At 40.4% G+C, this 70430-nt stretch overlaps 1 protein-coding gene across 1 annotated transcript; it reads right to left on the reverse strand.

Annotated features, from left to right (window-relative positions):
- Window positions 1-13845: 13845 nt before the first annotated feature.
- Window positions 13846-60356, reverse strand: LOC148513971 (zona pellucida-like domain-containing protein 1). Its single transcript, XM_088481189.1, has 11 exons — window positions 60285-60356; window positions 46318-46435; window positions 37738-37958; window positions 30853-31037; window positions 29955-30027; window positions 28324-28421; window positions 24440-24520; window positions 23244-23415; window positions 21972-22077; window positions 19894-19917; window positions 13846-14332 (listed from the first exon to the last, which is right to left on the reverse strand). The coding sequence occupies exons 1-11, from the start codon at window positions 60315-60317 to the stop codon at window positions 14169-14171; spliced, it is 1275 nt and encodes a 424-aa protein (XP_088337315.1). The 5' UTR covers window positions 60318-60356; the 3' UTR covers window positions 13846-14168.
- Between the last annotated feature and the right edge of the window lie 10074 nt (window positions 60357-70430).

Genomic DNA, 70430 nt, shown 5'->3' on the forward strand with positions numbered 1-70430 from the left:
GGTTGTGTAAATACAGGGGAAAATTGCATAGGGTTCCCCTGTATTTAGTGCAACCAGCACCAGACTCTGAACCAGTGCTGGTTCTGGAAATGCAGGGGGAAAAAAGCATAGGTTTCCCCTGCAATTTCCATAACAAGCACCTGGCTATTTCTTGCAGCAAGGGGAGTAATGCCACTGCCAGGGAACCATATCACCGGGTTCCACAGCCAAAACATGACCCCTGACCGCTGGTTAGCCCAGGCTGGGGATTCCTGGGGAGTTCAGGACACCCAATAAAGGGGTCCCCCTCTCCAGGGAACTTCAGGCCTAGGCTGATAGCCCTGGGCTATCCTTGGCACCCATGGGCGGTGACTGGCGGGTTGATAGTGTAAAAGTGTAGTGTAAAAATAGAAGTGTAAACATTATCTTTACCAGTAGAGCTGCAGGTCCCAGCAAGCCACTCCCGCATTCTGGTACTTGGAGAACCACAAGTACCATCATGCAGTGTATTAGGGGCCTGCTGGTACCTGTAGTTGACCTGTAAAGAAATGTTAAAAGAAAGACAAGACATACTCACCATGACAGTATACGAACAGAAAACAAAATTTAACTTTTGCAAATATACCCCCTAGTTGTTGATAAGACGGCCAGAATGTAATTGATTTATAATTTGTGGTGACTTACTGTATAAGTCACCATAAATTGTGGCTAGCTTCTGGTAATTTTGGCCTCCAAGTTAAAATTTTTCCTGCTGAACAATAGGTTCCAGCAAGCCCTGCCATGCCTAATTTTAATGGCTGTTAGGGCATACTGACACTTGGAGAATAAAAATGCAGCTATAGCATCTTGCCAGCCAGAGGCACCTCTATTAATCCACAAATATGTATATCTGTTGCACATTTGGCAACTTTAAAAATGATGAACTATTATAGCCGGATCTTTAACAATGTAAAAAATTAGACAGTGTCTTGTAATAATGCCGTTTTGCACATGGCTGGTCTATGACAATTTTGTGTCAATTCAAACATTATTACAGTACATGCGATTTGCAAATTGGAGAAAAATTTATGGAAACACACATTTAAAAAATTGGAGGCTATTTTTGCATTCTTACCCCCCGAAGGCATTGGAGTACAGCAACAGTTGTGACAGTGCACTGTATTATAAAACTTGCTTGTTATTCATCCATCTTCTGTTAACTTATGTCGTTTTTTGCAGTTTATCTATTTTGAACATGTAAAAAGTTTTATACTGTAATCCCTGCATGTTGCTGCTTGAACAAATAATACCCTTTTTACACCGGAGCTAAAACCCGGGTTTTAGAAGGGTTAACCCGGGCAGCTCCCTGGTGTAAAAGGGGAGAGAGTTGGATCGCCGGGTCGAGTGACCCCGCAATCCAACCCAGGTAACTAGCAGGGTCTAACACGGGCGTAGCCCGTGAAACCCTGCTGTGAGAACAGCGCATTCCGGGTCATGAAGACCTGGAGTGCGCTGCTAGCCGGCCGATTGGTCCGGCTTCAGTGGCGCTTGGAGATGACGTCATCTCCAAGCGACCACTTTCACTCCGCAAAAGCTGGGTCTATGCAGACCCGACTGCGGTGTGAGCGGCGCTGACTCGGGAATATCCCGAGTCGGTGTCAGCAAAATTCCGGGTCTGATCCAGATAGGAACTTTGTTCCAACTCCGGGTCAGACCCGGAATTTAGGTGGAAAAGGGGTATAATTCTGCAACACCTTACTGGTCCAAAATAAGGTTTAATATAAATATTTAATAAGTGGAACTGAACAGTACTACTGTACTACTGTAGTTATCATGTTATTGTGAACCTTTGATCACAGTATGGCGCAGTTAATGCACATTGTTTTTTTAACAGATTTAGCATTATTCGATACTTTGTCATCAGTTTATTTCCCAATAGCAGAATAAGTGAAGCATGGCCCAGATTGAAAGTAATGAAAAGAAATGATAAATAGTTTCAACATTGGCTTGTGTCATAATTAACAGGTACGCATTTCCTAAAATTGAGCCAATAAAAAATTACATCCTCATGGAATCTATGGATAGAATATAAGAGCTTCCATTTTTGAAAAAGTGATGCATTGGGAAGGGGTGTGGGAAGAACAAGCGTGGGAGGTATATTACTTTAGTAATTATACCCCTAGGTATCTGCAAATTTGCATCCTGTTACATTGCCTCCTATATTTGACTTGTCTACTCTAAGAAGAAGTGAATCCATTTAGAGGTGACTGATAATGCAATTAAAATGTATTTACATTTCATTCTCATTATGATATAATCTATGTATATAACATACTATGGTTCCAAAATATGAAGAGATCGGTAAAGTTCCTTTCAAAATGATGCTATTTTGTCTAACAGCTATGATTTTATCATCAGAGCCTAAAGGTCTGCAACCTCCTAATAACAATTGTCGCTCTATTGCTTGGAAACATTGTGTTCCCCAATTATACTAACAATGTTAGTTGTGCTAAACGTCCAATTTTTGAAGATAACAAAACCCTCAAATTTACAATAATCCAGGATTTTTTTAGCATTTGTTTATATTTAAAGCTTTATGTTCCGTCTGCCATAACATCCGCAATAATGCTTATGACATAAGCAGCTATTAAAATAAAATTAACTGAATATGTCTGGATAAGAAATAAACATCAAAGAAGTTAATAGAAAAGTTCCAACATATTGTGGTAGAGTGATTTGCTAAATTAGGTTAATATAGACCTTGTTGCAAGTCTACGTGCACATGTATCATCCTTTCAATTGTGGTGGTATATTTCCAGATGATACAGTATATTCTAACATACTGTATTAGGTTTTCAGAAGAAAATGAGTAATTTTAAATTGAGCTTTGTACACCATGAAAAGTGTTATTATTAATCCTGTTCATACAACAATGTAAATTTCCTGCTATTAATATTAATTTATCTACATCTTTGCTGTTATCCTATTTAAAGGGATTTATATAGCAGCAAAATGTAATCTGCACTAAGATGGTTGCTAAGCATCCCATAGTTACGCCTAGTACAAGGTGTTTAACATTTAGTAAAGTGGTCCTCCTTTAACATAATAAAGAGACTGCAAATTTAATTTAGCCTGAGTAGTTTATAATCTGCTTTATCCTGAATGCATTTACTGTTCTGTGGTTATTATAGTTCATAAGACGTTAATGTTAGTGATTGCTACATACTTTATCTTACAATCTGCATTCCCTTTGAATTCTGAAAATTATTTTGTTGCCAGTATATCTACAGGTATTTATTTGCTTTCATGCTAACAAGACATGTAGGGACCTATTTATCAAACAGTCTCTGCTTTTAAATAATTTGAAAACCTCTGTTTTGAGGATTATTGAATTTTTACACTTCAGCTGTATTTATTATACTGGTATAGGTGATATCTGTGGTATTGTGTTATCTATTTTCCTTGACCTCTAGATCTGCACTAATAAACCCACCGGAGAGAGGAATATAGTCAGACCCCACCCCTGTCACACCTACCAGGTTTTGAATGTACATAGAGCTCAGTCCAGGAGACTACTTTCACTGGAGTTTGAGTCATCATCACACACAATGGACAGCGTGTTATTGGAGGCAGAGTCCAGTATGATTGTAATGATAAATAACTATGATAACTATGAAAAATCATCTATGTGAATTGCAGCGATAAGAGATTCAACTTTACAAGAAATATCCAGTGGTGCTTATATAGGCCCCATAAGCTCTATTTGCAGCAATATACTATTCTTCCACAGGAAAAGTGCAGGTTTTGCAAATTAACTGTGTAAAGCAGATAGGTACAACAAACTACAGTATGCAGCTCTAACATGCTTTCCCTTCTCTCCCCTTGTCTCATGTGTTTCCCTGAATATTACCCTCTTGTTAAATGGGGGAGCCATGCTACTTGTGCACAGAGGCCCACTAAAATTATTTGAAATATATGGTTACTTATATTTGGGTTTAAGTAGTTATACTTGTTGTTGACAGCAGACTGTGTTAAACTACAACTGTATTCCTTATTTATTATGGTTAGAGCTGTGGTTCCCAACCAGGGTGCCTCAGGGCACTTATAGAGGTGCCACAGGTTGATGGTCCAGCACCAAATAAAATGATTTTAGTCAGTGTGATAGGCAAAACCTGTGCTAATGGCTGCTAATTCAAAAATATGTGGACAAAAAAGTGCATCCCTGTCACCCACCACATAACTGACCCTAAGGGTGACATATAAGCATAATTTACTTCATTTCATTTTTGCTGAATTTCTCAATAAGAAACTTTTGGCCCAGGGGTGCCATGGAAAAAATTGCTGATAGTCTAGGGTGCCGTGATTCAAATCAGTTCGGGAATCACTGGGTTTGAGGAACTCTGTCTGTTTGTGCAAATACTAGCATATATTTATCTCTATTTAATATATTTTGTATTGGCTAAGTGTCACATCGGGGATCTAAATGTACCTAGGGACCCTCAGAGTGCATTAAGCCATATATCTTTACCCTGGTCACTAAACAAGTATATTAGTCACTAGCTTTGAGACCCTAGTGAGAATACATTTTATGTATATTAATGCCAGGAAGTGATCAGTTTCAGGTCAGTTTGGCTGATGTGTTGCATTTCCATGAGTGTGAGTAAAGGTGCCCACACATATACCGATGTGCTCACGATATGATTTTATGGCCAATTTCCTCGTGAACTTTCACGGGAGCTCCCTTGCCGTCGTGATCACAATTTGCAGTTAAAAATGTCCAATCTGACTAAAGATCTATCTTGCAGCCAATGCATTGTATCCCAGATTGGCTAATCTGCCCTACAGCACGGCAGATCAGAAGATGCGATATATGACGAGCGGGGACGCGCATCAGCACCGTGCTCGTGAGTATAAACTCACGATTTGTACTTTTTTTACCCGATTCATCGTCACGATTCGTCGAAATCGGCCAAATCGTGTAAAATGTCGCTATGTGTGTGGGCACCTTATCAAGCCCGGCAGACTGATGTAAAGGCAGGCTTTGAGCCAAGTTCCTGATACTGTAGAAATATACTTAAGAAGTTCCTGCACTATTTCCTTGCAACTGTTCGTTAGGTACAGTTGTCTGAGTTACATACAATGGGGGAGATATACGGTATCAAGCCTTTAAGAGAGATAAAGAGGAGCAATTGGCCAAAGCAACCTACAGTATCAGCTTATACCTGGCTGTAACGACTGTGCTAGATAAATAACAGAAGCTGATTGGTTGCTTTGGGCAACTTCTCCACTTTATCTCTCTCCAAAGATTGATACATCTCCCCAATATAAAATAGAGGTAGTACTCTAGCACAAGAAGATGGTGGTATAGATGCGTGTATTATTTATATATATATATATATATATATATATAATATTCTGTGCATTTTCCATGATCAATTCAGCTAAAAAATCACAGTATTTAATTTGCTCCCCAAGCATAGGAGCCACAACAGGGGGGGGCTCGCCCACTCCAAACATTTGAGAGGTGCCTGTCAGAGGAGTGGTGGCTGCGGGCAGTCAGGGGCTGTGCATTATAGGAATAGGCACAGCCCCTGCACTGCATGGAGAAAGAGGTGTAATGTGCTTTCTTTTAACTTAAAAGACCACACACTACACCTCCTCGTGCAGTGTAATGTATAGAGAATAACACAAAGCTCTGTATGGAGACACAAGACAGCACAGTGACTAATGATAATGATAGAGCGATATAAAATGTAATACAAGATAAGAACTCATTATAGACCAGCATAGCAGAGCAGATTGCTAGGTATCAGTGTATCATAGTGGTGTTGGTGTATCTAATAATAGTAGTGATGTTGGTGTGCATGAAAGTTGCATCCAATCAAAATAGAGTCCTAATTCATTCATATATATTTTAGAGCATATTATATCAGTGAAGAAAAAACTAGCAGTGTCCCAAGGGTGCAAAATCTTAAAAAACATTGAAGTGTTACAATTTAAAAAGTGATAATAAGAGCCTCAAACTCAGGGGCAGACTGGGCCAGGTAGCAGGAATGAATCTGTCCCCTGGACTCGTACAATTTTAAAAGCTGTGGTTGACCCAGTCATTATTGGCTGGAGCTGCACACTGCATCGCATGCCTGGTGTCCAGGAGACAGATGAAAGAAGCTGCCTGTCTGTTCTGACTGTGCTAGTGAGAGTGTGCGGTGAGAGTGGCCGGGCAGCGTCTTTGTCTACACAGTGGGCCTGATTCAGCAAGGAACGCAGTTGCCCATACGCATGCAATCAGTCGATTGTTGTGTACTGCGCATGCATTTGCATTGCAATGCGCATGGGAGAACTAGCCACTGCGCTCAGGACTGTGAATGCAAAGGATATGCACACCCATGGCAGAGTGATTGACAGGAAGTGCCATTTGGGAGTGGTGACGGGGGGGTTGGGGCGAACGCAGACAAGCCAGCGTATTTCAACGCTGTTGAAGGGGCGTGTATAAATTAGTCACTGTGAAACCAGACGCCGCCTGAGGACTCATAGCATGCACTGAAGTAAGCAATTCCTGAGTAAGCACTGCCTTGATAAAGCAGCCCACTGGCAAAACGCACGTCTGTGTTTCCCGAATAGCCGCTGGTCACATCAAGAGATAAAATATGTTAAATATGTGATTATAATGTATACATAGATCTTACTTTGGTGGATTATTTTAATGTGTGAAGGGCAAGTCTAAATAGATACTACTGAGCCATACATAGGATCTGACTTTAACTATATGAGAGGATTGAACCTAATAGATACATTGAAAAACAAAGTTACCTATTGTATGATGGAAGCAATCAAAATAGAAACATCGGTGTACTATTGAATACATAATGCTGCAGGACTTGGACCAAGTCTGCAACACGGCAAATTTCAATTGAAATAGAATACTAATATCAAATATTGTAAAGTGCCCATCAGGTTAATAATTGACCTAATATACACCGATATCATCACTCACACTCTGAGAGTGCAATTATACTGTATCTTTAAAACTAACTCCATTGAAATTATAATATTAGAGTTTTGGATTGAAGCAAAGTCTTTTCCCTGTGAAATGGTTGACATTAAACATATACAGACACTGGTGTGGGACCAATAATCATTTAATAAAATTCCTGAGTAAGGTCTGGGCTTCTCTAACTGTCCGATGTTACTTGATGTTACTGATTGTTTCTCTATGTTGTTAAAGTATACGGATGTGAGTAAGTGGAAGTGGGCGTTGTTATATCAAGCTGCGATCGCAATACGAATACAAACATTTAAGTAACACCGCTGATTTTAACAATGCTGTTGTGTACGTATAATCAGAATAGCGATACATTGTGTATCAGGCCCAGTGTCTCTAGTGCACCCATCACAGTTACAGATGTAAGCTGGGGACAGAGCGTATACTTAAAAAAAAAATGTAAACTAGGCACCAGATCAGTTTTACAATAATCCACTCAAGTACCACACCATGATTTAGATGCATTTAATCTGGAGAGGAGGCAGCAGGCAGGGATCAGGCTATCATATAGTTTACTGCCTACCCTTGATCCCATATCATCTCCTCCTCCAACATTCTGTGATGTCCAAGGACTCTCCTGCTCCTTTGACCTACTGCAAGAGAAACAAGGACTGAAGGAAAAGGTAAGTAGCTTTCTGTTCCTTTTTTAATCATCTCCTCTTTCTGTTCCTACATACTGTATGTCAGCCTCTCTGCCCCTTTCTCACCTATGCCAGCTTGCTGCCTTTTCTCTCTGTGTCACGCTCTATTCCCTTTGTCTGTCTGTGCCAGTTTCCATGCCCATCTTTATTCATCTGTGCCAGCAGTTGTGAGCACTCTCTGTCTGCACCAGCTTCTCTTCCCTTTCTCTGTGCCAGCCTCTCTGCCCATCATCTGCCTGTGCCAGCCTGCCTGCCTATACTTTGTCTGCGCTAGCCTACCTGCTGATCCTCTGTCTGTGCTAACCTACCTGCCCGTACTCTGTCTCTGCAGCCTTTTTGCCTATCCAATGTATGTGTCTGCAGTTCTGCCCATCATCTGTATGCACCAGTCTTTCTGCCCATCCACTGTTTTTGCACCAGCCTCGATTCCTTTCCTCTTGCCTCCCTGTCATTGTGTTTGTGTATCTCTATATTGTTTGTCTGGCCCTTTTATCTCTTCCTTTGTATGTCTGTCTGTCTCTATTTATACCTCTTATTATATCTGTCCTCCCCACCAGCTTCTGCATAATCACACGTTTTTACCCTTCGCCCCTCACACTTCTTCTCTTGCCCTAACCTTCTTCTTCTACTTCTTCTCTCTTTTAAAATGATCTTTCTCCTTTTATGATGAAGTCAGTAGAGTCATCATGGTGGCCGATCAGAAGCTAAATGGATGGGTAGAGGCACAAATAACTTAAAACCACATAACTGAACCTGAGCATGGCAGGGAAGCACAAACTTCTGATTTTAATAGCTTTTGTTAAGCAACTGAATACTAAATGTTTTACACATAATGGAGCCTATTTATCAAATGTGAAACCTCATTAGCAAAAACGCTAATGGGATTTTAGACACTGACTGTAAAATGTCCAATTTGTATGACATACAGACATATGAGATCTGAATATAGTACAAGTATGAACATTGGTTGACCTGATACCTAATTCAGCAATGTTTTCAGATCTCCAGGCATTGGGGCTGATACGGAGATGGATGGTATTACACAGATGCACACATGTGGCTGTGCAATACCGTCCATCTAAAATGCCAATTCTGCAGGAGGTGTCTGAATAGAAGAAGCGCTTCCTGTCAGCACCTGCGATCCCATCGCTGCTACCAGGGTCGCAGCCTGATATCACCATAGCGACCGATGGTTGCGATGTTCTCCAGAATTATCCATCTGAATAAGCCAAAGCTTCAGAATCCCAGGGTGATACGCCCCTGTATCCGGAAACACAGGCTATACCCGCACCATCCCCAAAAGCTTCTGCAAGATTGCAGTACCCGTTGTGCACATGCGCTGAATGGATCTTTCATAAGCGCAGACTCACAAACCATCGGGTCAGTGGACATCTCTGAATCAGCCCCATTTTGTGCTATGAAGGACAGAGGAGAAATAGATTTGTTGTGTCATTTTAAGCAGAATGTGTGTAAAAATTGTAGTATGATTTTTAATTTGATAGAGGAGGCAGAATTTTGGTACAGATCTGGGGTATTTTTTATGAGGGAGGTGTGTATGTGGGGGGGGATTGGGTTTGATTTTTAATAAAGCAATAAAGCAAGTGGTAGTTGGTGAAATCTGGGGATTTATTAAAAAAGGAGGTTAGATCTGGCATCTGATTTTTAATGAGCAAGGAGAGGCGGTCAGATTTTGGGTCTAATTTTAAGCATAATTTATTGTATAGAGGTCACTGTTAGGTACTCTGTATTGACCAGAGGACACTTGTAAAGTCTCTGCTTTGTCAGATAGGACTGGTGCTTATAGCTTTTTAACATAACAAGTTTTTATATATTTCTATGGCTATATAAAACACACCCACATTAGATAAAACACTCCTCCAAGATATTAATGATGCTAATTTTCCATTGCAGTTATTTGGTAGAAAAGTGGGGGTCACATACTGTAGTGTTTGCACTCAGGCTGAAAGTTGCTAGTACCTGCTTGTACTAGAAAAAAGAGTAGATAGCTTATATGTAGGTCTTTATGTACTGTACCATTGCTCCTTCCATTGTTGTTTCTCACTTGGTTGTTTCTTAAGGTTCTTGGTTGTTTCAAAGGAAGGTAGATTGCACAGCATGATAATGTTTCAATTGTATTCTTAAAAAAATAATATACTCCAATAAAACCACTTGAAACTTTGATTATCTGATAACGAGTCTGAAAATCTGGCTAGTTATATAATGCTGTATCTCTCCTCCTACAACCAAAGGGAAACACATGAAGCAGCAGAAGTGATCATTCCTTCATTACGCTACTCTAATCCCTTATGCATTTCATGCTTGTGATACATTTTCATAGAATTCCTGTACATTGAATGAAAAGTGGTGTAATTGGAGACAGCAACCACATTTCGAAAGACTTATTTACATTTATAGTTTATGGTATTATTATATTCACAGTTGGTATAGTGCCTGCACTATTTGTTTATAATTATATAAATTAGAGATGTGCGGTTCGGTTTTCCTGGAATATGAACACAATCGAACATAGGGGTACCGAGTCAAATCAAGTCCCAGTTCTGAATCATTTTAGGGTTCCGAATGGAAACAAGTCTCGGTTTGGGTCTGCTGTCAGTTCAGAACTCAGATATAAAACCTGAACTTGCGTGTTTTTGATTGCATTTAAGTCACTCTTCAGGCGCAATGGCTTTGGAGGAGCAGGCGAGTTTGGGATAATCATGCATAATTCACTATGATCTCTGTATGCTTCTTAGGAGTTTTCTAAAGAGCTAAATAGTAAAAAAAAATGGCGTGGGGTCCCCCCTTAATTCAATAACCAGCCCTGGACCTATTAGCCTGGTGTGGTTATGGAAAATTGTGGGGGGAGTGGTGTGGGGTGTCCCCCTATTTTCCATTTACCAGCACCAGGCTGAACCAGATTGCGTGGCAATGCCACAGCAGGAGGACACACATCATGGGGTTCTCCTCCCAAAGCATTAACCTAGCCCCAAACTGGTCAGCCAATGCTGACCAGTTTGGGGCTGACCAGTTTGGAGCTAGGTTAATGCTTTGGGCGGAGAACCCCATGATGTGTGTCCTCCTGCTGTGGCATTGCCACCCAATCTGGTTCAGCCTGGTTCTGGTAAATGGAAAATAGTGGGAAACCCCACACCACTCCCCCCACAATTTTCCATAACCACACCAGGCCCAGGCCTGGTTATTGAATTAAGGGGGTCCCCATGCCATTTTTTTTTTTTTTACTATTTAACTCTTTAAAAAAACTCCTAAGAAGCATACAGAGATCATAGTGAATTCTGCATGATTATCCCAAACTCGCCTGCTCCTCCAAAGCCATGGCACCTGGAGAGTGACTTAAATGCAATCAAAAACACGCAAGTTCAGGTTTTAAATCTGAGTTCTGAACTGACAGCAGACCCAAACCGAGACTTGTTTCCATTCGGAACCCTAAAATGATTCAGAACTGGGACTTGATTTGACTCGGTACCCCTATGTTCGATTGTGTTCATATTCCAGGAAAACCAAACCGCACATCTCTAATTTATATAATTATAAACAAATAGTGCAGGCACTATACCAACTGTGAATATAATAATTGCTGGCAATTCTTCGAAAGTGGGGAACACCCACACCAAAAATGGGTCTCCGCTCCTGGGCATTAACCATCCCTGGGAAGAAAGCTCAGGGTTTTTCTCTGCATCCCTGGTGGTGGTGGTGGTTGATGCAGAGGTAATGGGTTAAATGAAGAATTCATATTGTTTTTCACAGTGGAACTACTGGTATCAGCCAGCCTGCCCTTTGGCTCTTGTGGAACTACAAGGGCCAGCAGGCTGTCGGCACCTGTATCCCCAGTGTAAAAGAAATATTAAACAAAACACAGTACTCACACACCGAATATTGTAAATCTTTATTACACATTCACTCACTCATCCGCACTCACAATACTTACCTACTCCCTGAAGGAGGTTGATCCACTACTACAGTAGCAATCCTATGTCTTGAAAAAAATATAAACTATTTTTGACCCCACAAACTGGCAGCGGGCAGTGCCTGTTGCCACCTGAAATGACTTTAGTTCATTCCTGATCAGCTCCACTGACTATAATGGAGCAACTGTTACCATGGCAACGGCTGCTCTCAGTCAATCAACAGCCGCCAATCGGCAGTCACTGCCATGGAAACTGCCTGCTGAGTGCAGCCACTGCCATGGTAATGGCTGTTCCAATATGGTCAATGATTTTAAGTCATTTCAGGTGGCAGTGAGCACTTTCACTCTAGACTTAACCCAAATGTACTGGCAAGTGCCGTTGACAGACAATGCAAAATAGAAGACAGCTTACTCTGCACCAGAAGGTCTGTTCTAATAAAAAGATGTTGCCATTTGGGTTACAGGGGTCATCTGCCTCATTTCAGGGGATGATGTATTAAACTCTAAGGCACCATAGACACTATGCTTACAGTAACTTGATTATGTAGTCATCTATAGACCTGATTGACAGTTTCACTTACCCAATGTACAAGCAGTGCTGGACTGGCTGGCTAATTCTTTTTTTTCAGGAGGACACTTCAGTAACTAACTAATGAATCATCCAAATACCACTAATATATATATATATATATATATATATATATATATATATATATATATATATACGTATAGGTATATATCATTCTTTATATAATCCCACCTTTAGTATAACAATTATTATGCCTGTCTTTTAAACCATTGACAAATGAGATATGCATCACTATGTTACCAATCATTATGTTGACATTCACATTGTCAAACCAGAAATTCGACATTGATTATGTCAACATGGTTAAAATGTCAACATCATTAATGTCAACACCTGCCAAATATCAATATTACATAATGTTGACATAGGAAATGCCCTATTGTCATAATGTCGACATTTCCATTAGGGTTAGAGTTAGCATCAGGGTTACAGTTGGGGTTTGAGTTAGAGTTAGGGCTAAGGTTACGGTTAGGGTTAGCATTAGGGTTAGGGAGAGAATTACACAATAGATGTGAAATTATGAGTAAAGGCAGCCCCAGTTTTCCTTTACTGTAATGAGATATTAAATACCCTAATGAGCATTACATTGACAGAAATTAGCAAAGATCAACTAATCAAGATTCCAACTGTACAATTAAGAAGTGAAATGTGACGTGCACATATTGATCTTGTATTACACAAAGCTGAAAAAGTGCGCAAAAAGGCCCGAAATAACTAGACAAATTTATTTCTTGTAGGATTGCAACCAAATTAGTAATAATTAAAGTAAACAAACAGAGATTGTACAAAACAAGATAAATATTTTTTTCTTTGTATCACAAACTACCTGCTATGTCTACATGTCACTTTAAAACCAACACCTCTCATTCTCTTTTTATCTTTTTCTTCTTTACTAGTTTTATTTTTTTTCTACAGCTTAAGGGTCTCGCATGTTTTGACAGCCATTGAGTTGTGTAAGGTAAATAAAACATTATATATATATATATATATATATATATATATATATATGTTTGTGCCCCTGCTCATTCGTTCTTGGATTAAGGAGTGTTCTCATGTGAGGTGTACTTCTCTGCTTTGATTAGATTGGGTCCCCAAGTTCTTGATTTGAAAGTAGGCCAAAGCCAAGCTCTCTGTCTGCATTAAGCAGGTCATACATTTATGGCCCTGATTCCCTATTCTGCCAATCCAAAATGCTGGTACGCGGAGAACGATGATCAGTGATTCGTCAGTAGAGCATGGAAAAACAGCATGTTAAAAATCCCTGAGTTGCCAATCCTGATAATTTTTTGGATCGGGATTGGGGAATCGAAGATTTCAAATATTAATTCATCAGAACTTGGAATTGCTGCAATACATCACAGATGTATGGCCCCATTATATTACTGATTCCAAATGGCAACACATAAGTATAACTATTAGCACTGATTATATATTATTATATATATACTGTAATGTCTCAAAAGTAGCCGTGGTACTCACAGGACTTGTATATACAACAATAACTTTAGGTGGGAAACTACTTAATTCTTGTCAATGTTTAAGCTTATTTCAAGTTTCATCAGGAAAATATTTCTCCTGACAAAAGTTGAAATAAACTGAAACTTGACAAGTAAAGGTTAAGGTGTTTCCCACCTGAAGTTATTGCTGCATATACAAGTCCTGTGAGTGCCGTGGCTACTTTTGAGGCATTATACTATTATTTGCAGAGGGCACCCAGGTAATTACATGCCATTTGGGAAGGAGTGAACTACTATATATATTTTTTTTGAATCATCTATTATGTACAAGAGCTGAATACAATTTTAAATGCAGAGTTGTTCTATTTTTATTTACTATCACATACAAAATCATATGACAAAACAATTTATATTTTAATTACGGTATATTTAAATATTTACACATTAATTATTACAACTATATAATCAGCTAAATTCCCCTCATATAGATTATAAGTGGCTTTTTTATTTCTATGTATTAAAATATATACCATACTGTCATAATATATATGTAATTTTAATGAAAGTTATTCTTTTCCAGGTATCTAGTCTTTTGCAGTCGCCTGTGCATAAGGTATGCAATGCCTCCCATCAGTGTACACAATAATGCCAAGAAGCCGACTGTTATTCCCAAGCCGACAGCAGTGCTTACAATTCCATCAGAATCATTACTGGAAGAGCCTGAAAGGTTTAAAAACAAAAAATTATTTTACTAAAATCTGGTTCTGTTTAACAAATAATTTCTCAATTAAATAAAATCTAATAGAAATTTTAAATGTATTTTCTATAATTCTGAAAGAGTGGTTCCAATTCCATAAGGTGTTGGAATAGGGTAGTCACTACTGCTCATTTACATGTGAGAGTTGGTGGTTTTTAATTGTCTGCCTAGTCCATTCACAAATACAATACCACTTTAAATTTTTGGAAGCTGCTCCAATAAAATCAAATTCCTGCTGAGTTTGTGAAATTTCAGGTACCAACTGAAGATGCACATGGTCAGAGGCAGCCCTAACCAGATTGATGGCTTAGGCAAGATTTTGGGTGGTGCCCCCTAGCACCATTGCTAGTTCCACCTCTGACCCGGCACCTCTCTCCAAGCACAGCACCAATCGCCCAGCAGTACAGATCACAGCAGCAGCCAGCAACATCCATCACACCTCACCCATTGCAATTCTCATCCACAGAGCTGTAACTAGACGTTTTAGTGCCCTGTGCCAGCAAGTGCATTGGCCCCCCACCCCCTGTTTGTCTCCCTGCCGAGAGGCCCAGGCTACTGGACTCCGCAAAGGTCCATGGGAGAAGGAGCTTCTGTGTCTGGGCATGCCTAGCAGCCCTCCTCCAGTGGCAATTTTTGTTACTGCCCGCTGTCTCTGCTCCCCAGTTTCGCTGCTGCCGGCTGTATGAGCTGCCATCCGAGCTGAGAGCACCGATCGTGTTAGGACAGCAAGAGTAGAGATGCGTCCGCTTGTCGTGGTCCCATCATTGCCCGCTGTCAAGCTGAGTTGGCACTAGGCTTGGAATGCATGCCCCTAGGCATTTCAAATGCCCTAAGCATTTGCCTAATTTGTCTATGCCTAGTGCCGGCTCTGCACGTGGTGGAAAGTAGCAAAAAGTTAACTTCAGAATAAACCCAACTAGCACTTTATGACCAATCATTCATTCATTCACACTTTTATGCTTTCTCCCATGATGTTTAACTACTTTGTCATTTTAACCGGGGACGAGGTGGTGGAAAAAAGCAGACTTCAACCTGTGAACTGCCTCAGCGATGAGTGCCAAAGTGTTTGCTACTAAATATTATCTTTCTGGCCCCCAGTGAGAGTGCAGGATACAGTGATTGACACAATAAAGTGTAAAAATATTAAACATCTTTGCATCTGCTGGTTATATTTGAGTGCTGCACACCACCAACCATCTATTCAGGTATTACCTGTTCATCAAATCATAGCTGGATTAGGACATAAATATATGTGTCTCCCTGATTTTTTTGTCATATTTACATCGCAGAGTCTAATGGATTACAAATAGAAACAGAAGGATATTTAAATTGTGGCGCTTATAACAGCTAACTCAAATGAAGAATTTAGCAACTTTGTTCATCATTTTTGTCAGTTCTGCACCATTGGATACAGACTCATCACTCTGCTAACACCATTTAACTATCAATTGTGGTATAGATAACATAAAACATCCTTTATTACATCCACATCAGTGTATTTTTATATGCATTCATTTTTTGTTTTTATATAATTGATTATATGTATTTAATAAATTGGAATATTAGTTATTAACTAATTTATGGCATAACTGTTTTTTTATATACTGTTTTTGGCAAATGGTTATTCACAATATAATTTTTATGCATATTTATTGATCTGGGTTGTCCACAGCACTGTTATTTTTTTCCCTTTGTTTTTACTTTTGGTTGGATACCTTTTAACAACAGTGTGGAACACTAATTTTGTTTTTATATTTGTGTACATTAGAAATCCTATTTTTCAGTGCCTGTGGCTATAATCTTTTTTCTTTTGTGTTTTTAATACACCTAAGTTTAAGATTGCCTTAAAGCTGCTAAAAGTAACTAATTAAATGTTTAGTCCAGGGGGATGTTTTCACCGTCCTGTGCAGGGCTGTAGAAAAAAACAGTACTTTTATGGGATGAAATATGCTTTGCAATAGATCTCCTGCTGCTAAACAGGCAATGCCATTGGAAATGTGTTTTATCTAAGTCTTAAATCTTGCACAAATATTTTTATTGTATGAAATAATATCTGTTCATTTTGGGAGCATAACAAGATGGTCCAATTCACCCAGCTTCTCCTATTGGGTGGTACACTGACAGATACAGACTGTAGGGGGAGCATTATTGCACTTTCTTAAACTGCCATTATGGATTGCCAACAGTGCTGTAATCCTGGCTAGAGGGGAAGCTCAGTCTAAACCACAGGTTCTCAAACTCGGTCCTTGTTTTTTCAGCATCAGTTTTTTCTTCTTTTTTTTATTATTAGTTAAGGTCACATATATTTTTTGTCAGCTCACATTTGTACTTTGTCACACTGAGGCTATATGTGTATTTTGGACACCTTGTGCCACTTAGTGGTTACATGGTTACATTACACTTCAACACGGGTACTTTAAAGAGATACATGCACACCCATGTATATAACAAGTTTCACTTCAGAGGTTTTACTCTATGACATTATATTCATACACCAGTGTCAATTCTCAGTTGCACACACCTACACATAGTGGTTAAGATCTGTGTCTGACGGATATTTATTATTTATGATGCCTATAGATTCTGATGCTTTTAGATGTTGTCTTGATAACACACAGTGTTGGTGCATATGATGTTTTTATATGTGGTGTCTTGTTTTATATGTTGTTGACAGGGTTGTCATGGCAACATGTCAGCGGCCATGTTTGGTCCTGTCATCCTGTGCGCCCGACTGCATCATGGATGCGCTAGCCACGAGGTGATTCATCCCACGTGTGATTGCTGGACTTCCAGGGCCCGAGCTGGAACGGAGGATGGGAGAACACGTCCTGTAGGGTAAGGTATTGAAGTTTGTGTTTCACACTATATATGTATTCTTGTCATCCTGATGAAGGGGCATGTGGCCCTGAAACATCGATGTTTAGCACTTATGTCTGAATAATTCAGCATTTCTTCACCTTCTACCAAGACTCCGAGTGGCACCGGAGGCAGTATGTTCTTATTACTATTGTGAGTGCCGGATCACAGCTGTTGTTTTATATATATATATATATATATATATATATAAAAAATAAAAACAGTAAACTCAGCACTCACCATTTTTAAATCACTCACAATAATACATAAATATTGGGGGTTTGGTTTATGGATTGATCAATGCATTTAAGCCTGCGGCCCACCCCATTTCTCTGCAGGTCCTACACTATCCATCATACCTATGGAAACCTGGTAGCTGCTATCACCGAGTTTTAACTGAAATCAATGCATTTAAGCCTGCAACCCACATCACGGGAACCCATTTCGCTGCAGGTCCTACACTATCCGTCATACCTTTGGAAAACTGGTAGCTGCTATCACAGAGTTTAAACTGAAAATATGGCAACGGAAGTATTGTGATCGCAATGCAATCACATTATTTCTCAGTGATTGCCTGGATGAGCCCTGCCACCATTTTATTTGTCAGATTTTAAGTAATTTGTTTTAATGAATTTATGGCATCAGACTCTCTCATGCTCCTACTTATTCCATAGCCCACTCATGCTGCTTTTTTGGCATCAGAGCCCTCTCATGACCCTTCTAGCTTTAATTAATCTAGCAATGGACAGTTCATGCAGTGCATATAGTATTCTTATAGTGTTCATGCATTGCATATAGTATTCTTATAATGTGTTCTCCCCTTTACCATCCACATCCCACACAGTCCTCCCCTTTCTCCTCCATATCCCACACTGTGCTCTCCTTCCCACATCTACATCCCTCTCTTTGTTCTCCTACTCCCTTCCACACCCCACACTATGCTAACTTTCCACCTCCACATTCCATAGTGTGCTCTCCTTTCCACATCTACATCCCTCTCTTTGTTCTCCTACTCCCTTCCACACCCCACACTATGCTAACCTTCCCCTTCCACATTCCACACTGTGCTCTCCTTCCCACATCTACATCCCTCTCTTTGTTCTCCTACTCCCTTCCACACCCCACACTATGCTAACCTTCCACCTCCACATTCCATAGTGTGCTCTCCTTTCCCATTGTCCTTCCCTGTTCCCCCATTCAAATGTCTCACTGTGCTTCCTTTTCTCCCATCCCACATGCCTCTCTGTACTCCCCATCCCCCTCATACTCTCCTGCCCTTTTCCTCCTCCTAGCTCCTCATCAACATCACACAACTCAAGCCCCGACTGGAGTGTACTTTCCTTACTGCCATACGATGCTGGCTGGAAAAGTGCCCCTGGGGGTTGCAGCTGAGCCTGCTTCTGGCTACTGCTGGGTGGGACTGGAGACTGAGCACTGGGTTGGGGCAGGGCTACCTAATTACTCCTCGGATCTCTCAGCCAGTGAAATCTGAAGTAACAGACAGCACAACTTTCAGACTCCTCCTTAGATCACTAGCTGAGAGGTCACTGCCAGTCACCCCCTACAAAGGTGAAGCTGCTCTTCATGGACGAATAGGAAGCAAAATTGGAATACAGTATGATTGACAAACTTATATGCAATCTAAACCATTCAAGATCAGACATTTCTACGTCTTGGGGAACTGTGGCATGCCTTGGTTCAACTCGAAACCCCCAAGTTGTGGTGTGTTTGATTTTCAGGAAAACTGAACCACTCATCTCTAGATTTATGCTGCCAGTCAATGAATACAATCACTTTAATGTCTCATTTGGGCTATCAGTTCAAACTGCACTTCAATGTGCATGACCCATACGCTGCACATACTCAGAGGATTAGAGCATTGCCTTCAGGGGTTTCTGGAACAGATGGACACTGTGTGAAAACAATATTAACAACATCAAATAAAAGAGCAGGAATGCATTAGGGTTGGGTACAGGATGCAGGCACTCGGGACCCTGGTGGTCAGATACCTGATGCCAGCATACTGACAGGGTAAGGATACCGGCACCGTTGGTAGGTATCCTAACCCTCCCCCTCTTCCTACCATAACCCTAACTTGCATCCCTTGTGCCTGAACCTCACCTCCCCCTCCTTGCACCCTAAACCTAACCCTCCCCCATTAGTGCCTAACCTAAACCCTCCCCCTAGTGCCTAAAACTAAATGCTAACCCTCTCCCTAACCCCACTACTTACCTCTGGGTTTCCGGTAGTTGGGATGCCAGCACCAGGGTGTCAGGATTCCAGTGACGGAATTCTGAGTGCTGGAATCCCCGCGGATGGGATTATGACCGCATCACATGCATTATTGTATATTGGCTCAAACCACACATCAAAGCACCAAATGCCATGTGGTGTGGTGAAATCACACTTTAGGAAATCTCCTCGTGTCCACAACATTTCCTGCTCATTATTTAATCTAATTTATTATTTATTAATTTTCAACTTCAGTGCATAAACAATATGTGGGGAGAAGCATGAACAAATGTTACAGTCCTCTATCTACCATAATAGTCATTGGTAAAGAGCCTTATAATACAATGTACACCATTTAAATTTTATGTAAAATAATCTCATCTAAAGTGAATAATCTTTTATTTTATATATTTGTTAAAAATAAAAAAATACTTACCGGAGCTTGAAACAGCTGGTTTATCTGTGAAGAAAGTAATAAACGGTTTGTGATTTTGTTGTCTTCCTGTTTGTTCTAGTATAAATCAACTATTACAAAGATTTTAGAGCCATTCATTCTACTACTGTACTTAAAACATCAATTGTGGAAAAAATGTATGACATGTCATATTATAATTAAATATAAAATAACCTCATTAATAACTTAGGGCAGTGGTTCACAAACTTTTTTAGAGTAGCAGAAATTTTTTCACGCCACCCTTAGGCCAAAAGTTTCTTATTAAGAGATTCTGCAAACATTATTAAATTAAGTAAATTGGGTGAATATGGTTGTGATTCTGTTTGTTCACATATTTTTTTAGCAGTCACCAACACTGGTTTTGCTATCATATGGACCATTAATAATTTGATTTGATTCTGGTCCACCAACCCATGGCTCCACTGCAAGTGCTTCATGGCACCCAAAGGTGCATTGGCACCCAGTTTGGGAACCACTGGCTTTGGGCCTGATTCAGAGGTGGATGCTAAGCAGTAGCAGCTGTGTCTTCTGTCGCAGCTGCTACTGCAAATTTCTGCTAATGCTGCAGCTGATGGGCTGTCTATTGAGATGCCCACTTTGCTGCAGCATTAATCCACTGTGGTACACAAAGGCACACCATTAAGTGGACATCAACCACACCATCAGACTTTTGAGCAACCCAAAGGATGCTCAGAATGTCCAACAGTATTTTGCTGAAATTGCCAGTTGAGCTGCGTCTTCCGATGCAGTCCCTAACACTAGCATCCCTCTGAAATGACCATTGACAAGCTCATCGGCTCAAGCCACCTCCCAACCCCCGTGACCACCCAGGAATGGCTTTCGTAATTGCATGCAACAGCAGTAACTATTAGAACATATGCACACTGTGTTTCAGATGCATGAACATAATTAAAACATTGGGCACTTGCATCCGATGTTTTACTTGTGTCCACCTCTGAATCAGGCCCTGGATTATCTATTTCAATAGATTTAGAAGAAACAGTTGTGTTGTTTTAAAGAGTGCTTACTTGCAAACATTGCTCATTTAAACAATAATTATGGTACTGATACCTTCCCAACATCAAAGGCTAACCCATTGTTTCCTCTATGAATAAAAGAGATATTGGAAAAATACCAAAGGGTAGCTTGCCATTTCTGATATAGGAATAAGTCTAAGTTACTAAATCCTATACTTAAGTTACAATGTACTTTATTATTTAAAGAATTCTGCAAAAAAAAAGGTGGTGATTGTCTAGTGAATATAAGATCCAGGGAGTGTCTTCATGATGGGTGGGTAAAAATATCCATGGCTAAGACCACATGAGAAAATAGGTGTTTAGAATTTAGAGATGGGGGTTGTAAATGGAGATATTAAATCCCTTAAAACAGGAGTGGGTAAGTTAGTGTAAATGCAGTAAGAAAACCCGGCAGCAAAGTTATCTAAGAATTGGAAAACTGGACTTTGCGGATGATAGATGACATCAAAGAGGAGGTGTAGTGCAGAGACATACATTATGGTATGTAATTCAAATGAGGAGAAGGAGTGTTCTTGAGGAATGACAAGGAAGGATAACATGGCTGGTACAGCCACGGGACAGGTGGAATCCTTATCTGCTACCTTGTTGGTCACCTGGTCATGGGGAACTGTAAACAAGAGACCCTCCAGTAGGAGATAACAATAGTTGAAAGCATTTTCAGTGTGAGGGAGCCATGTTTCAATACAGGCATGTAGACTCAAGGAATAATAGAGAAATATGTTGTGGATGATTTGACTTCATTATCTTTCTGATCTTCCAGAATGCACAGGAAAAGAGGTGATGATAATTTGCAGAGATGAGAGTGAGGTTGGAAATGATGGGGTACATGTTGGGTTGGAAAGACTGTGTGCACATAGTAAGGAGTTTGTGGGGCCATTGTTTGGGAGAAATACCAGCAGAAGCAAGGATGTGGAAGTGGATGAGAAAGAGGTCAAGGAAAATAGATGAGTCAGAGGGCAGTTACAGTTAGCATATGCTGGGGAATGAGGAGTGTACAGTAGTATTCATAATTAAAATACCTACCAGTATCACTACTGGTAATGATCCCTGGGGAAGTAATAGTTGCTGGATCAGATATCAAAGCAGATCCCGAAGCAGCTCTCACATTCCTTTTTCTTTTTGAGCAAACCTGTGAAGTTATTTAAGAGACTTTATGAAAACTTTTCCAATACATTTGAAATTAAATGACAAAAAAGCACTTTCCTACAAATAATCTGTTTTATTTTCCAAGACAGAATATTATTAACAACATATTTATCTGCTAAAGAAATGAATTAAACAATCAAATCTATTGATTCTGTTGAGTATTTGGCTTTTTATTACTGTTTAGTAACAAGTTTATGAATTGGGCACTTTATATTGCATTTATTGACAATTCTTTTTTCATCTTAAATTTTAACATCATCAAAACAATTTTAAGAGAATTACCTTACATTTTTTAAGAACCTGCAGTTTGAAAATTGTATTCATGTCTTTTTTTTTTTTTTTTTCGTCCTCTATCCAAAATCTCCATGTGTATAATTATTTCCTCATAGGTCCTCATTCAATAATTTGGGGTATATTTACTAAAGTGCTGGTTTTTAGAAGTGGAGATGTCGCCCATAGCAACCAATCAGATACTGCTGAACATTTGTCTAGCATCTTCTAGAAGATATTAGCTAGAATCTGATTGGTTGCTATGGGCATCATCTCCACTTCTAAAAATCAGCACTTTAGTAAAGACACCCCTTTGTGTATAATGGTTACACAGAATCTCAAAAGTGTGATACATATACAGTAGCCTTCTTATTCACTATTATTATATATTTTTGGAGTTTGTGGTGTATACTGTATTAGTGGTGCTTTATTCAAATTTGATCTGGTAGTAGTCACAAATGTATATGCATCTCCAAGGGAAGTATACTGTACAAAGCTGTTTCTATCCCTTTCAGTGTCAAGATTGATAGATCTACAATGATCACAGCAGAAGTGACCAAGGGTATTGGTGACAGAGCTTGGTTTCCTATTTCAGATTAAACTACAATAGCTAACTAGCCTTCAGTGCAGAAAGGAAATGTAGCCCTATTGGTCAATGTAGACATGCAACTATTAAAAGTTTTATCAACCACTTCTCTACTCCATTAAACCTTTTTCAATATCTAAAAATATCATCATGTTCCTTAGAAGAGTGCATCTTGATGCTCTAAGCCATGTGGGAACTGATTTAAATTGAAGCATCTCAGCTTAAATAGATACATGCTGCATTTTTGCAACTTCATAGTTTAACTGCTTTGGTTTATATATTTTCATACTTACTTGTTTAAAAGTACTGCATGCAGATGCCTCACAGAGTCGCGTGATGCAATGTAAGTAAAAAGTTGACACTGGCAGTGTATACTGTTCTAAAAATCGGAAGGCTGAGAAGTAAAATCGTGCAGACTGACTGTCTCCATTTGTACTTATGAATGTAAATTTATCCTTTTGACATCTATTAAAAATAAAGAAAGTGCGATAATTTACAGATTTTGTTAAAGTCTTACATAAAATAATATAAAATTTGTGTTATAATACGTATATTATAGTTAAACACAGTAATTAATACTACAAGCATCAGTATGCAAGTACAGTCATGGGCAGTAATGGTGGCAGTTGTCTTTCCTGCTTTTCACCGAGGGGTACTACAAGTGGCCCATTGCTACTCATGCTGAGTTTTCAAGGCACCACCAACTTTGCAAGCCTTCCAAGGGTTTTGTTTGCTCTTCCTGGAGTCCGATCAGGTTTCCCAAACATCTATGAGTTTCCCAGATTGAGAAAGCAATTAAATATTATCTTATTTAAGACATCTAATATGGGAGGACAGGGGTTTATAGAAAGAGAGGAAACACCAAAATTAAATTAAACATTTAGGAGGAATATTATGATGAAATATAATCAAAGAAAGAAAATTCTGGGAAAGGAGATATCCAATGTCCATTTGTTCAGACTAGTTATTGGAACTTGTCGGATAGATGGCTATGCACAACATTAATTATTGTCCCTGCTGGGTGGTAGCAGAAAGTTATTATAACATATTTGGTTAGCCCTGGCCAACAATGCATTTTAATCATTTAGATTTTACAGGATTCTTCTGACTGCATTTCTTCTTGACTTCTTATCTACAGTATATAAATGAAATATTGTTTTCATTGCTAGAGAGTTGGCAATGAGTTGACTGTGTAAGTCTACTTAGAAAGTGAAGGCACTTGGCTAACAATCACATTTTCTAATGTGCAATACTACATATTCCATTATCTTTACACAAAAACGGAGTCCTTAATGCAGTTGAACTAAGTATATGCAATCAGTATTTTATTAGCCAGTTCAGACACAGAAGTTCACTAACTATGCCCTTAACAGACCTTACAACCAGAAGCCTGGAGTGAATAGGGGAAAAAAATCCTAATTCTGATATCATAAGTTAGATACTGAATGAATTTATCATGAATGTGACTAAAGTAAAAAATGTATCTTACCCAACAAACAGGTCATAGTAGGTTGAATTAACTGGGTATGGGGAAATGGAGGCATAACATCGATCCAGAAGCACATTGAACCTATGTAAAAGAGGTTTTGGTAAAGTATAACTTACACTGTCATAGTATGTCAATATATCTCCTTGCATACAGTAAGCATATTTTCTGCTTTTATAAACATGATGTTTCTGATGCATGTACAGTATTTGTGATTGAAAATAATACTTATTATGTAAACTGGAAATATTGAAGTTGGAAATTGACATCCCTCTAAAATGCTTTGATCACTTGCACATATTTTTTAAGAAAATAACGAAGTGCTCTAATTTATGAAATAGTGAATTAAGAAAAATATGAAATAAAAATTTACTGTGAAGACTACAAATGGTAGAATATATCTTATTGATTAATAATAGGAAGAGTTTAGTGGAATGTAAATATATTATATAGAATGTGATTTAAGACAGTTTTGTCTCTGTCATTTATGAGGTCCTTATTGAGGTCTAACCTCTACTGGTGTTTCCCATTAAGTAGTGAAATGTTTTGCTCTTTGAAGTTTTAATACTGTTTCAATTGTTTCCCTTGATAAATTGCCCTATGTGTTTTAATCTAGAGGTAGAAATTAATGAAATAAACTATAAATCCAGTGCAAAATTATGCCTATCTGATTCAGAGTTTTATCAAACAATGTTATGCATCTATAAACAAAGGAGATAGCAAGAAGAGTAGTTGATGTGGTGCACTCAGGGCCGTAACTAGGGTGGTGCGACATGTGCCATGGCACAGGGCACTGCAGGGCAGGGGGCGCTGTGCAGTGGCATCTGTGAATTTTATGTTTGTAATCATTCTCTCTTACAGTACAGCTTCTTATTCATGATCTCCTGGCTGCCCCTGTTTCCTCCCTGGCCAACTGCCCAAGCACCTTCAGTCACAGCCACCTTTATTTAACACACACATTTCAAATTACTGTGATCACATGACAGTCAGACATCTTACACATGGTGTTATCTGGTCCTACAAAGTAAGTCTGTGAATTTTAACTTATTCCAAATAGCTGCATTTATTTAAAGTGCTCAGTAATAATCTCTGTTTCACCACAGCTTTGTTTTACTGGTGTCTATCTTGCAGCTGTCAGGATCTGGGAGCATTGTACATTTGTATTGATTTGGTAACAAAAACGATGTTGTTGCAAACATTGCAACATTATTCTCCATACAACATATTCCTAATATCTTTAGTAATTCCATGTTAATGGATATTAATAAATATTTGGTCTCATTCAAAAATTTGTATTGGAGATACAATTTTAGGTCCATAATCTCCCTCCACTACACCTTCTATGTAAGATATCGCTAAAGCATAATTAAATACATTCGGTATTTTATTTATATAACATTGTTATTATGACAACATATTAGGCACCATCTTCATAGAAACGCTGACATGCATTTCACCTAATGGCTGCTTTATCAAGGCAGATCTACAATCATATTATCATAAAAATACATTGTAACTAATACATACAAGTGAACTATTGTATTGTACTGGTGAAGGATTACTATTTGCTAGTCTGGAATTTTATGCTTCTATTGGAATACAAATAAAATTATAATCCCAGAGAACCTCTGTACCCTGCCTATATTTCTCACTGTACCAATTGCCTGGTTGTGATGGGATATGTAAATTACTGGATTCTGTATTTTTATAAATGTATCATGAAATAGAGGCTGTGACACAATAATGTAAAATATGCAATTATTTCCTTATTTTGCAAGGGCAATAAACCTGCTTACTAGACATGTGTGTTGACCCATGTGTTTTGGTTATGGTTTTGGATCTGAATTCATCTTTGTATTTTGGTTTTGGCTTTGCAAAACCACCCTCAAGTGTTTTATTTTTGGATCTGGGTTGTTTTTTTTTAAATTGATAAAAAGTTTTTACAAATAGCTAAAATTATGTAATTTTTGCAATCAGAACCGTGACTTGGATCTGTCCGGATCTCAGCAGGAGATGAGAACTGCGACTTAGATCTGTCTGTATTCACAAAATTCTGGTGGATTCAGATTTCTGGAGGACCGAACTGCACTATTTTACCTTTGCTTTCATTGTTTTAAGTGTGTTTCAGGGGCCTTTAAAGCTATAGACTAATCAGATATATTGATATTTGATTATGAGAGTCCTGTTATCATTATTCCATACACAGTATCCTCAGCTACTCTTTTGTGAGCTCAGTAACTAGGGCTGGTGTTTTTCATCTTGTTGCAAAAGAGACTTATTGGCAATAGGGACGCCATCACTGTGCATATCTGAAATGTTAGGCTACTGTCACCTTCTCCTAAACTTGAAACAAAAATGCCTAATGCTTATTTTCCCATAATAGTAGATAGCGGTATAACTGTAATTGTATAGTAATGTTTATAATGGCCTTGCAAACTTTCAAGGAAATGAACAATGTTTATAGGGAAATGTTTAGTAAATATTTAGTTTTACTTTTACATTTATTTTAATAATTTCTTAACTTTTCACCTGGTCCAGTATCATGGATGAATCTGTGACAAAGCTATAGGGCATGGTGAAACATATCAACAAGCTAATAAGGTAAAGAAGATGGAGATGATTATCCCCATAATGCTTAGAAGTCTACTTTCACATAGACACTTTAGAAAGTACATGAACATGCAAATAGTGGACCCGTAGTTACAGAAAGGAAGTGCTGGTTATTGACAGGCATTGCAGAGGGTGAGATATGCAGGGAACCAAGATAGCAATTCAATACCTTATCTCTGCCACCCCTGGATTCGAGGCACCTGATATGAGTTATCTCCTTACCACTTGATAGAAACATGTCTTACATGTGTCTTTTAAGACAAGCAAATACATTTTGTAGATGAGAAGACTGTAGAGCAGCCAATCATTTTGCTCTATGGGAGGGAATAGTCTCAGATCTCATGCTGTCCTAATCTTTAACTAAACATGTTTCAGAGCTGATCCCACTGTGTAAAGTGTAAATAATCCCTGCACTTTTACATTCCTCTTTGTGAGAAATGGATGAAACTGAAATAGCACATGCAGTGTCATGAATATAAAGTCTGCCATCAGTAGTGCACTAAATATTTAACATATGAAAAGGCATTTTGTACCTTGAAAAAATGGGGGTCCATGGTCCAAGTGTGGATTGAAACATAGGCATATTATGAGGTTTATTAAAAGTTGATGGTTCTCAGAAGACTGATGAGTGCATTTCCTTTAATGATTATATAAGCCAAATACATCAGCTTCACTGGTAGTAATGACAGAAATTTTGATGTGCATTGAAAAATCCCATTTATGTAATGAAAACCTAATCTTAAATTACTTGGGTTGATGAATTCTCTACATTGTTCAATATACAGGTGAATTTGAGGTTTAATGAGACACAAGGTTACATTGCCTGACCAGTGCCTGACTGGTGTGGGAGTATAGGACAATACAGAGTTTTGCCAGTATAGTCCTTTACTGCTTTCTAATATTCTGAAAATCTTTTCTAATCTTGTTCATGTAATTTTAATACTCTCAGTTTACAACCAGTTTATAATTATTTGCAATATAACTAATGCCGTGAGCAACACCTAAACCTGTTTACATTTATTGCAGTATTGTTTCTATTGCATTCAAAAGGTTCTCAGTTCTGCAAACAGACGCAATTTTCTTCTACTTAATGTTGCTTATGAGGCAAGGGAGCAATGCCTGGGAGTGGGGATAGAACAGAATGTGGGGCAAATTTTTAGCTGAGTCCCTACGTTTCCATACAGGGCATCATTTTTCTATACTTTTCCTGGTGAGCGGTTGCAGAGAAAAGCGTTAACAATTTCAGAGCTTATATGTTATTAAATATTTTTTCTTACTTTTCTGTCAAGTTGACTGCTTTCACTTCTACATAGACTGTGGTATTTAATTTGATTCCAGTTATTGGGATATTGAGAGGTCTATAGTAGCCGAAATCCTGTAATAAATAGTAATCATAAAGTGAGATATTATCTTACTTAAACTCTATGAACATGGCTGCTGGTGAAATTAAACAGTATTTATACTTCTAAAGTAATTAATTTCTTAACTGACAGTTGTTGCTATTAACTATAGGTATGCATCAGAAGCTATAGATCATTTTGTACTGTATATTTGGGTTATTATTTACCTTTAGCTCAACTAAGAGAGTTTAGATTCAGGCTTTATATTAGATATGTAGGTGGTAAAAACCATATTTCACTCTTACAGATGTCACTTGTGGTCCAGACTTTTATGTCACGTAAAGAAACTTGTATATAGAAGGTTGGAAACTCTAGAATCTTTCTGTGGTGATAGCTGGTCCACGAACACTGTTTGTATAGTACACAGGTGATGTGAAGAAAATCAGCCATGAAATCCCAGAAGAACCTTATCTTTACTAGTATAAGCGATATAATAACCAACACTGATCATCAGTTTGTCCACTTCTTCATTAAACTCATATTCTAATGTATAGTAGACTTTTTGAAATAATTTCCAACATGCAAAAATGTACTACCATTTAGTGTATTGTTCAAACAACTGAAACACTGTCATAAGGAACAAGTAAATAACCAACAGGGAGAGAGGAACAGTGTGAAGCCTTTGGATTTTGCTTTTATGGGGAAACACACAGAAAGAGGTACAGCTGAAATACTCCGAGTGGTAGCAACGGAATACCCTGATGTGTTTAAAACAGTAGACACAAATGCAGAAGGTACAGCTGAGTACACAAAGTGTGGGATTTTGATAGCATGCCACAAGGTACACAGATATATTGGCACTGTTTGCACAAGGCGTAGCATGCAATAAGTTAAATGTAGGTGTTGGTACTGGTTGAGCAGTGATGTGTTGGCACTGTTTGCACGGCATGTAGCATGCAATAAGGTACACAGTAGTGTTTGAGCAGCGCACAGCTAGCATTAGAGTATACGGAGGTGTTGACACTGTTTGGACAGTGTGTAGCCTGCACTGAGATACACATATGAGCTAGCACTGTGAAGACAACGTGTAGCATGCAATGAGAGGCACAAATGTGTTGGCACTGTTGGAACAGTGCATAGTGTGCAATGAGATACATTAGAGTATACTGCAATAACCATGGAGCTCAAAACAGACAACAAGTGTATCAGAGTACACACACAGATGATAAATGCAAAGAGGTGGAAATGGCACAGTCATAACCCACTGAACTTCACCAGGAATCATGGCAAGAGGATTTGGACTTTACATAGTGATGGCTTGTGTACATACATACATACATACATACATACATACATACATACATAGTTACAGTATGTTTATTTGGAAGATGAGCTTATTCTAGTTTCTCAGAAGGCTAAATATTTGGGGAAAGGAAAATAAAAGTAATTGAGTATATATTATTTTGCTTCTACTATAGTTCCACTGAGTGGATCGCATGGCCTTCAGTAAAAATATTTTAAACTGAACAAAAAATAAATAATAGAAATTAAGTTGTTAACTTACTTACCGAATACAGCTGAAGAGAGAGTGTGCTGATGAAGCTACCATTATTAGTATTGATAGCTATGTTATTCTGAGCCCTGTAATCAGAATTAAATGCCATTCATTATACAAAATAATAAAATAAATATTTTAAATTATGATTATAAGTATTTTTGTGATTGATCCAGTTTCTATTGTGGAATCTATATAATATTTGTGTAAGGTCTGTTCTGTCTCCAACATCCACAAACAGTGGAAGCCAGGGTGCACACCCCAACAATTCTCACTGCCAGGGAGATGGGACAGATCCAGCACTGCAGAAGAAGAGGAGCACTCAACTGGCCACCAGTAAGGAATACGTTTAGAAATGGAGGCAGGACAGAGTGAAGGGGACAATATGAAGCATGGGGCGACAGAGTGGAGCTGGAGAGAGGTCAGAAGTCATGCCATGATCCTTCATTTTTTATCACAAAAGCAGGCCATTTAGGGTCCTATGGCGGCTGCTTCATTGCCAATTTTACCAACCCCCCAGAATGCAAAGCATTCCGGAGCTTGGCCCTTTAAACTTACTCCATCTTCAGATGACATTAGCTATTGTAGCCTACAGGCTACACTCTGCAACAGTTACTGGGAAAGCTAAGGAGCCCTCCACTGTACACTCTGCTGGCACATATGCGGTAAGCAGACTGTGCAGGTGCAGTAACATGGCCGGCCCCCGGTGATTACTTTACAGTAAGTCTCTATTCCTGTCCCTACATCCTAGCAACACATGTTTTTATTGATGTGATAAGCTGTGATAAACAATTATAATTATCAAGTCTAAAATATAATGGGCCCCAATGTGGACCAATATACTGTAATGGAAACTTTTAGAAAGTAATGCAAATATATAAATATTAGACAGTTTTGTCTGTTCTACTTACACATCCAGTCTAGTGTTGTTCATGAGATATTCTAGAGGATAGGTACAGGAATATAAATATTTCAACTCCGAGTTCCGGGTGATGACACCCACAGTTGGATCTTTTGATTTGATTATTCCACTGATGTTAGCATACTGGATTGTGGAGAAACTATCAAAAATCCCTTCTCCTCTTTCATCTAGAATCTAGTTGCAAAAGACAGAAAAGATATACAATCTGAGTGCTGTGTGAATTAATTTTCTGCAAAATTGGTCACATGTATGATGTAGTTAAGTTTTGTGACTCTGACCTACAGTATATTACAATTACAATTGCTTTGTACAGTGCTCTGCAGCACAAAAGAGTAGAGAAAAGAGGACTTACATTAAAGAGGGACATGCACAGTAAGGTACACAAAATAAATGTATATATGAAATAAAAAGTCAGGGCAATCCATTAGCAATAGCTATTTATAATTTCCGTTTCCCAATTAAATGTAAATGATAAAACATGAGTTGAATAATAAGAGACACATTCGTACATAGTAATATATACATATATATATATATATATAGAGAGAGAGAGAGAGAGAGAGAGAGAGAGAGAGAGAGAGAGAGAGAGAGATGTGAGATAACCCTTGTGTTTTGGTTTTGGTGTTTTGGCAAAACCACCCTCAAGTGTATCGTTTTGGATTTTAAAACAATGGGCCTGATTCAGACCTGGACGCTATTTGCGGATGCTCGTTATTTAAATTGAGCACTCGCTCTTTGCGGTGTGTTGACGCCTCTATGTCTGAGCGAATATCCGAAAAATGCGCTCCCTATTTTGTAAAGACACCCCTTTGCTGTTCGCATCGCACGTTATCTCCGTTATTTATTAGATTAATCGGGAACATCGAAAGGCATCTGAACTGCTCACAGTGCTTGTGGTATATATATATATATATATATATATATATATATATATATATATTCAATAGACTAAAAACCTTATGGTTTTTTAAGGCTTCTTAGATATGATCTGAAATTTCACAAAACCTACTGAATTTATGCCACTCAAAATAAAAAAGCAATGAAATTCCAATCATTAAGGATGTGTTCCTTGTGCAATACAGATATGGTATGCCATGACACCCTGTGGTTAACTGCAGATTCAGTACTCTCACAGAGTGAGATTGCTGTCATTCACAAAATGGTGGAGCTGCTAATTCAGAGAATAGTGTATTCTTTGGAATACACCCATGCGGTCTATGCTACTGAGGTCTGAGCAGTTATGTGGAGCACACATCCCACAATTGCACATGCCCACAATCTTCCCATTCGGTCACCACAACAATCCCACTGGGTTCCAACATCCTTCTAACTCCATACAGCCATCTCATTCAGAATACACATTAAGCTCCATAATTGTTAAAACTATCACATTGTGTCTATGCATGTATACTTTCTTCCCCTATATGCCTCCATGCTGCTGTATCTTCCCCAATGCCTACTGCTGTGTGATCTCCCAACTGTGCTAATCTGTATTCCCTCATCTGCACCAGTCTGTATTCCCTCATCAGCACCAATCTGTCTTTCCCCATCCACGCTGCCCCTACATCCTGCATCCGTACCACTCTATTTCCTTCCATCTGTACCACTGCCTTCCCCCCAACCATGCTGCTCTGTCTTCCCCTCATCTGTTCCACTCTTTCTTCCTCCATCTTCACCACTCTGTCTCCCCCAACCGTGCCACTCTGTCTTCCCTCCCACCCGCACCACTCTGTCTCCCCCCCATCCACACCTATATGTCTTCCCCAATCTCTACTGTTGTGAGTTCTCCCATTTGTGCTAGTCTGTATTCCCTCATCTGTATGCAATTTCATTGCATTTTTTAGTTTAAGTGGCAGAAATTCAGTAGGTTTGTGAAATTTCAGATCATGTCTGAGAAGCCTTAATGGGACATGTGAAACCATAAGGTTTCTTGTCTATGGAATTTCATTGCTTTTTTAAAATTAATTAACCATCAGGGTTTGGAGAAGCAAACCTGGCCACCTGCATGGGAGAAGGGCAACAAAATGTTACACTAGCATGTGTGGAGGAGGGGACAGCACACAGGAGGTGTTTGGGGTGCAGAGGGAAAGACTGCAGGTGTGCATGGCAGAGGCAGTAATGGGGGTGGGGAGCAGTGGGGCAGTGCACAAGGGCATCAGTTGGTGACAGAGGGGCTCACTGGCACAGGGCATGCACCTGAGAAAATAAAATGAATAAGACACAGATGCATGGATGTATCAGTGAGATCAATCCATGCATCTGTGTTAAAAATGTAATATGTGTAAGATAAAAACAAAAAGGATGTGCCCCTACAAAGCACAACCAGCCCTTGGCTTTTCACTGCCGGTGCTGGTTGTGAAAAGGCAGAAGACAGAAAGCGTAGGGGTCCTCTGTATTTAGCACAACCAGCACTGGGCTTTTAAGAGCCAGTCCTGATTGTCAAACTACAGGGGACAAAATACGTAGAGGTCTCCTGTATGTAGCACAACCAACACTGGGCTCAGCCGAGCTGGTCCTGGTTTTGGAAATACAGGGGACAAAATAAAGGGGTCCCCTGTATTATCCATAACCAGCACCAAGCTCTTTCTAGTGTAGGGATAATGCCACAGCAAGGGGGATTCTTTTCACTGGGTCCTCCGGCCAAAGCATTACCCTGACAGCCTGTCAGCCCAGACCGGGGATCCCTGGGGATTTGGGGACCCCACAATAAAGGAGTCCCCCACTCCAGGGCACCCAAGGCCTAGGCTGATAGCCCAAGGCTATCCCCGGAACCCCTGGGCAGTGGGTACTGGGTTGAATGTGTAGAGTGTAGTGTAAAAAACTATTGTCTTTTGCAGGTGAACCACAGGTCCCAGCAAAACTCCCCCACATACTAGTAATTGGAGAACCACAAGTACCAGCATGTAGGGCATCACAGGCCCACTGGCACTTGTAGTCCACCTGTAAAAAAAAATATTAAAATAAACACAATACACTTTAATATTTTAAAAGTTTATTTTACTGCATCTTCACCTGGGAGTGGAAACCTTTAACTTCTTCGCCCCAGGACTTCCAGCCTCTTTACCTGGCGGGCACCAACCCGCCAGGGCTTCCATCGTTATCGCCTGGTGGGCGCCAACCTGTCAGGGCTTCCGTCGTCTTCACCTGGTGGCTGATGCACCATTTTTTAAATAGGCACTGCTGACAAAATCTGCAGAATGTCTGGAAGGGACTGGATCCTCTCAGATCCAGGCCTGCCACCAATGCAGTACTTCCACTGGGTCCCACCGCCAATGCCTGCACCATCACTGGGTCTCACCGATAATGTCCACACTAATGCTGTTAATGCCAGCACCTAAGCTGGTCCCCGTTGCTGCTAACGCTCGCTACCTCCACCGGGTCCTAGTCGCCACTAACGCTTGCTACCTCCACTGGATCTCACCTCCACTAAAGTACACAAAGGACAGTCATCTTTGTGCACCCAAGTGAAGCCACAGTACACCCCCAGCTGGAGACAACCTACTGAGGCGGTGCAACAAGTTGAAGGTCACGATCTATATAATTGGGCATTTGTGAGGTAATATTTTAAAAACTGTAACTTTCTCAATTACCTGAAAACCAGAAACACCTACACTGGAACAAGCGCTACCTAATAAAACAATGCCCATGTCTAAATTCACCCTCTACCCTAACTTATGCCTTCCCAAAAATCCCCCAAAGACTATAGCAGAAAAGTGATCCTATCTGAAAGTGGTTGAAAAAACTGACAGTTTAAAATTTAGATTACTCCCAAATCTTTATTTTTTAATTTTTGTTTGGCCCTGAAATTTGCATGCAGCACCAAATGACAGATCTACCCGTCCATGCCAAATGTCCAATAGCTTTTGAAGTGTAGCCCCTTATACACCAAGCCCCCTCTCAGAAATTCTCTTTGGAAGAATTACGTTTTTTTTTCCAGTCATTATTCAGCCCTTGTAATATATATATATATATATATATATATATATATATATATATACAGTGGTCGAAGTGGGGCGGTATGACATACCGCCACTTCCCGGCTCCACTTCATTTTAGCCGCAGAAGAGAATGCACCAGCGCTGGGATGCAGTATGGCATCCCAGTGCTGGAGCAGCGGCGGCAATGTGTAGCGATGTGTCCCGCAGGGGTCACATCTCGATCAGCGGCTGGAACGTAGCCGGGACAAAGCAGCCATCTGATCAGGCTGCATTGAAAGCAGCACACTCTGGCTGCCAGCCAACTACAGGGCTTGCGGCTGCCAGCCAATTGCAGGGCTTGCGGCCGCCAGCCAATCACTGTGCTCGAAGCCGCCAGCCAATCACGGGGCTCGTGACCGCCAGCCAATGAGAAGCTGCCAAGTGGCAGGTTCTCATTTTCTCGCACTACTGCAGCTGCAACAAAGACCCGGTGCTCCTGGCAGCTCCGTTCCAGCAGCACAGGACAGCAGGTAAGAGGGAAGTAGAGAGAGGGGAGGATGTGAGAGAGGGAATAGAGAGATGGGAAGACAGAGGGAGGCAGGCAGTTAGTATTGTAGGAGGTGAGGGAAGAGAGGGATTCAGTTAGAAGGGCAGGGTGTGAGAGAGGGGAGCAGGTAGGGAGAAGTGTGGGGGTGGGGTGAGAGATGTACAATGGGGTAATATGGAAGCAGGGGCCCAGGGGGGGAAATTCAGTCTCCATACCCCCACCTCTAAATTCCCACTTCGAGCACTGTATATATATATATATATATATATATATATATATAAATCCAGAGGTCCTGCAGTCACGTCCAGTAACTTCAACAGCGGGGTGCAACCTCCCAAGACTTAACTGTAAGTCAACATATATCCAGAGGAAGTCCTGTACGTAACAAGAACAGAGGGCACTCACCAATAGCCAACAAATTCTTTTTATTCCATATCTCACATGGGTGAATAACTTTAGTCTTAGTCGACGTTTCGATCCCGGAGGACCTTTGTCAAGAATATCATCACATGTTTGGTATAGTGTGTCAGGATCGCGTCTGAGACTAGCAGTCTCTGGTTGCATAGCAACCGCCTGACACGCAGCGTGATGTCAGAGCCAGGTGACAGGAAGTGTTTGTCACTTCCGTGATGCGCTACACATGGGACTGTGCGCGCAGCGGCAGTAGGTATGGTATAAATAGGGGCCTGTATGTTTATTATATGTTATGATGTCACGGGTGATATACGTGTGTTGGTGACACTATTGGCTATTAAGTACAAGTGATGATATTCTTGACAAAGGTCCTCCGGAATCGAAACGTCGACTAAGACTAAAGTTATTCACCCATGTGAGATATGGAATAAAAAGAATTTGTTGGCTATTGGTGAGTGCCCTCTGTTCTTGTTACGTACAGGACTTCCTCTGGATATATATATATATATATATATATAATAGACATATCACCAAATAATAGAACACCTACAGCTATATATATATATATATATATATATATATATATATAGCTGTAGGTGTTCTATTATTTGGTGATATGTCTATTATTTGTGAGGTATGTAATTAGGTCTTGAGAAAGGTGTGTGTTAACACCGAAACATTGACCAATTTGTAATGAATTGTATTGAATCTGTAACCCCAATACATTTTATATACAAGACCGGGAGTGCCGTACTTTTGTGGTAAATATATACAGGATATGTATTTATAAATATATATTTATAAATATATATAGAATCCACCACTCAATTGGGTACAAACGCAGTAGCAAAGTATAACTGAGTGTTGAGGGAAGTAGTAGTTTGAAACATGAGGTTATGTGCCACTTAGAGGATATTGGTGGCAACACATGTGAACAGTGCTTAGTGTGGCTATGTGGTTTGTCAGTGGTCAGAGAGAATATAGAAGGATATATATAAATTGTTTTAGTGTAAGGATAAACATGTAGAAGAGACAAGAATACAGCACCAAATAATATGTTGTTTTGGATTTAAGTTTAATTTAAAATTACTTTAAATACAAACAATATTAACAATATCCTATCTGTCACAATATGGCAAATGCTTTGTGGATTTGGAAAAATCTATTCAATGCTAATGTATTCAAAGTGCTTAGCAAACCACCCCTACTGATAATCTCCCTGCCTTGAACTTTATGCTTTGTTTTGGGTGCTGAATATTGTAATACCAGTATTAATATCTTAACAGGTATCTACTGGTTATTATACAGGAATTATCTTTTTATATATATATGGTTATTATATAACCATTTTGGTTAAAGACAAACAAGAGGATGGGGTTCCATGTGACAAATTTGCCAAGAAGACAAAGCACAGTGTCTCACTGTCTTAGCACTGGAGCTACAGATAATGCTAGCCGTTTGTGGGCGGCTCCACTGACATCACCAGTGATGTCAGTGGGAGAGCTTCCAGCTCTATTAGAGCCAAAAGCTCTCTGGGGCTTGCGGCCACAAGACCCTACCACAAGGGTCTCATCGCAAGCCCGATGGTTGCGATGGTCTTTACCATCGCGACCATCATCCTGGCCACTCGCATTAGCTGTGTGTGGTCACCCATAGCAATGCGAGTGGCCAGGAGGCCACTCCAAAAAAAAAAAAGCCCTGATTCAGAGCGAGCGCTCTTTCAGAGCGTCCGGCTCTGAATCAGGGCCTATGTCCTTTAGTCTCTTACGAGAGTTTGTTCTGATTTTGCACCTACATGAAAAGGTAATTTTTCACAATTTCAAACTTTACATTCTTAGTCTTCCCAAGCAAACGTTCTTGCTTGATATAACCAGCACAGTTTTGCCACTAACAATTGTACAATGTTTCTGAAAATAAAAGATTAGTGAGCATATGTTAAATGAAATGATAAATGCAGTGCTCTATGAAAAGCATTGAAGGTAAAATTGAGGATTACCTGGAATGAACTGCCACAAGTTGAACTTTCATTGATTGAAAAAACAAATGTCAGGAAAGGGACTGAGCCTGATAAATCAACTCTTCCTAGGCAGCCAGCATTAGATAAAATATCATTCATAAAAAGCTCACTTTCATTATAACCAGCATAGTATACTGGGCACAGGTATATAGATAGTTGAATTTCCTGTGGTCCGCATGTCACTAATATGTCATTGTATTCTGGAAGAAATATTATAGAAAAAATTATTTGATGAATGTTATTTTTTAAAGAAATAAATACTTTTTATATTTAAGGAAAGTTTGCATTCAATTCATAAAATGAGATATGATCATATGTCACAAAGCCTAGGAAACATGTTAGATCTCTGAATATACTGTTAGATTTTTTTTTTATTGTGAAAATAGTGGTACCATTTATTAACTATGCAAATTAATCATTATTGGCTAGAGCAATGGTCGCCAACCTTAATTGAGGTGTGAGCTACTTTAGTAAAATGAAACCTCCTGAAGAGCTGCTAAAATTGCAGAATAAAAATCTGGCTAATAAACGGACAACTGAAGGACATTTAATGAAAATGTAAAAAAAATGTTTAATAGAAAACAACAATGCATTTAATTATTACAGTGATATTGTTGTAGTTTGTAAATAAAATGTAAGCACAGGCACATTTCACTGGTAATTACCGGCTCCAAGGAGGTACATGCAGTAAAGGAGCAAAAGATACTGTATAGGCAGGGATGCTGTGTAGACGCCGTGGGTGGAACCACATGGAAGCACATCTGCGGCAATCACCTGACCTGTGAGCACGCGTCAGAGGTCACTTGTTTCTAGTTTACTCAGCAGTACTGCAGCTATGTGAGCTACCAAAATTAAAACTGCGAGCTACCGGCAGCTCGCAAGCTACAGGTTGGAGACCACTGGGCTAGAGCATTTATGTCACAATCTGCATTATGCTCTGCAGTAACAGCATGTTTCTTCAAAGAAAGGAGTTGGTTTGTAAGAAGTTGGCTAGACATACTGGGCCTAACGATGTGTACCCAGCCAATGTCTTGTGTGGTGGGAGCAACTGCGTGACAGCGGGGGCCATGCTGCATTCACAGGTCTGAAGAGGCAATGTCTCTGATGACGTACGGGAGCGCACATCATCAGCGATGTAGCCGGTACACACTGACCGATGTGGATGACATGTCGTCCGATCTGCCGGATCGCACAACATTTTGTCTAGTATTTACCTTAATTAAGTCTGTTCAAAGTTTAAAGCAGCGCTGATAATAAGTGCAAAGACCAGGATGTCTAGCACTTAATATTAGTTCCATTTTACATTTTGAGGTGAAGCCTGACGCTCTAAAATATGCCCCTAAGGGCCTGATTCTGAGGTGCAAGCATTGCGCATCCAATGCAGATATTCAGGTAGTTGAGTGATGTCAGAAAACCCCTACGGCACATGTGTTATACAAAGTGTGTGCACAAAGGTGATGTTGTGATTGATTTAGATGGTAACAGAAAGGTGGCAGAAAGTGATGGGCATTACTGGGTGATGGCTAGTAGTGCACGCAATAATGGGCCATTCAGTGAGCCATTTAGTGAGCGTATTATGAAGTGTCGTGGACATGTCAATGTAGGTGGCTGCATACAGATGTGTCCTCTTACTTTGTTCCTCAAGTCGCACCATACAGGCTTCTAAATCACTGCATGAGAATAGCGCGGCGAGGCGCAGCAAGGCACAGTGAGACTTGACAATATACATGGCATGCAATACAAAGCTTCCCCACTGGGTGGCCAGTGCGCCACTGATTAAAACTACAGTGGTGAATAATACAGCAGTGGATGGATGTGGCACTTCAGAATACAATAGTACAGTAAGCCCTGACAGGTGGGATTATCATGTACAGTACCACACAGTGTAAACACTGTCTTTAATACAGTATACAGTACTGTAGTAATACTGCACAGAGGGCTATTTTATGAAAGACTGTCCATGCAACTTCGGCAATTTCAACAGTAATGAGGGGCACTCACACATGACGCCTTAGAAATTAGTAATGACAGCAGCCAATTAAGTAAACGTTTGGGGTGAGTTTTAGTGGTTTTGACTTTAATTGGACAATGTCACATTATGCAATTATGTCTTCTTTCTGTGGCTTTTAAAAATGTAATTTCAGTTGACATATAGTTTGTGTAGCACAAATATACTGAAGCACATAAAGGTGGTTCATCCTTACAATTTTTTTATGATACAATATAATGCAGCAAATATAGACCTAGCAGATATTCTAAACATTTAGAATTATAGAATATACTGTATGAAAAACATTGTCATATTGTTTAAATAATAATGCATTGTAACGGAATCGGTATGAAATACCAACGGCTGAATAGCCAGTGGTTCTCATACTGACGCCAAAAGTCTGATCAGCTACAATCCCAAGTTGGTCTGTTAAGTAACTTAACCCTCCCCTGCCCCCCTCTAACCCTCCCTTGGTGGTGCCTAACCCTAAAACTCCCGGGGTGGTGCCTAACCCTAAGTTTCCCCCGGGGGTGCCTAAACCTAATCCTCCCTCTCCGCACCCTAAACCTAACCTTACATGGGGGTGCCTAACCCTAACCTCCCCCTAGCGGTGCCTGGGGAAAAAAATTGCGTAGGGGTCCCCCTATAATTAAAACCAGCACTGGACCCTTTCTAGCAAGGGGCCCCTTATAATTAAAACTAGGACTGGCCCTGAAGCCTGGTGCTAGTTGCTAAATTACAGTGGAACCCTACTCGTTTTGTTCCCCGTAATTTTAGGTACCCGGACTGGCTGGCTGGTTAAGCTTTTTGGAGGGGTGCCCCTATGTAATTTTTTTTTAAAAGATTCCCTATATAAACTATTTACAGGCAGAAAAATACACAAATCACAATGATTTGTGTATGATTCAGCCAAACTTGCAGCTCTGAGGTGAGTGTTTAAAACTTCAATTTGCCAGAGAGTTTGCAGGCATCTCACATGAGATTGTCATCTCGATTCTTGGTAAATTTGCGAGCCGTATCTTTTAGGGGAAAAGTACTTCCGACTTTTCCGCAATGGTGATAAAATTTGAGTTTGCTATCTCACCCGAGTTTTACGAATGAGAAGAGAGAAATCTCTCTCTAACTCACCCGACTTTGCCTTTAGTAAATTTGCGAGTTGAAAATCATGCCTAAACTCTCCTGAGATTGGCATCTTGACCAAACTCGATTCTTAGTAAATTTACCCCTTGTTGTTTTGTTACCTAATTTGTTCTTATTAATAATAATAATAATAATAATAATAATAATAATAGGAAACAACAATTAGAGCAAAAATGAAACTAACAAGCACAATGACAACATCAATATATAACTTTATGTTTATGTTTTCGTTAATGAGCAAATTCAGACATTCATAAAAAAAACAATAAAACTTAAATTAAACATTAATAAAGGTCTCTTGGACTACACAAACTCCATTAGAAGACTTTTTGTTAAAAGAAAAAACAAATTTTCCTAAAATCCATGGAGAGAAAAACTGATATTTAATTAATAAACACTAAATGCTGTCTTAGATTTGAAAATACAAAACAAAAAGGTTAGAATATTTTTGAATGACCAAAATATTATTTGCTTACAAGTTAATATACTTCCCGAACTACGATTGTGCTCACTATGACATTTTATAACTGCATTACATTTTTCATTGTGCAGCCTCTTAAGAATGCCAATGACATTAACTTTACTTAAAAGTACCTCTAGAACGATAGTATTTCTTTTATCTCATAGCTTTCAAAGTGCATAATTGCAACCTTCTGCTTTTGAATTGTCAGGTCATTAAATTTAAGCAAAAGGGAAAGCTTTTTGCTTGATAGCAGATCTCAGACACAGTGCACCCTTTATCACATATTGTGTTGCATAAGACAGATAAATACAAATATCCTGTAATACAGTTTGTGCTCAAATTGCAATTGAATTTCACTCACTCTTAGAGATAAATTTACTAAGATTCGAGTTCAATCGAGATGACAATCTCGGGTGAGTTTAGGCATGTTTTTCATCTCGCAAATTTACTAAAGAGAAACTCTGGTGAGTTTGGGAGAGATTCCTTTAATCACACTCGTAAAACTTGGGTGAGATCGCAAACACGAAACAACTCTCCATCAGGAAAACTCGGAAGTACTTTTCATGTAAGAAATAAAACTCGCAAATTTACCAAGAATCGAGAATACAATCTCGTGTGAGATTGTAGCAACTCGCAGAGAAATTGAAGTTTAAAACACTACACCTCCTGAGCTGCGAGTTTTCCAGAAACATACACAGATCAGTGTGATTTGTGTATGTTTCTGCATGTGTACTTAATTTAAAGTGTTGATATCCCTGATCAAACTCGAATCTTAGTAAATTTACCCCTTACAATGCAGTTTGTGTAATTTTATGAGAGAAAGCTCCACATGTTTAACAGAGGTAAAACATATTTCTTCCTCATACTTGCAAATGTCTACTACAAAAATAGAAAGCAATGGTGTGTACTAATGCCATGCCTAATGTTTTATCGACTGTCGGGTTTTCAACTCTTTCTGACCAGACCAATTTCTATGTTTGTTATTTACTTATTAGTAGTTATTTATATAGAGCACACATATTTTGCAGCTCTTTACAGAGAACATTTAGGGCCTGATTTAGAGATGTACCCAATACCGATGGTTTTCATACATGTCTGATTGTTGGGGGTCTGCTCATGTGCAGCACCTGTTATGCACATACACAGAATGGGTCCTGCATCCTCACATGCTGTGCCCCCAAGTTTCAGCATGATTGACATGTGCGGCCATTTGTGGATGGAACAGGGGTATGGTTGGCCTGCATTGCCGGAAACAAGGGCGTCATCCCCATTTTCTGGGAGTGCAGGGACCAGGGTCTTCGTCTTCCAATGCAGACTTCCTGACCCTGTCTGAGCAGGTACGTTGCCCATTCTGAGTAAGTTTCAGGTTACTCAGATGGGCGATTACTGAGACCATCGTAACTGATGATCGTTATGGTGATCAGAGGTTGCGTCTTTGAATGCAGCACTCAGATGGCAGATGTTGACTGGAGGCAGGGGCATATCTATAATGGGTGCAGGGTGTGCGGGGAACACGGGCCCCTGAGTCCAGGGGGGGCCCGCACTGCACACCCTGCACCCATAATATTACTTACCTCTTCAAAGTACCACGTTGGCGCAGGGGTCTTGCGCTTTAAAACGACTGGAAAATGGCTTTGGTGGCCATTTTCCCGTCATTTGCGCATGCGCAGTACAGGGAAAATGGATGCCTTGGCCATTTTCCCCGTGACCTGTGCATACACTATAGACCTTGGGCACACTCTAGTGCCCAGAGTCTATAACTCCGGCGCTGGCCGCGCACAGCTCAGTGCGCTGCTGGCGCTGGGCGGAGAGGAGGGGGCCCGTGTTGGAGACTGCACACGGGCCCCCTCCTCTCTAGAAACACCCCTGACAGGAGGTGTCTTTCTTTCTACAGATGCCTCCTGCTTCATTAGAATATTAGTTGGGTGGTATTGCACAGCCGCTCTCTATGTGGCAGAGATTAGCAATTACATATTCCTGCAACCACTATTGAGAGAGTGGCTGCAAGTGTGGCTACATTACCAACAATCTGAATCAGGTCCATAGTGCTGTGAGGCAGTATTGCTAATTATTGTGCTACCATACTGCCCGGGAATAAAAAATTTTGTCTGTGCAAGCAAAAAATGTATTGGTTTTAGAACACTTTTTGTATCTATTGGTGGAATATTTGTACTGTAAATGTACAAAAATAAGAAAAAAACACAGTTTATGTGATTCTCCTATTAGGCAATTACATACCTCCCAACTTTTACGTTTGAGGATGAGGAACATCTCGCGTGCACCCAAAAGGGGGGCAGACCCTCGCGTAAAGTGGATGGAGCTTTGTGGCACTCTACCCCCCTTCCATTCACGCATTCACGTCAATGTGGGGGCTGCCCCCAGGCTCCCCCTACACTGTGAATAGATGACCATCTATTCTCTTGCTGCTCTGCTATGAAGAGCAGTGGTGTGTGGTCCCCCCCCCACACTGCGGGACACTGTTACCTGCAGGTGGGACAATGGGACAGTCCCAGAAAAACTTTTTACTTGTAAATATAATATTTTTCTCCTCATGAATGTATATTGCAACAAGACACAAGTACAAAGCATCTGTGTAGTCAGGGCCAGATTCAGAGATGTACGCTATTCCAATGTTAACGTAGTTGAATGATAATCAGCAATCTGCATATGCATCTAAATCACATGGCGCAGGCGTCAAGTTACATTATTGTAGTCGCTCACAGTGACTATTTACTCGCAGTGTGATTGGCGGTCAGGGAGCATTTGTGGGAGGTAATGGGATGTGACAGCAAAGAACACATGTGGACACATGTCCAGGGCCGCCAAGAGCCGCGCAGGGCCCAGGTGACAGGAGGCGTGGCCTAATTTCCTGGAGGCATTGCCACGCCCCTTAGGAAAAAAGTAAATTTTTGCAGCATCATGTGCTGGGAGGGGGGCTCTATGAACCCCTCAGCCTGGTGTACAGCCAATGGGGGGCGCGATCAGCATGGGTAATTTGTACCCACTCCCCCCCTCTCTGTTCCCCTGCACATGTCGCATCCTGCATCTGCAATCCCATATGCAAGAATGTCTCCAGAGTCCCAATTCCCACTGCCTGTGTGACTATAGGGTTGCTTAGAAGACAGATGATAGAAGGATCTGCGACCCAAGTTGCATCTTTGTACACAGATACCTGGATTTGCAAAGCCGCAGGTGGGTGTCTCAATACATTCCTCTACGTCTGTGACATTTGCATGTTTTTGCACAGCAACAGTGTACAGTATCGCAGCTACAGTGGCATTACCTTACAACTCTGAATCAGGCCTTCATATCCTTAGTTTGATAGAAAGTTGGCAATTGGGTGGCAATGGGCCAATAATATTTTTGGGTGATGATTCCTTTTTTTGCATGTTTGCAGCTAGATGTAATCTGAATGACATGCATGTATTTTTGCACATTGGTCTGACACATGTGAATGCAGGGTGAGGGATGATCCCGCAACGGAGTACATATGTCTATACTAATATTATAAGAACATTCTGTCTGTGTTTGTTCCAAGTTGGCACATATACTACTGAACTGATTTTCATGAAAACTCATCATTTTGTAGTGGAAACTTCTAGAAAAACCCTGCACTTTGTTTCATCTCAATCCGCCAAGTTATAGCTTATCAATAACAAAAATAAAATGTATTGACATCATCAATGCAAGAGATATGTGTGGCACCATGCACGCGGCTGGTAAGGGGTGGGGGGAGAGGTACTTTGGGCCCGAGTTCACAAGGATAGGCTACATAGCAGTCTGTGCACAGGGCACAGAGGGACATTGGTGTGAGTGTTGGGTGAAAGCGCTGCTGCCACCAGTCTGTATAGCACTGATGGTCACGAGGGCCATTCCGACGACAGGGCCCCTATGCAAAGCAATACAACTATGACACATCAAAAAAAAAATGTTGGCAGAAGCAATTTCATAGTTGGTGAAGCCGAGGGCAACTGCTAGTATTGAAATAAAAACTTTGTTGACCAACATGTAAAGTAATTCAGCACAAATGTAAGTATGTATATAGCAAAGTTAATGGTGCTCCCCGAAATCAAATACAGAGTACTCAAAATAACAATTTTTAGCAAAAGTGCTAATAAGGACGATGGGGTATATTTACTAAAGAGCGAGTTTTTAGAAGTGGAGTTGTTGCCCATGGCAACCAATCAGATTCTAGTATTATCTTCTAGATAAATGATACATAGAATCTGATTGGTTGCTATGGTCAACAACTCATCTTCTAAAAATCCCACACTTTAGTAAATACCCCAACGATTCCTACTTGAGGCTCTCTTTTTAAATAGATATCAAAATAGTTATTTAGATTAAAACATAATTTTTATTAATACACCTTTTAAGAAAAAATAGAGTATCCTGGCAATGTAACAGTAAACAACCTGACAATTTTAAAGTTCCCCTAGCCAACATAGAAGGCTGCCCTTGGGCTAGCCATCTAGTGCTGGTTATGCAAAAGCACTAGCAATCCTAATATCAGTCACTTTTTTCAGCATAGTTAGTTGATTGAAACTATGTACACTACTATTACTATGCCTGTCAATCCAGAATTTCCAGTAGTAATGAATGTGTCAGATATGTTATCCATATTTGTGCTAGTAAGCCTCAGTGCCATGAAACATGACCATTCATATTAAGCCCACATGTGGTTAATCAGGTAAAGAACGTGTTGTAGCAAGATAAATATATACATTTTTAGTTGCTTTCACTGTAACTTGATAGTTCACAATTTTATTTAAGTGATAATGTGCATCCCATTAAAGTGCTACTCTCCATTTCATCTAATTAGCTGTTTTAACACTGAATATTAGAAATCTAGAACTATACATATCTAAAATTCATTGCACACATTACCAACTAATTTAAATTCTGAAGTTCTGTCTTACTATGCAATTTACAGACAACAATGAAAGTTTAATTTAAATTAACATACCTGGTGCTCTGAAAGTGTTATTGCAGTTACTTAAGTCAAGGCATTGATGTCCATGAATGAGATAAAAGACCACAATATAAACAAAGGTCTGCGGTAATCCTCTTTTTGATGGTAAGGCCTTGAAAGCAATCATGAATAATAATTGTAGTTTAGCATTATTATATGTACAAAAGATTTATTTGAATGTTACGTTATAATTGTATCGGAAAAATATATTCTCTGTTATACAAAAACAACATTTCAATAACAAATGATGACCAGACTGCAAAGTACAGTAAAGAGAGCCTATTTCCATGTAAATCTTAATCTGTCCTTCATGTTAAACACTGGCCATTGCAGCCATGAACAGAAATAAATCTCCTCTATTCACTCTCCAATCTCAGTTTCATATTTTTGTCATTTGGGGGCAGATGTACTAAGCCTTGATGGGAGATAAAGCGGAGAGAGAGAAACCACCAAGCAATCAGCTCCTAACTGTCATTTTTCAAACTCAGCCTGTAACATGACATTTAGGATCTTAGTGGCTAGTAGTTTATCATTCTCCAATTTATCACTTTCCAAGGCTTAGAAAATCTCCCCCTTGTTAGGTTACTGATGAAGAATGTACATTTTCCATCTCCATTTCAATAATTTAGATTTCAGTCAGTTCCTCCTTGCTCTAGTGGACACTGATGGTATAAGAAAACTTATTTTAGCTTGAAAAGGTTTTATGCAAAAAAGCTCATGCTCCATTCCACAGGAAGATGATTCAGGGTTCTATTTACTAAGCAGTGTTAGGAGACAGAGTGAAAAGTGATAAGGAAGTGATAAGGTGCCAGCCAATCAGCTCCCACCTGTCATCTCACAGGCTGTGTTTGAAAAAAGACAGTTTGGAGCTGATTGGCTGGCACTTTATCACTTCCTTATAACTTTTCACTCTGTCTCTGTTTATTACTTCCTTATAAATTTCACTGTGTGTGATAAATGTTGCTCCAGCCAATCAGCTACCAACTGTTAGAAAAATGACAGTTGGGAGCTGATTGGCTGGAGCGCCATTTATCATACACAGTGAAATGTATCACTCGTTTCGGTGATAAAACTCGTTAGTAAATGGGGGCCTATGTGTATTAATGCTAATGTTATAATGGTGTTTTGTTTGTGATTATGTAGGTTATGTGTTTAATGAAAATTTATGATTAAGTCAATGGTGTTTTTGAAGGTGATATACAAAGTGTAAGGAATTGTAGATTACTAATATCTATTTATGGCTATGTATAAAGGGTAAGCATTTGTAGATTACTGTATTGATATTAGAGATGAGAGATCCATTTCTGGCTCTGATCTTCCTGCCAAGTTTAGATCTCAGAACAAGGCAAAACATCATCTTTGTCTGTGAAATCCAGAGATCCAAACCAAAACCGAACCACTCATCTCTAATTGATAGATGTTATATAATCATGAAACTAGTGTTGGGCAGTACTCTGTGTATATACTTGAAGCATATTTGTGTTTAAACATCATTGAGTAGATTCATTTCCAGAGGTTACATTGGGTTATATTTGGACCAATCTATCTACAAGACAATTGGTGGCATTCACTGTGATTGTTATATGCAAATTGTGAATTGGTTTATATTTGTGGAATAATTAAATAAAGAGACTTGTATTATGAAATTGCTTTATGGGGTTTTCTCTGTCTATTGTAAATATGCCTATCAAGTATTAAACATACTTCCCAAACATTGTGATTTTTGTGGGACAATCCCAATTTCAAGTGACTCTCCCTCAGCCCTACAATCAGGGCATTCCTTCTGATTTGCAGTATGTTGGGGGTCAATCATATAAAACATCAAATATTTCAGAGCAGGGTCATGGCCATGCCGACTATGATACAGTCACAGCTCTGGTCCCAAGTTACCATCAGCCAATGTTGGAAGGTATGGATTAAGGCCATATATTATTTACATTTACCATACAGACTAATGAATCTTTGGCCAAGGGCCCCTCAGTGTATAATGGTTTCTGGGGATAACAACATACAATGTGATTAGATATTGTAGAACTGTGCATAATAAGAGATGTACAGTATGTTGAAGCTGGTTTAGTGGCTGAGACAGAATCAGTGTAAAATTAGCTTGGTGCGACGCCATCTTGCGAATGGCAACCAGACTCCATCTTAAAAATAAGAATCTGCAAGACGCCATTGTGTGACTGGTCTCCCACCGCCATTTTAAGTTACAACTCATGAGGTAAGTACAGATGGCAATGTTTTTGGTACTGGGGACAACCTTGCATAGAAAAATTACCAAAACAACTAGAAAAACAGCTTCCTGAGAAAAGTAATTAGAAAAGACAATACACCAGGAACTGTGGGTGTTTTTGCATGTAAATGGAGAGACCCCACATGTGGACAGGTGTAGCTGTGGCAATTGTAATATGGCCCAGACACTTGAATTTGACTGAATGAACAATGGTAAGAAATCTGCATGAAAAGAACTGTTTAAACTCACTGTCAGACAATATGGCACCAGCAATCGGCTGGGGGTCTCCACCTTGTTTGAGAGTGAATCTCATTACTAATAACACATTGCATTGCAGTTTAAAAATGTTAGTAAAGGATGATATATATATATATATATATATATATAATAAATCCATCATAAATAGACTCCCATGCATAAACACCGCACATTACGCACAATTGCACTGTTAACATAACGCACATTAGCGAATGCATAAGATCCTGTATGAAAACACTGTTTATTAACTTAGTGCCATTTTTATAAAATGGGTTTAACGTATTGGGTCTGGTTTTTCGGGAGTATGGATGCGTCAAGCATTTTAAACATCACATGTGGCCGCAGCAGGTGATTTTTAAAGTTTTTTAAAATTACGCTTTTACAACATGAAAATATACTTGCACCCATTTTAATGTACCCCCAACTTACGTGGAACATTAATTTTCTGGAAAACAAATGCTTTCTATAATTTTTTTAAATTTTTCCTTATACGCAAATTACTGCCAACCGATGCAATTTAAGTCCGCAAAATACTTTTATTACGGCCAATCAATAATTTCTGATGTACATCAGCCATTTTTTGGGGTACAGATGCAAATTCATAACTTTTTCCCCCTATTTTCACTTATTTTTTTCACCCCTCCCGTTTTCACCTGTTTTTTGGTGAAAATCGTTCGATTTCACTGTCAACGATAAAATCATCCAATTTTGCCTAACATCAAACTACTCCTGTGAATATTATAGTTCTTGGGAATAGTTATTAAATGGTCTTTAGTATATTTGCTTCACTATTAATCTTTAGTCTTACATACACAGAAATGCTTAAAACACTGATGCACTAGCAGTCCACAACCATATGAATCCTGCAAACTATTTTTTGCAAACAGTATATATCAGGACATATACAAGGTGAGGTGGAATGCTGGGACAAAAATACTACTTTAATAGTTTTGTCTCTTCATCTTGGGTGTGCCTTTATCGGTATGCAGTCGGGAAGCCGGCGGACCTAATCCCGACAGCTGGCTTACTGATTGCTTAGTCCCGGCAAGGGTTAAATGACAGGCATCTAAATCTAGACGCCTGTCATTTTACCGAAGCCTGGAGACCGGTGCCCTGCATCCAGATCGATCTGATACCAGGTGCCGAGCTCGGACAGCCTCGGGGGGAGGGTTAGGTTTAGTGCTCCCGGGGGGACTTAGGGCTAGCCCCCCCACAGGAGGTTAGGGTTAGGCTAGAGGAAGGGAGGGTTAGGGTTAGGCACCCCCGGGGGGACTTAGGGTTATGCACCCCCCAGGGGACTTTGGTTTAGGTGGCAGGGAAGGGGGGTTAGGTTTAGGCACTTAGAGGGGGGATTAGGGTTAGGCACTGGGGGGGAAGGTTAGGGTTAGGCACTCCTAAGGGAGGGTTAGGGTTAGGGGGTAAAATTAGGTTAGTGAATACTTACCCGGGGACAAACGGGATTTTCATCCTTGTCGGGCTGCCGCTGTCGGGGGTCTGGCGGTAAATCATACCAATTCTGCCTTTATCTGCCCTGTCCTATGAGACATGCAGTTGCAGTGAGACCCACCCATACACTGTATGTCATTTTTGATAGTCTTTGTAATATTGCAGACCTTAATTTTGAGAATGACCAAGTTTGCTGACTTGGAAGACAGATAAGCAGAGGACTTTGTTATGGATAAGGGCAAAGAGAAAAAACATTTTGGTATTTGGTGGTGAACTGAGGGAGGAGAGGGATAAGGGAGAAATGTGTCACTACAAAAAAAGTGAGCAAAACATATTATTTCTATAGTGAGGAGGAATGAGTTACTACAGAGAGGATAGGAGATATGTTAATACAATGTGTTATGTGGGTGGAGTAGGGTGAAGAAATATATATTACGTAAAGGGAAACGTGTTATAAAAGGATGGGGGTGATGAAATGGTACTACAGAGGTGAGGGGAAAATGTATATAGGTCAGGTATCAAGGTGTTACATGAAAGGGATGCATGTAAGAAATGTAGAATAGGTATCAGAGCCGTAACTAGACATTTTGGTGCCCTGTGCCAGAAAGAGCATTGGTGCCCCCCTCATTTTTCAAAGGGACATAATCCACCCAAACAAGGGCCATGGCTTCATGGGGAAGGGCCAGGGAAGAGATAGGAGAGGGCATGAGATGCTGGGGATGAAATAAGAGGAAGCTACAAGCAAGAATGTTAATAAACAGATATTTGACAGGCCCAAACAGTGCCCCTTGACCTGTGGTGCCCTGTTCGATGGCACCGGCCACACTACCCTAGCTACTACCCTGATAGGTATGTCTCTCACCCTATGTAACATAATCAAACCCCATATAAGGAACAGCTACAGCTTGTTGAAAGGTATGTCATAGGCAATGTACAGTACAGTACTGCAACAGGTTACTATTTTCCTGTAGTAATGAAAATGAAGTCCCTTGAAAGAAATGAAATGGGAAAAAACTTACTAACTGCAGTGTCACTGGATTTTATAGGGTCTACTAGCAGTTTATTGATCCAAAGATTTATTTAAGATCAAACTGCTGTGAAATCACCATGTTATAGAAACTGCCCACTACACATCGCTGCCCCAATTTTTTTAAATAGAGCAGATAAAAAACATCTAATTTATTATGCAATGGATTGAAAAACCTGCTATAAAAACTTAGCCTAAAAAAATTAATAGAAAAATAAACTAAAAATAAAATGCCATGAGGACCCCCTCCCCCTTTCCCATTGACTAAATAGGAGCTTAATCCAGGTTGGTAGGGTAAAAATCAGGAGACACAATGCTTGGGGGAGGGGGGAATTTACACAGAGCATGTCTGTTCCCACAATACGACCAAACATTCCTATTGATTTATACGGCATTGACCAAGAGTCGGGACCACGGTAAGGGTAGTTGAGCAGTGTAAATATGTTTTGGCCATTTTTTGACAATTTCCCAGGATGTCTACATGGAACATTCCTAAGGATGTGAGCCAGTAATAAAGTGGTTATTTAGTAAAGTACTTTTTCATTGCATGTACTGTATGTCTTGTCTGTTTTTTACTTTTATTATTTTACAGATTCACTGCAGGTCCCACACTAGAGGTGCAGGGAATAGTCATAGTGATATCAGCACAGAACTAGTACTTTCTAGGAGTGTTCTTTTGGGGCAGTGCTGATTCCGCTATGGACCGTGCTGACCTGCTTGGGATCTCCAAGCTGTGTCCCCCCTGCTATAGTTGCACTAGAACTGGCTTGTAAAGCCTAATGCTGTTATAACAACCAAAGAACAAAGAGAGTTATATCTAGGTGGTGCACTAATAGTGTAATTAATGTGTTAGCTGCTGTGATAGTTGTAATATGGTAATGCAGCAGGAGATGTCATGCCTCCTGCATGCAGTACACATCCAAGGATGCAGCATCGTATAATCTGCAATCACATCATCCGGGTAAGTGACCCATGAGGTCACGCAAGCCGGCCATCAGTAATCTGCATTCAGCAGTGCACTTACATGTAAAAAAGGGGGGGTACCTCCGCGCTTTGGTATGTGCAGCAGCCCAATGTAATAATTAAACTGAAAAATAGGAAATGAGCGCTTAATTGAAATATATAGCTATATATATGTGGCACCTGTAAAATAATTGGATTACATTGATGTTTACAGCTCCTTTATGGAGATAAAAATGGGTGGGTTCTGTATAGCAATCACTGTGCCTGATGATGGAAATGGGATTTACTCTCCCTATCTTACCCTTACTGGTAGATCCGGTTCCTCCATTCTCTCTCCAGAGAGTCAGTCCGGGCTACGCTCAGGGGGCTGTTGGCTTGAGCCGGGTCCTGACTCTTGGCTCCACGTGGACCGCAGGCACAGTGATTGCTATTTTCAATTAAGCACTCATTTCATATTTTTCAGTGCACTTACATGCACTGCTGAATCAGGGTCTTAATTAAACAGTGGGATGAGAACTGGGGTTTGTGTGGGGGGTGTTTTATGTATAATAACAAAAATTACTTTTGGTGTTCATGTTTTCTTTTTTTTTTTTTTACATAATAAAGACACATATTATTACTCAAGAGTTAGCATGTACTGGCAGCCATTGGCAAGGCCGGATTACCAACAAGGTGCTTCAGTCCTCATTTTCTACCAATCTTATTTATTTACGTCATTAAAACATGAACAGCAGACTTGCACACGTGGGTGGGAGTGGGGGCCATATTTGGGTTGTGGACAGGTGATGGGTGAGATCAGGTGCATTGTGTGCAATCAGGAACAGTTAATATGCACAGAGTAGCAGGGAAGGTAATACTCAGCAAAGTAGTCAGAGGATCATAAGGTGAGCTTTGACTGAACAAGCTCAGCACATGATGCCTGGAAGAGTCCCTGATTGGAGGAGCTCAGCACATGCTCATCTGACCCCTGAAATTATGTTGTTGTACTCCATTCTCTATGACTCTCTCTCTCCATGTCACACCTCTCTCTCTTTTTCTCTCTGCCCAGCTTGTAATTAACTCCCTCTTGCTGTCCAGTGGGACAGCTGCAAATTGCAACATGCTGGTTATTGCCATATACAAGCAACATGCACCCATTAAGTTTACATAAGGGGCATAGCTACCTCTACTCCTCCACCAGTGGGCTTGTGGCTCCTGAACACTTCTCTTCCACCTGATTTCTTCATTGATTTGCTGTCTGCATTCTGACACCATTTTGTGTATATCAATCTATCACTTTGTTTGTCTCCCCTTTCTATTGTCTGTATCCAATTTTCTATATGTACCTCACTGCACCATCTGACAGATTTTTCCAGACATAAGGATGTACAGGGTGCAGTCTAGTTTTTCGGGACTTTGGGGGCAACACCAGCTCTGATCCTGCACCCAGTGGTGCATGCAGGGGAGGGGGTGAGCCACCAGAAGCCCCCACTGATGGATCAATTGTTTCTTTTCTGAGAACTCCATCTACAAAAAGTTCTACTGATGAACAGTAGGGGGGAGGGTGGGGTGGGCAGGCTCATCCAACTGGCTCCCAAATGTATAGTAGATATGTGTACCTTCAGCTATATCCCCCTGTAATTATTTCACATAGTGTATTTCTCAGCATGCCATATCCAGGGCTTGAACTCTCAACCTTATACACTACAGTCAGACACTTGACACATGGAACTATGGGCCTGATTCAGACCCGGTCGCTATCTGCAGTGCGTTCGCTATTGCCGATGTTTGCTAATCTGCGCATGCGTATGCATTGCAGTGCACATGCGCAAACTACACAGTGCGATCGCAGATCCCTTGCTCATACAGCAAAGCCAGCCCAGCAGAGTGAGTGACAGGAGAGGCCATTTGTTGGTGGTAACAGGGGCAGTCCAGTAAAAACGGGGGAGTGGAGGTGCAAACGCAGGCTTGCCTGAGTGTTTCAACGCTGTTTTAGAGGCATGCATAATTAACAGGTAGCGTCATAGTACACGTCACCAGTCATTTTTTTACTCTGTTTTCCTCGCAATGCTTGCAGTAGAAAAAGGCTACCACAAGCACTGTGTTCACATCCGATAGTGGTCGATGTACCAATGTTTTCATAAACTTCCAGGAGATGACGTGGGGCAGTGAGCGTCTCTACATTTGCTAAGGGGAGTCTACATACACAAAGCGAACGTTCATACAGGTAAGATGGGCATGCTTATGCCTTGGCAAGCGATCGCTCCCCCCGCATCACTTTCAAATATTTGCATACGCATCGTGCGAGCGTACGCTCATAGCAACCGGGTCTGAATCAGGCCCTATGTGCTCCTGCATAAGATGTCTTGTAATTATAACTAAATGAAGCTAGTTTTTATGTTCTGTTTAAAGCATTGCAGCTAAGCAGTTCTATGTAGTGTGCAGTCACATATGAAATCCACTGCAGTCACACTCTACGTATATACAGCCACACAATACATATATCAGCTTAACAGCAATGGTTTATACTGACAATTACAATGAGCTGCATATATTTATAATTACTAGGATTTATAAGAATTAGCAAATAGTGTTATGTATCTGACTGTAGTACAGGAAGTAGTACATGAAGTTATGAGTTCAAGCATAATTATGGCATCCTAATAATTGTGTGTTATAATAGGGTGTGAGTTTTAAAATAGTGCTTGTATAGAGCTATACTCACACATTTTCAGAACACACCCTATGTAATACGGTTTGAGAACAATGCAGACTCGCATGTTTCTCACACCTCCGCAACTCACAATGGCAAAACACGCATCCAGATGTTTTGCCATTGTGAGCATAGAACTCAGGCAAGTGTTGTACTTGCACACTATTACTTCTGAATACCCTGAACAGACCTGCTTCAGGATAGCGAGTCTAACCTAAGCTAGTCTGAGTTACACAGAAAGATACACAGATCCGTGAGATCTGTGCATGTTTCTGTGTGTAAAGAAAAGTAAACAGTAAAATAAAAATATGTGCCTCCCCCTTCACAAGCATAACCAGCCCTGGGCTCTGTTCTTGAAAAATAGGGCGGACAATGCGTAGGGGTCCCCTGTATTTTAAGAACCAGCACTGGGCTCTGCTGAACCAGTCCTGGTTCTTAAATTATAGGGGACAAAATGAGTAGGAGCCCCTGTATATTCCATAACCATCACCGGACTCTTCTAGTGGGGGTGTAATGACACAGATGGGGAACCCTTTCACCTGGTCCCCCGGCCAAAGCATTACACCTGACAACTAGTCAGCTCAGGCCAGGGATTCTTGGGCAGATGGAGACCCCCCATTGAAGGGTACCCTCTCTCCAGGGCACCTCAGGCCTGGGCTGATAGTCCGGGGCTATCACCAGTACCGCTGGCTAGAGGGTGCCAGGTTAATTGTGTGTGTAGTGTAAAAATAGTATTATTTTAATAATATGGTCTGTTTCTAGAGAACTACAGGTTCCGCTGTATTTTCCATAACCACCACCGGACTCTTTCTAGCAGGGGTGTAATGCCACAGCCGGGGAACCTTTTCACCAGGTCCCCTGACCACTAGTCAGCCTAGGACTGGGGTGCCGTGGTGAGGGAGAACCCTTTATTGGGGGATTCTCCAGCACCCCAGGGATCCCCAGCCTGGGCTGACTAGAGGTCAGGTGTAGTGCTTTGGCCGGGGGAAAGGGTTCCCCGGCTGTGGCACTACACTCCCACTAGTGGAGGTTATGAAAAATACAGGGGACACCTACTCATTTTGTCCCCTGTATTTCCAGAACCAGGGCTGGCTTAGCAGAGCCTTGTGCTGGTTCACAAAAATACAGGGGACCACTACACATTTTTTCCCTCTTTTACTGTTTACTTTTTTTTAAAACACAGAAGCCTTCATGGATCTCACTGATCTGTGAAGGCTTCTGTATAACTTGGATCTTTTAATTCTAGTCGCATTAAAAGGTCTGAGTTTTCATAGGAGAAAACTCACCCTGACTCGCATAATGTAATAGCCTCTAACTCACAAGTTTGCAGGCTATTACATTTGGAGAGATTTAAGACAAACTCTGACCTTAAAATGTGTGAGAAGGTCTGAGTTTGTCTCACACCAGCTATTTACATGCTATTGAAAGCTTGTGTATGAGCAGGAATGACTCCTGTCAGTCTTCCTCTGAGAAAATGTTCCCAAGTTCAGACTACAAATTCTTATCAGGCTTCTTATTAAGCTTATGATCAACACTATGCGTAACAGGCACATAGGCCATGATTCTAAGGCAGACACAGCTGCATCTGTGTATGTGTGTTTTGCTGCAGTCACATCTGTGACTATATGCTGATGCCACTATGAAGCTCTTCTCTGGTGTACATCCATATTTCCAAATTTGCAAGGAGTGTGATGCTCCCTTTGTGCATGTTTAGATACTGAAATACCATTTGGTGCTTCTGATGCATCATAAAACTTGCACCAGCCCTATGGCAGATGCAGCTTATCAATCTGAATATGGTCTCTTACGTCAATGAATTTGCATCTCTGTACAAAACCATCAGCAACATGCCAGTGACATGGATGCAACCTGGGGCGTATCCACAGCAGGGTGAGCGGGGCACATGTCCTGGGCAGTGTGGCAAGCCTGACAGTGTACCAGGCAGAGTGTCCGCTGCTGGACATCGTACTATCAGAGGTATATTTACTAAAGTGAGAATTTTTAGAAGTGGAGATGTTGCCCATAGCATAGTCATATTCTACTTAACATTTAATTAGCACCTTCTAGAAGATAATAGCTAGAATCTGATTGGTTGCCATGGGCAACATCTCCACTTCTAAAACCTCTCAGTTTAGTAAATTTACCCCCAGGTGTTTACTGAATGAAGGTGCTCCTTCCAAGCCTCCCACTGCTCTGCATCCACCTCCAGTCTGGACTGTCCATGGATGGTGGGGAGTGTGGAACTGGGTACCTTTCTTTTTGACTATAGCCATCCAGTTCTAAGTATTGCCCAATCTTACAGCATACCTTTATCTAAGTGTACCAATTTTTGCAGTGTCTCTATCTCAGTTTACCCATTCCTGGATTTTCCGTGGCTGCCTAGGTAAATTGCTTTATCCCACTCCATGTAGGGTCATGTAGGTAATTGGTACATTGCATTGCCCCTGCCTCCTATTTCTGGCTCTCAAGGTTAGAGTTAGTTACGATGATTGGGGTTTATTATGAGTGTCAAGGTGTTAATGTGTTTAAAATAAATAATTATGAAGAAACTGAGTGAGGTAATTAGGTGGTTAATGAATATGAATGGAATTAAATGATGTGGGATAAATTAATAATGGGAATATACAAGTTAATGATTGTAAAGGGTTTTTTATGTGGATTTGTTTGATACAGTGCTGCTGGAGGTAATGATTGTTGAAAATTGGTTAATTAATGAAGAGGAATGGTATTGTGTGATGGACTCAAAAATGTTCTGTATGATATGAGGTCACAGGGATGCTCTCTGTATTATCAGCCACTAGGGTGGTCCCTGTATTGTATGGTGGTAAGATATTCACTGAATTATAAGGTAGTCTCTGGAATGTTCTCAGGGGTGGGGTGGGGCAATTCAATTACAATTTGATGTGTAAGCAATGTAGGTGATGTGCAAGTGTGATGGCATTTGTAGTCCTGCACCCTTAGGGGTATGCATAAAAGTGCATAATGTTAGGCTACCGCATATCCAGGAGATGTGCACACTACACATTGCTTATACTTTGCACAGGAACATTCAATCTTACATCACATATAATTGAATTTATCACTCTGTATTATACAGAAATGCCCAGATATAGTGTTGCCGCTGGCACAGAGAATTGTGCCACGCATAGCGCAAGTCGCACACCACGCAATGCACGAGATGTACGCCCATGAGCGGATAAGCGCAGTGCATACATGACTGTGCCTCCATAGGAATGCATGGTGCGATTGCAGTGGGCACCGTAGTGTGTCGCATGCAGGCGCAGGGAATCCCATGGCACGATGCGTGTGCATTTTTGTGCCGCGATCAGCCACAATGTAACTGGGTGCATCTGTATATAAGTCTCTGGAATGTTTTCTATGTAATACTGTATAATATCTCTGAATGTTCCCTGTATTTATTTTGGTTCCTAAAATGCCTGAAATTGTTGTGACTCTGTAAACATTCGTGTAGGAAGAGGAGGATGCTACGTGTGTATTAGTCTAGGGCAGCTGGAACCCTTAATCAAACCCTGTTCCTAGGAGACAGTGCCAAAAATCTTTAAGACAATAATCAGATACAGAAGAACATGTCTGCTGCTGCATTCTTTCTCATATTAGCTAGCATGTTACAGTATATTTTACCTGTGAGACTCCTGTGACACTATCTTATTGGCGACAACAAAAATGCATGCACATTTAGTTACATTAGTAACTAAGAAATATAGAGTAATTAAGGCAAAAGTATGTTCAGTACAATAATAAATCCCTTTAATAGTTTTATTGAGCAATGAGATAAGTTACAATACTATTGTATTTGCAAAATGTACACTATTTATATTAGTTCAGTTTGCATTTTATTGTAGATTTAGTGGACCTGTAACTGAATTTACTGTTTTAAGTAGTTATTTTTTGCTAGATGTTTCTTCCAGGCACCAACAAGCCTTTCAGTACAGGAATCCATCACACAATTCTCCCCTTCTGGCATCAGGCCATGCCTTCTTACATTATCTTTTCTTATTTTTCCAACACATACATTTTTCCAACTTTGATATATTCTTCACATTTTCTATTAATACTTCTTGTTAAATTGCTGAATGCTTAACATCAAACCATGTCTAATATTCTGACATAAGAGGGTGCCATGCAAATGTAATATGCTGCAATTCATCACATATTACGGGAGACAAATTGGATCCTGAAAATGTGTGAATCTTAAAGTCTGTAATACCATCACATTACGAACTAATCCTTCCCAGAGACATGAAAGTAATGAAAATGTTATATTCTGGCATGTAGCGTCGAGTGAATAAACAATTATATATAATGGTTTCTCCACGCATTCACTGTCATGAGTCAAAACTCTGCAAAAATGATTATTCAGTTGTTGCTATTTCTTTTTATCGAAATTTTTAGAAATGTTGCACTTTAGAATTGTTTGGGAGTTAAATGTAGCGAAATTGTTATATTGTCATAAATAGTTATATTAAACTGCATAAATATTGTACGGTAACTACTTTTTAAATAGCAGAAATATTATACGGTAACTACAGTACTTCTCACATTATAGAGGATAACTTGAAATAAACTGATTTTTTACCATTAAGTTTACTACATTAGTTTTTAGAACTGCAAGCAAAAAAATATATTTCTCTACAAAATGCTAAATCCTGTTATGTGACTCTCAGAAGCACAATACCTTACCATAGTCTGTAGCTAATGTCATTAAATGTTTCATCATGGCATAGATACTTTGCAAAGACATCTGGCATTATATCCCACTGAGCTTGCAATCACAATTTAAAGAATTGATCCCAAGATATGGTAATTATCATTTACTAACCAGATTACAACATTTTCTTGTTAGCTTATTTTGTTTTATTCCAGTACAGCAATTATACACCACATTTTATTCACTTAACAAAAAAATATTCCTTGCTACTGCTTAAATTTGAAAAAGTCCTGAATATTATTACTTATCTATATTAAATCTATTAACAGACCCATACCGTATAACTATGGTGCACTACTACATAAAACATGGAACATGTATGTATGCTCCTAAAGATTCTATGTATTTATTATATTTTCTTTTATGGTAAAATTTAGTTAGAAACTACAATTAAAAAATACATTGTATTCATGGAATGTTAATATTTGTTACTGTACACACTTTTATTGTCTTTTTTCAAATGTGCAAACTGCATAAAAAGACAAAAATAATAATGCAACAACCTAATTTGTATATAAAAAAACTATGAAAAATAATAAATCATTAATTGCAAAAGTGTGTAATAGACTATGTATCTTTTATTTTTGTGCAAAGTAAACTAGTGTTAACTTACCATATCCGCAGAAAAACAGAGAACTCTTCTCATCTTACTTTGAGTCTAAAGTGAATTTAATTTTCCTGGTGCTGTATGCTATTATACTGTGTAAAACTGTAAATATATACAGTATGTAATGGGTGTTTGCATGTATAAATGACAACCAATACTTATTGTACTAATCAGTGCCATTGATATCTGCAAGTTATTTATTTGGGAAATAGATATGTAAGAATGAAGTAATTGTATAGTTTTATAATAAAAGTGACAAAGCATACAATGATATGAATTGCTGGAATAATTGGAAAGTGTACAAATGCTTCCTGACCCTGTAACCTGAGAGAAAGGCAGCTTTTAAACAAAGGGATTCCCTGCAGTAAGGCATGAAAAAGACAGGATGTGAAGGATATTATTTTCATTTTGTTAGCGCACAGTAAGGCGTTTCAGACACAAATTGACAAAAATAAAGTGCGTACATCAGAAAAAGTTTATTCTTTACGTTAAAGATTATGTTTCATTCAAATGTTTATCTTTCTGTCTATGTCTTAAGTAATATTGTCTATTATGCATCACTGGTAATTTAAATTGAGAAAACATACGTATTTAAAGTTGTACGCAGTTTACCCTTCACTATCAATAGCAACACTTTAGTGTTTGCAGTGCAAGCAGTGTACAATAATTAAAAACACATTAAGGGGTATTTTGACTAAAGTGTGGGTTTTTAGAAGTGGAGTTGTTACCCATAGCAACCAATCAGATTCTAGCTATTACCTTCTAGAAAGTGCTAGATAAATGATAAGTATAATCTGATTGGTTGCTATGGGCAACAACAAAAAATTATAAAAACCCGCACTTTAGTAAATATACCCCTAAGTACTCCACAGAGGGCTTGGAAACCTAATATAATACAATTAATATTATATCACACTTCCAGTTATACCATACACCTCTCTTGTTTCTCACCACCAGTGGAAATAAAAGGGGCCAAAGGTTCCTAAACACTCTTTGACAATTGCTCAGTCTCTGCGACACAATCTAGCACTCAGTTAGTCTCTCCCTTCTTCTAACAATATATACATAAATTTAGTGTAGCTTTAGCGCTCTAATAGCTTCTTCAAAGACTTGGTTCCGGAGCATATATGAAAATTGACTAATAAAGCAATACTTTATTTACAAAAAAGATTATAATGATAAATTACAAAATTATATAAACTAAAAACGGCTACAAAATACATAAACAACTGTGCAATTTCAAAATAAAAAGTAAAAATGTACACAGAATTACATTCAGCTTATTCTGGGCAGGGGGGGAATGACAGGAAGCGAAGGTCCAGGTTTCATCTTAGAACTGTTTCCCAGAAGTTGGACACAGCGCAAAATGTTCCCATACCTTTTATTAATATTTCCACCCCCTATAGTGATGTCATGATCAAGTCCCTGATGACAGGCTGGCTGGTTAATAACCCAGTATCCATGCCAGGACTGGCCACGTAACTTTTAACCTACAGTAAGTACAAATAACTGTACATAATTTCCCCTGTGTAGTAGCCACATAAAATATGGTATGTTCACATTAATCTCTATTATTTACTATATAAAATGTTTCTAATCAATACTGCTGTGGGATGTGTGATTAGTTAGATACCTCATTTCTCCCAAACCATACGTCCTAGGTGCCCCCAAATCACACCTTAACAGCACACAAATACCAGGTATTTTCCTATGATTTCGGAAGTTCCTAGCTATTGTAGAAATGTTAATTTTACATCAAGACGGATAACATGGTTTTGGTCCTTGTTCCTGCTTGCTTTTAATCAAACAGCTGTTTGCATACACCTGCAGTTTTTGGTGCCAAAATTCCACTTTAGAATGTAAGCTCTCACAAGCAGGGACCTCTTCCCTCATGTGCTTCTCTTTACATTTTATTCTACTCCTTACTCTCCATAAAGGCACCTAACACTTGACTGCCAACTCCCTACTGCTCATTGTGAGTGTTTTAATCGCTATTGCAGCAATGTATATAAATCATGTCCTTGTCCTGCACTGTAATGTACTGTAAATTACTTGTTTCTTGTTCACATTAGTTTTATGTACTATGTAAGGCGCTGCGAACACTTGTGGCACCATTTAAATAAAGGATAATAATAATCATCATAATAATAATAATAATAATAATAATAATAATAATGTGCAATCTAACCAGGTCCAAGTCATCTATATGCAGGTATGGATGCAAGGGCTTTTGTTTACCCTCCATTGATAAAATTACTAATGAAACTACACAATCCCTTCCTCAGGTTTCCTGAGTGGGATTAAAACTCTTATTTATGTGTGCAGAATTATAACAGTATAACAGAACCTCAAAACATCACAATTTGCAATAGGTCATGATATACCCAGAATCTCTACATGGACTGTGATAGGTATGAAAATTACCTAATTATTCATCATAACAGTGTAAGAGTAGTTCAGTGGTAAACTTTACTATCAAAACTGAATGAAACATAATTGCTAAGCGTTTGTTTACTTCTTTGTGATTTTATTGCTCTTTCATACCTTACTTAAGGCAGGAAAAGAGCATTACAAATTAGGGGTGAGCGGGTTCGGATTTCTGAAATCCGAACCCCCCCGAGCCCCCCCCGATCCGAGTCCGATCCGAGTCAGGCTCGACTTTTCCCGCCTGACTCGGATTCTGAAATCGAGGCAAAACGTCATCTTCCCGCCTTCCGAGTCTCGCGGGTTTTGGATCCTATATAAGGTACCCACGTCGGCGCCATTTTCTCACTCGGCTGTGGACAGTGAAGAGGGAGGGTGGGAGTTAGGGCTGTGTAGTGTAGTGTAGTGTAGTGTAGTGCTGCTGTTGTCCACTACTTCAAAGTCCATAGGGGCTGGCTGTGTTGTGCTGTGCTGCTGTTGTTAATAGGGGCTGTGTCCACTACTTCAAAGTCCATAGGGGCTGGCTGGACTGTGTTGTGCAGTCAGTTCTCCATAGGGGCTGTGTCCACTCCAAAGTCCTGTGCAGTGTCCCAGTCCTAAAGAGGTGCTGTAGTGTTGTCCAGGGGGTGCTCTGTCCATCAGGGGTGCTCCCCCTAAGTGCTAAAAATATAATATATTTTCTGTGTTTGTGAATTGTGTGCGCAGTAGCCGCACGTGCATCAACAAAGTAGTGCCAAGCGTGCGCCTGTGTCATAAGTAAAGGGCCGGCTGGCTTGACCGTTAAAGGGTGCTGTAACCCCAGAAAGTACACTCCAGTCCAAACCAAAAAAAAATTATTTTCTGTGTTTGTGAATTGTGTGCGCAGTAGCCGCACGTGCATCAACAAAGTAGTGCCAAGCGTGCGCCTGTGTCATAAGTAAAGGGCCGGCTGGCTTTACCGTTAAGGGTGCTGTAACCCCCGAAAGTACACTCCAGTCCAAACCAAAAAAAAAATTATTTTCTGTGTTTGTGAATTGTGTGCGCAGTAGCCGCACGTGCATCAACAAAGTAGTGCCAAGCGTGCGCCTGTGTCATAAGTAAAGGGCCGGCTGGCTTGACCGTTAAGGGTGCTGTAACCCCCGAAAGTACACTCCAGTCCAAACCAAAAAAAAAATTATTTTCTGTGTTTGTGAATTGTGTGCGCAGTAGCCGCACGTGCATCAACAAAGTAGTGCCAAGCGTGCGCCTGTGTCATAAGTAAAGGGCCGGCTGGCTTGACCGTTAAGGGTGCTGTAACCCCCGAAAGTACACTCCAGTCCAAACCAAAAAAAAAATTATTTTCTGTGTTTGTGAATTGTGTGCGCAGTAGCCGCACGTGCATCAACAAAGTAGTGCCAAGCGTGCGCCTGTGTCATAAGTAAAGGGCCGGCTGGCTTGACCGTTAAAGGGTGCTGTAACCCCCGAAAGTACACTCCAGTCCAAACCAAAAAAAAATTATTTTCTGTGTTTGTGAATTGTGTGCGCAGTAGCCACACGTGCATCAACAAAGTAGTGCCAAGCGTGCGCCTGTGTCATAAGTAAAGGGCCGGCTGGCTTGACCGTTAAGGGTGCTGTAACCCCCGAAAGTACACTCCAGTCCAAACCAAAAAAAAAATAATTTTCTGTGTTTGTGAATTGTGTGCGCAGTAGCCGCACGTGCATCAACAAAGTAGTGCCAAGCGTGCACCTGTGTCATAAGTAAAGGGCCTGCTGGCTTGACCGTTAAGGGTGCTGTAACCCCCGAAAGTACACTCCAGTCCAAACCAAAAAAAAATTATTTTCTGTGTTTGTGAATTGTGTGCGCAGTAGCCGCACGTGCATCAACAAAGTAGTGCCAAGCGTGCGCCTGTGTCATAAGTAAAGGGCCAGCTGGCTTGACCGTTAAGGGTGCTGTAACCCCCGAAAGTACACTCCAGTCCAAACCAAAAAAAAAATAATTTTCTGTGTTTGTGAATTGTGTGCGCAGTAGCCGCACGTGCATCAACAAAGTAGTGCCAAGCGTGCGCCTGTGTCATAAGTAAAGGGCCGGCTGGCTTGACCGTTAAGGGTGCTGTAACCCCCGAAAGTACACTCCAGTCCAAACCAAAAAAAAATTATTTTCTGTGTTTGTGAATTGTGTGCGCAGTAGCCGCACGTGCATCAACAAAGTAGTGCCAAGCGTGCGCCTGTGTCATAAGTAAAGGGCCGGCTGGCTTGACCGTTAAAGGGTGCTGTAACCCCAGAAAGTACACTCCAGTCCAAACCAAAAAAAAATTATTTTCTGTGTTTGTGAATTGTGTGCGCAGTAGCCGCACGTGCATCAACAAAGTAGTGCCAAGCGTGCGCCTGTGTCATAAGTAAAGGGCCGGCTGGCTTGACCGTTAAGGGTGCTGTAACCCCGAAAGTACACTCCAGTCCAAACCAAAAAAAAAATTATTTTCTGTGTTTGTGAATTGTGTGCGCAGTAGCCGCACGTGCATCAACAAAGTAGTGCCAAGCGTGCGCCTGTGTCATAAGTAAAGGGCCGGCTGGCTTGACCGTTAAAGGGTGCTGTAACCCCCGAAAGTACACTCCAGTCCAAACCAAAAAAAAATTATTTTCTGTGTTTGTGAATTGTGTGCGCAGTAGCCGCACGTGCATCAACAAAGTAGTGCCAAGCGTGCGCCTGTGTCATAAGTAAAGGGCCGGCTGGCTTGACCGTTAAAGGGTGCTGTAACCCACAAAGTACACTCCAGTCCAAACCCAAAAAAAAATTATTTTCTGTGTTTAGCCGCACGTATATATCAAATCGATATAACATAAATGGAGGACCAAACTTTCTCCGATAAAAATAAAATAGAGAAAGATCAAGAACCACTTCCTCCTAGTGCTGAAGCTGCTGCCACTAGTCATGACATAGACGATAACATGCCATCAACGTCGTCTGCCAAGGCCGATGCCCAATGTCATAGTAGAGGGCACATACAATCCCAAATGGCAAAGTTCAGGAAAATGACCTTGAAAAAGACATTTAAATCAGCTGAAGAGAAACGTAAACTTGCCAATATGCCATTTACGACACGGAGTGGCAAGGAACGGCTAAGGTCGATCCCTAGTATGTTCATGACTAGTGGTTCAGCTTCACATGACGATGGAAGCCCTCCTCCCACTAAAAAAATCAAAAGAGTTAAGCTGGCAAAAGCACAGCGAAGAACTGTGCTTTCTAAGAAGATATCACAAATCCCCAAGGAGAGTCCAAGTGTGGTGGTGGTTGCGATGCCTGACCTTCCCAGCACTGGACGGGAAGAGGTGGCTCTTTCCACCATTTGCACGCCCCCTGCAAGTGCTGAAAGGAGCACCCACAGTCCACTTGCTGATATGCAAATTGAAGATGTCACTGTTGAAGTACAACAGGATGAGGATACTGGTGTAGCTGGCGCTGAGGAGGAAGTTGGCGAGGAGGATTCTGATGGTGATGTGGTTTGTTTAAATCAGGCTCCGGGGGAGACAGTTGTTGTCCGTGGGATGAAAAAGCCCATCACGGTCATGCCTGGGCAGAAGACCAAACATTCCACCTCTTTGGTCTGGCAATATTTCTATCCAAATCCGGACAACAACTGTCTTGCCATATGTACCATATGTAAAGGTGAAATAAGTAGGGGTAGGGACGTCAACCACCTAGGAACATCCTCCCTTATACGGCACCTGCAGCGCGTTCATAAAAAGTTACTGTCAAGTTCAGAAACTTTGGCTAAGACCGTAAGCAGTCCAGGGACACCTAAATCCCGTTGTCCTGTTGTATCCAAGCGCCTGCAAACCACACCGTCAACTCCCTCCTCGTCAATTTCCTCCTTAGTTAGGATCGGAAGTAGTCCTGCAGGCCATGTCACTGGCATGACTGACTCTCCTATCCGGGATTCCTCCGGAGGATCCTGCATTGCTACGCCTACTGCTGCCGCTGCTGCTGTTGCTGCTGCTGGGAGTCGTTCATCATCCCAGAGAGGAAGTAGGAACACCACTACTTTTACTAAACAATTGACCCTCCAACAGTCCTTAGCGAGGAGGATGAAGTACGACAGCAGTCATCCTGAAGCAAAACGTATAACTGAGGCCTTGACTGCTATGTTGGTGTTAGACGTGCGTCCAGTATCCGCCATTAGTGCAGTGGGATTTAGACAATTGATGGAGGTAGTGTGTCCCCGGTTCCAAATCCCGTCTAGATTCCACTTCACTAGGCAGGCGATACCGAGACTGTACAGAAATGTCAGAAAAAGTGTCCTCAGTGTCCTGAAAAATGCCGTTGTACACAATGTCCACTTAACCACGGACATGTGGACAAGTGGAACAGGGCAGACTAAGGACTATATGACTGTGACAGCCCACTGGGTAGATGTATCACCTTACGCAGCAACAGCAGCAGCGTCACCAGTAGCAGCATCTCAGAAATGCCAGCTCGTTACAAGGCAGGCTACGCTGTGTATCACCGGTTTCAGTAAGAGGCACACCGCCGACAACCTCTTAGAGAAACTGAGGGAAATCATCGCCCAGTGGCTTACCCCACTTAGACTCTCCTGGGGATTTGTGATATCTGACAACGCCACCAATATTGTGCGGGCATTACATCTGGGCAAATTCCAGCACGTCCCATGTTTTGCTCACACAATAAACTTGGTGGTGCAGAATTTTCTGAAAAGCGACAGGGGCGTGCAGGAGACGCTTTGGGTGGCCCGAAAAATTTCTGGCCACTTTCGCCATTCAGCGACTGCGTGCCGAAGACTGGAGCGCCAGCAAACACTCTTGAACCTGCCCCGCCATCACCTGAAGCAAGAGGTTGTGACGCGGTGGAACTCAACCCTCTATATGCTTCAGAGGATGGAGGAGCAGCAAAAGGCCATACAAGCCTATACATCCACCTATGACATAGGCAAAGGAGGGGGTATGCACCTGACTCAAGCGCAGTGGAGAATGATTTCCGTGTTGTGCAAGGTTCTCCAGCCCTTCGAACTTGCCACACGTGAAGTCAGTTCAGACACTGCCAGCTTGAGTCAGGTCATTCCCCTCATCAGGCTTTTGCAGAAGCAGCTGGAGAAAGTGAAGGAGGAGCTAAGACGGAGCGATTCCGCTCGGCATGTGGGACTTGTGGATGAAGCCCTTCATTCGCTTTGCCAGGATTCCAGGGTGGTCAATCTGTTGAAATCAGACCACTACGTTTTGGCCACCGTGCTCGATCCTAGGTTTAAAGCCTATGTGGTGTCTCTCTTTCCGGCCGACACAAGCCTGCAGAGGTGCAAAGACCTGCTGGTGAACACACTGTCAGCTGAAGCGGAACGTGACACGTCAACGGCTCCTTCTTCATTTTCTCCTGCAACTGGGGCTGCCAGGAAAAAACTTAGGTATCCTAAGCAACCCGCTGGCGGTGATGCAGGGCAGGCAGGACCAAGTTTGGACATCTGGTCCGGACTGAAGGACCTGGCAACAATTTCTGACATGTCTACTGTCACTGCATATGATACTGTCACCATTGACAGAATGGTGGAGGATTACATCGGTGACAGCATCCAAGTAGGCATGGCAGACAGTCCATACCTGTACTGGCAGGAAAAAGAGGCAATTTGGAGGCCCCTGTACAAACTGGCTCTATTTTACCTGAGTTGCCCCCCCTCCAGTGTGTACTCCGAAAGAGTGTTTAGTGCAGCCGGGAACCTTGTCAGCGAAAGGCGTAGGAGGTTGCTTCCACAGAATGTGGAGAAGATGATGTTCATCAAAATGAATTATCAGCTCTTCCAGGGAGACCAGCCTCCAGAAGGTACAGAGGGACCTGTGGTGGTGGATTCAAGTGGGGACGAGTTAATACTTTGTGAGGATGAGGATGTACACACTGAAGAGGGTGAGGAATCGGTGGATGAGGAGGATGAGGATGACATCTTGCCTCCATAGAGCCAGTTTGTGCAGGGACACATTAATTGCCAGCTTGTTTTGTGGGGGCCCAAACGAACCAATCATTTCAGCCACAGTTGTGTGGCAGACCCTGGCGCTGAAATGATTGGTTTGTTAAAGTGTGCATGTCCTGTTTATACAACATAAGGGTGGGTGGGAGGGCCCAAGGACAATTCCATCTTGCACCTCTTTTTTTTCTTTGCATTATGTACAGTTTGGGGCCTAGTTTTTCAAACTGCCATCCTGTCTGCCACTGCAGTTTCACGCCTAGATGGGTCACGTGTTTGTGCCGCCCACTCGTGTCGCTTAGCATAGTCATCCAGCTACCTCGGTGCAACGTTTTGGACATAAAAACACTATTGTGAGGTGTGAGGTGTTCAGAATAGACTGGAAATGAGTGGAAATTAAGGTTATTGAGGTTAATAATAGCACAGGAGCAGAAAAACCTACAAATTCTGTGATTTTAGCTGTTTTTATGCTTTTTTTAAAAAAAATACAGATCCAAAACACAAAACCCAGAACCCAAAACACGGAAGGGTGGTTTTGGCAAAACCAATCCAGATCCAAAACACGAAGAAAGATCCAGATCCAAAACCAAAACACAAAACACGAAAAGTGGCCGGTGCACACCCCTATTACAAATATAGTCAATGGATTGCTTTACTATAAGTATACCACTGAATAAAATCTAAACTCTGTTAACAATTTTAAAAAGCAGAAAGTCCTTATTTTCAGGCATTAAAGTATATTAAAGTTAGGATAGCAATTATGGCAATGCTTGAAAATCACACATAAAAAACATATGTATACTTTTGAATACATTAACCCACTGGCAGCAAAAAACAACAACAACTTTAGCTTGTAGTATTAACATAAGGCTATAACAATTACAGAATGAGTCTTGAAAAGTAAAACATTGCACAATATTAGTACAGGTTGCAGGAGTCATGGTTCACATTAGTAATTGAATTTGCCTTAAAGTGGAAAAAAATATAAATGATAAAAACATTATTATGTAACCATATTTTTATACTACAATGGTGATTCTATCAATTAAAATGTCTGCACTGATTTTCAATTAATAGTATATAGGAAAAAGGCATGAAAAATAATTTGCTTAAGGTATGGATTTTTTTAAACATTACTATCACAAAATCATTATATACAGTAGATAATTAAAAAACAACAAGTGTGTCTCACATCTTTATTTACAATAATAGTCAATTGCTGGTAAAATTGGAATACTATGTTTAATCAAAACCAACTCCAAGGTTGAACAATGTTGCACTAGTTCCTCTATCACAGTGGGGAGGTCATGTGTAAAAACACCCCTGAATGACAATTTGTTAGCCAAGGGGTTACTATATAATTAATTTCTGTCAATTATACCCTTAACAGTAATTAACTTTAATTGAACACCTTCTATATTGGTGGATTTGACAACAAATGAGATGTTTTAGAAATCATCCCATACTCCTTATTGGTTGGTTCTTCAAACAGTAGACAAATTAACTCCTTGTGACATTTATTTAGCATCAGATGATGCTAGGAAATTGTCTGGATAGTGGGGTTGGTTCATTATGTATTTGATCTATTTGCATCAAGAAGAAAGACTTCAGTGGGTTGGAGAACACAGTTTTTGAGCTTTGTTGAAACTTAAAGTAAGTGGTGGGTACCAGTATTTTTTATATTTTATTTTACCTAAATCACAATTGAGTGAAATAAACAATAAAATATTCCAGTTATTTTATTTTCTGCCACAAAGTTCAAAATTGCAGTTTTGATTACTTGTTACCTTGACAGTGTCCTAAATTA

The sequence above is a fragment of the Taudactylus pleione genome, unplaced genomic scaffold, assembly GCF_031769625.1.
Source record: "Taudactylus pleione unplaced genomic scaffold, aTauple2 ptg000265l, whole genome shotgun sequence".
NCBI lineage: Eukaryota > Metazoa > Chordata > Amphibia > Anura > Myobatrachidae > Taudactylus > Taudactylus pleione.

Coding starts and splice junctions, on each gene's coding strand:
- LOC148513971 (XM_088481189.1), bottom strand. CDS start 60,317: ATGAGAAGAGTTCTCTGTTTTTCTGCGGATATG. Junction 37,959..46,317: donor TAACACTTTCAGAGCACCAG/GTATGTTAATTT, acceptor TATTTCTTCCAG/AATACAATGACATATTAGTG. Junction 14,333..19,893: donor ACCAGCTGTTTCAAGCTCCG/GTAAGTATTTTT, acceptor TAAACCTTTCAG/GCTCTTCCAGTAATGATTCT.